The 52,456-nt window shown below is 38.5% G+C and overlaps 1 protein-coding gene across 2 annotated transcripts; it reads right to left on the bottom strand.

Moving 5' to 3' along the window:
- Positions 1-20,440: 20,440 nt before the first annotated feature.
- nectin3a (nectin cell adhesion molecule 3a) lies at positions 20,441-52,084 on the bottom strand. 2 transcript variants are annotated; one of them, XM_030152730.1, is made up of 6 exons: positions 51,960-52,084; positions 34,781-35,134; positions 29,725-30,024; positions 27,739-27,856; positions 26,791-26,942; positions 20,441-23,903 (listed from the first exon to the last, which is right to left on the bottom strand). In XM_030152730.1, exons 1-6 carry the CDS (start codon positions 52,039-52,041, stop codon positions 23,248-23,250), a joined length of 1,662 nt encoding a protein of 553 aa, XP_030008590.1. In that variant the 5' UTR covers positions 52,042-52,084; the 3' UTR covers positions 20,441-23,247. The 2 variants fall into 2 exon arrangements, with proteins under 2 accessions (XP_030008590.1, XP_030008591.1); XM_030152731.1 differs by having other exon boundaries at positions 34,781-35,131.
- Positions 52,085-52,456: the final 372 nt, after the last annotated feature.

The raw sequence follows: 52,456 nt of genomic DNA, 5'->3' as shown, positions 1-52,456 counted from the left end.
GCTGTCAGCCTTTATAATGCAAGAATTCACATTACATAAATTCAATGAATCCTCACATAATAATGCTAATGATACATGATGTATTGTGTTAACCCATTAGGACCAAGTGGTGAATTTTTCTATGTATTTAATCATTCTTAACTGATTTATCACTATTTATTATCATATTATCTTCTGTATTTTGTGTGTGTGTGGGGGGGTTCAGTGTAAACCATGTATTTTACTATATGTAATTTTTTAGATGTTCAAAAAAGCTCAGATTAAAGTTGTGATTTACTATACCCGAAACAGGGAAAACTGAAGAAAAAAGTGACTTTTTCAACAAAATATATCATTAATTGAACATAAAACAAGCATTTCCATTTACTGTTATTTATCCAACTCCATGGGTTTTACTGGTGAATCAATGTTGTAGAAGATGACGGTGTTTCTACGTTCACAATAGAGCCTCTGAATGTCCAAATGGGTCATTTCTGATGACCATGAAAAAATGAAAAACTACATTTTACACCAATTATTTACATGGATTGACAGGATTAGCAGATCAACATGGATTAAACATTTTAGATCAGTAGATGCTTTTGGTCACCAGTGGCTCTTTATGGGTAAATATTGAAAATCATATGATATATTTATGATAAGTAGTCAGCTCCTTTGGCCCTTCACCAGGATGATGAACTGCACACTGAGAGGACAGGGGCCCTCAGAAATCCCAGTGGCGCCTCTTGTGTATGCACTGACCGCTCAACCAGGGAATTCCAGCAGGACTTGTGGGTCTGTTTCAACACAATGACAACACACATAAAGGCTCATTCACACAACTTATCGAATCTGCCTGGCTTCATCAATACACACACACACACACACACACACACACACACACACACACACACACACACACACACACACACACACACACACACAACTGAATACTCTGGTGTCCCTGAGTGACCGCTGTCTCTGCCTCTGCCAATTATCACACAGGCTGACCTTCATTTTACCTACACTGACTCAGCAGTTGCTGTTAATGTTAAGTGATTATGGTGCTGGTGTGAGAGGCATTTGTCAAGGATCAGTCCTACAACCTCTTAACCACATTTTAAAAGCCTCAAAAGCCTCTGAGGCCATAAATTGCAACTATCCGGAAACAGTTGAGAGGCTAATTGATTCTGCTAATGGCCAAAAGTTAATGATGAGGACGATTTAGCACATAGGTTTATTGTGGCACATAAAGTCCATTTTATCATACAGTCAGCATTGTGAGATGTACAATAATTACCATATTTATATGGTAATTTTTTTCCCCTGCATAATGCATGATCACATGCGTAATAATTTCATCACTTTGTTTCGCTAAATATTAGTAATTGTAATCAGTGCAACCAGAATGTTTAATCTGAATTAATTTTCCAACATAATCAGGAAAGTAAATGTAAATACATCCCTTCTCATGTGGCATCTTTCTGGTCAGTCATGCTTGTCTTTACATCTTTACAAATTACAAATTTTAGGTATTTATATTGAATGCAGTGACTTACAGGCTAGTATATTTACCAAGTGCAAATCTGTGTTTAGTATTTTCCTCAAAATATGATCGTTTAATATCTCTGGTAGTTCAGCAGTTCCCATTTGCAAAGCTTTAAGAAGATAAGATTAATACTCAGATTGAAAAGGTACCAGTATTATTCCCATCAGCAGGTCATTAATATTAACTTGCATATATTACCCATACATGGAATCATTTTCTCGTGTAAAAAAAAACAAACTTTGGTCGACCTTTCACGACACTCTGTACTTGCTTGTAATTAGATTTGGCCCATGTCAAGGTGAGAGAGTTATTTTGAGTGAATATCTGATCCAGGAGGTAAGGCTAATAAATGGAGGTCAGGTGTCAGTGACTCAGGCTGTGCTATATGAAATGGATATGTATTAAGGAAACTGAAGTCATCAATAGGTTTCATATTTTCAGTATTGAGTGGCAGCACAATGTAGGCCATAAAGGCACTGTCACTGCAGCACTGATTCAAACAGGAACCCAGGGTGAGTTTTATTTTTAGGGATGATAAATTATGTGTAAAGCTGTAATTTTTATGGCAGTGTCACAGTGTTGATAAGGTCCATTGCTTTTGTCTAGACTGAAGTATTTTAGTTATCTCATGAAAAATGTTAATCACCCTTCACCGGAGAGATGAATAAAAAAGAGGTTTATTTGGGTTACCCTCTTCATGACAATCTAACTCAGTGTTTTTCAACCTTGGGGTCATGACCCCACGTGGGGTTGCATGGAATTCAAATGGGGTCACCTGAAATTTCTAGTAACTGATAAAAAAATAGACGTTTATAATAGACTTTTTAAATAGACATTTTTTAATGTTTCACTATATATTTCATTATAATTAAAACACCACACACTTTTCCCTCACAAAACTCAAGTTCAAATAGAAAGCAGGATATAATACCTGAGAGGGCATGTCTTGATTGACCCAATCATGTGACCATGTACGTTACTATACTTCAACCTGCCCGGACACAATCGCAGTCAGAAAACCGGACTGAACAGAGAATGGAAAGATTTCTTCACCTACCTGGCCCTGCTAAGACATCTCCAAGAGAAACTGAGAAGCAGACACCAAAAGGGAGCATTATATACATTATATAGCCTAAATGTCATCTAAAATTTATGTTTATTTGCAACATAGTACAGCAAACTATTACATGATCAAAACAAATTAATGTTTAGCAAAAACATGTCTCCATTTTGAATGTCTGGGGTCGCCAGAAATTTGTGATGTTAAAATGGGGTCACGAGCCAAAAAAGGTTGGGAACCACTGATCTAACCAACAAGAGAAGGTGCTACAGTGGACAACATAGCAGGACTGACTGTTAGAGAAGAGTAAGAAGATGAAGTAGACAAAGAAGCAGAAGAAGAAGAAGAAGAAGAAGAAGAAGAAGAAGAAGAAGAAGAAGAACAAGAAGAAGAAGAAGAACAAGAACAAGAAGAAGAACAAGAAGAACAAGAACAAGAACAAGAAGAAGGGTCGTTAAATTTCCTGGAGCGGCAGAGAAGAGAAATTTTTGGCTAATGTACCAAGGAACAAACCATTTAACCCCCTATTTGCTTCCCAGGCAGCCTTACTGCTCCTAGTCTGCAGTATGATGGGTTAAAATCAGAGGGTCAGTTCTAGTGTGTATTGCATGTCCGCATGTATAATATACTGACAAATAAAGCTTCCTCTTCTTCTTTTGGTTCAGTTTTGCAGGACTGAACTTTATAGAAAAGCCTCCATCCCTCTGCATCAGACTGTGTAATGCCATAGTTGAACTGCATTGACTTAACTTACTATATTCACCCTTATAAATAATGTTATAATAATGAAGTCTTTGTTTAAATTTGACATGATGCATAGAGGTGCAGTGTTTAGCACTGTCACCTCACAGCAAGAAGGTCCTGGATCTGAACCCAGAGTTGTCCAGTGTCAGCAGGGATCGGCTCCAGAGTGAACTCATTGTGTCCAGATGATAAATCCTCCCGACTTTGATAATGTGAATGTTAAAGCTGATTTCAGGTCAGGATGAAAACAGCAGAGTCTGAAAATACTTTCCATCCTTCTGCAGTTCTCTTCTCTTGGTCCAAATCAGGAGACTAAATATAAAGATAAATGACCTAAATGAAGTCAATTTTCTGAGCTTCTGTAATGAGCCGTGGAGTAGAGCAGTGGATTCACGTCTGACTGGGTCTGAGCATTGATCGGTAATTACGGCTGTTAATCACTTGTTAAACCCCTCTACCTGTCTGAAAACACCTACCAGTGGCCAAAACCTCCCATCATTGATCTGATTCCAGCCCAGAGAAGGAAGTAGAATTCCTGTTTCCTCTCAGGCCATGTGAATTACAAAATGCTGATACACAATGATGCCAAAAAAACAAGAATTCATCATTTGACCCTCCTGGGTGCCTCATTAGGTCACCTGGTAGATTTTGCACCACAGAGGCTGAGGATTTATCACAGTGACCAGGGTTCAGTTCTCTCCTGAGGCCTTTTTCCAGCATGTTGTCCCCCCTCGACCTCTCCTGACTTTTCAATCTATCCCTACTGCATCTATGGCATAACACAATAAATGCCCCCTATACAACACCTTTTATCAGATTTTCCTGATAGAATGTTTCAGTTTATAACGTTGTCATACATGGTTTACGGACACAAAGAATGAACATAGGCATACACAAAAAATAACAGCTTTCACAATATTAGAAAATTAATTATTAGAACACTAGGCATATTTAAGGGGGGGTCATATTTTGCTAAACCCACTTTTATTAATCTTTGGTACATTTATTTATGTATTAGGACCCTAATAGTTCAAAAAAGTTAGAATTTGAACCCTCCAGGTGCTGCAAACTATCTTTATATTAAGTTAGGCAAAAATCGCGTGAAATTTACAACCTGTTTTAATTCCTGCTTAATTTGTTACGTATATAACTAGTTACGTGATGACATTTGCACATATAAGGTTAAGACTTTCGCCAAACATTTCTCTGAGTACACCATAATTGTTTGTCAGCAACAGTGGTTGTAGTCCATACTGAAAATATGTCCATACTTCGAGCTGATTACCTAAAATGTTTAGTTGTTGGTTGAACGGGACAGAGCAGCACAGCCAACAACCTGGAGGGGGTGGGGCATGAAGTGGCTCATTTGCATTTAAAGGGCCAGTGCTCAAAATGACCTTTCTGGTGTCATTACTCAGAAATAGGGTTGAAGAATTGACCTGTGGAGTTGAATTAATGAAGAATTCAGACCCAAGCATAGCATTTACAGTTCCTGTAGACCACAGGGAAATGTTTGAAAATGCACAATTCCACTTTTTTTTAAAGCAAAATATTACTCCTTTAAGAGGTTTCATCAGTTTTTTGGTAAATTTGTGAAATTAAGTCATTCTAAAATACCTATAAAATGAATGAAATATCTACAAAGTCATCATTATTCTGTGCAAAGCATAGAATGCAGTCATCATAAATAGGTCATTTTACAAATTTGTTTGTATTTGTCGAATAATACATTTGTAGATAATGAAGTTAAAAGTGGATAAAAACAGTAGGATTTACTTGATCTGATATTTGTGTGTCAACATCATGGAATGTAATAATGTTTTAGAGGCAAAAAAGGTCAGTATTTTCAGATCTGACAGGTATTCTAATAATTTTGGCCACCTCTGTATAAAAACATCATTAACCATCCTATTATGTTGCGGTCAAATTGGACCCAGTTGAAATAAATCACCTTCATCATCTCAATCATCACCTTTTCACATTTGTAGTTGACGAAGGCTTGAAAACACCTATAAAAAAAACCCCCCAAAAGCAGTGGTATCACTTTACTTGTAATTTTGAAGGCCTCTAAAATATATACTCATGGTTGTCCCGGGTGAAGGGAATAAAATCTTACTCAAACTTGACACAAACTCTTGTTTTGGTTTGATTCAACCCAGATGTGATTTTCTATGGCAAGGTAAACAGACTTTTGACCGTAAAAAAAAATAAAAAAACATAAACGCATATTTTGAGACTATGAAAAATAATACGTTAGTTTTAAGGTAACATTGGGTAAGATTGAACAGTTTTTTGAGTGTTTTGTGGTGAATCAAATTGACCCCTTTCTAGCGCTATAGGGTTTTGGCTGTAAAACAGTAGAGGACAGTTCACTGGCCACTTGTTTCCTTTGAGAAGTTCCCCAAAACCAGCTGTGAAACGATGTCAGTACGCAGAGACAAACTTTCTGCACAAAGCTGTAACTCCTTCGCCAACGTAAACACAGCCTGACCAAACTGCAGTGACCTCTGTCCCTGGTGGTGCCTTGGTTTGGTTGTGATACACTCCCTCATTATAACACATAGGACTTTTTCCTCCTGTGTAATTACACACTCACTCCCGGCCAGTAGCTCTTTAATGACAACTAAAAATTTGGATGAAAAAGACTCTAAACTTTTATTTATAGATTTACATTCCACTTAATAATACAGAGGGGGGGTTGGATGTTATTGTCAGTAAAGTTGGTCTGACTGGAGCCAGACTCAGGGGCCAGACAGTTTTATTGCATTGCGGGATTACTTGCTGGCTGAAATGAAAGTGCATCGTCACGGCTACCAGACCCCTGATCCTCACTTCTGCTGAAGGACCAAAGTATGACCCATGAAGGTAGCATAGCCTGGGGAGAGTTTTACACAAGAACAAACACGTAGCTTGGCCAAAAGATGAATGCCCCGTGACGTTTGGTTCGATATCACCACAGGAGACACTGGGATATTTAGCTAATTGGGAAACAAAAGAGGTCCAACTGTGGAGTTCAAGTCAGGTAATATTCTGTTTACCCACACTGAAACTAAACTTGTAAGAAAACTGACCTAAACAGCTATAAATAATTGTAAGAAACAACACAAGGATCAATGTATTTTGTGACTTTTATTGAACCAGGAATATCCACATAATAAATTATTTTAAAGGAAGAGCTGTGGCCGTGTAGTATTTGCAGTAGGAAGAACTGCGAAAAATGATTAGTCACAAGTTATTCTATACCTTTATAACACTACTTAAGTAAATGATTTAACCTGTGGTGGACCGTCAATATGTAAGTCAAATTGAATCAGTAAAAATGAATGGTTAAAACTATTTTCTTATACTTACACTTATATTTTCCTCATTCTAATGCAGCTGTCAGGTTGAATGTACTTATTTCCATGTTTTTTTATTACTCATTGCATCATATTCTATAAATTGATGTGTTTTTATTTTTATTTTTTTTATGCTTTGTAATATCTTTAATAATGCCTTTTAGATAAGTGCAATGAAATATCCCTTTAAATAAATGCCATGAGGTACACGTATGACTAATAACAATGAAATAAAAAATAATTTTGGAGAGATATCTATGCTATTCCCAGCACAGATAGCAGAGAATAGAAACAATGGGTTATTTATAATATAATCATGTGTAACAGCAACAATGGGATATTTGTAATATAATTCATGTGCAAACCTTTATCAATTTTTGGGACTTAAGATGGAAGTTAGCTGTATGGCTATAATGTCACGTATTTACATGTAAATGTACATTAATACAAACTGTCCCATTTTAAAAATCATTCATTCATTCATTCAGATGTTGCTGAACTTGAATAAAGTAGTGAATGAATAGTTTTAATCATTTGAAGCTGGGAAACACTTGTATAGAAAACTGTATCATCTGCATATAATGGAATCCTCATAATTGTGAATCTTGTGACTTTTTGTTTTTATTTAGTGTCAGATCATTTCTGAATCGGTTGAATGCATCTTTCCTCAAAACAACACGGCTGACTATAATTTTAGAAAACACTTTTCCTGTAAAGTCACATGAGGAGGGAAGTGAAGAGGTGAATGTCAAAGGTCAGTATGTATATCCTGATTGTCGTTCACACCATCACACTTCTTTACTAATGAAAGCAGAGCTTCTGTGGGCCTCTTCCAAGTGTCCCCTCCCCTCCTCATCTGAACAGCATGCATTAACATGTGATTGGTCAGTGGGGAGTAACCTGGGATCATTACTGCCAATAAACCTGAGTGTGCATGAAGGTTCAATATGACAGGAGGAATAAGGTGGAAAAAAGCATAATTTGTTGGAAATTCATCTTATCGTGACCCCAAATGAAGAACATGATGAGCCCTTTGGATTTTTTTTTCTTCTAACAATCCAGAAATGAAATTCAAACTAATCAGATCTAATTTATTTTCCCTCCTGGCAGAGACAGTGGAAATGTCCTGTTTTGTCTTTAGTTTGCGGTCTTCTCTTCTTCCTCTGAAGCCGCGGGGGCAGCTGCCTCCAACTCCTGACCGTCACAGCGTGAGCACGGTGCTGGCCGGCGTTAAGTCTCAGTAATTAAGACTTCATGCTGTTCGACTTAAAAAGCTCCTAAATGGGCCTCCCACAGCCCCCCGACCCTGCCTGTTAAAAGTAATTTATTCGATTTGACACGAGTTGTACTTCACCTCATCCTCGCCTCCCCGCAACACACGCCTGTGTTATGGTTGAACAATGGAGTTCCTCTCTTTCTTTTGTCTCTATCTGCCTTTGTCATCCCCACTTGTGTATATGATCGTGGTTGTGTTTAATTAAGTCAAAAGTACCTCTGATTTACAGGACAGCGTGGATGATTAGGAAGTGATCCATTAGGAAAGTACTGAGATGAGAGACAACAAGACCAAAACAAAGAAAAGGATGTATAGATAAATAGATATTTGACAGACTCTTGCACATGAAATAACACTTCATCATCATTAACTATGATGGCAATCACTGCTTATGGGTGATGAATGATTTTTGAACAATCTCAATCAATCAGCTTCTTTGTATAGCTTTGGGTGTGTAAGCGCTTGATTAAGAAACATAAAAAGAAGAGATAAACAATGAATAATTAAGAGAAAATGCACAGTGAACCATCTTAGCCCAGGGGAGTAATCAGGAAAGAAGTCCCAGAAAACAAACAAAGTAACACCAAGAGGAAGAACAGAAAACAAAGGAAAATAACTTTGATTAAGATATAATTAGGATATATAATCATTTATTATCGGATAATGTGACAGTACATTATCAAAGCAGGTCTTTTAATGACGCAGGCCTGTATCTGCTTTAGATACATCAATGCTCTGTGTGCCCCTGTAGTAAATCAGAGCTATAAATCAGATATGTTAAGGCCACGCTGATGTTGCTGTAACAAAAAAGCACATGTCCTGACTGTAAGCCGGAGCCCTGGTCGTACATCATCCTGCAGAACAGCTGAGTGTGACAGTCTCATCTGTCCCAGTCAGGGGAGGCATCCCTGGAAGATAAAAGGCTGAAGACGGAGGCAGGAAAACAGTCAGTAAACACAAATCAGAACTAAACAGACAATAAAGCTTTTAAAACCCAAACTAACCGACTGATTCATAATAAGCTGAGCTTGCGGGATTAAGGTGAGGTGAGGTTTTATGGCCACTTCTCTGCTCCAAAGACCTGGAACTAACAACAACAGGCTCCGGTGGTGGTCCCCAGGGCCGCTGAGCTCTGACAGCACACTACTAAAGCAGTCAGGAGTCACATGACGTGTGCCTTCACGTGCATAAATGTGCAGTTGGTGGTAGCTGAGGGAGGAGGGGTTGGCCTGTCCGGCTGTGTGACCGCATCCACCGATCCCAACTGTTTCCAGTAAAACATGCAGAGTATCAGAGACTGGGAGTGGTGGCTGTCTGGTCGGTCGGATAAAATGCTGCTTAATGGGCCTTATAGTCACAGACTGACACAGGCAGGTGAGACAAACACTGCTTTCAAACTAAAAATAACAAGTGAGCAACAGACAGACAGACAGACAGACAGACAGACAGACAGAGTCTGTTAGAAGGGTTTTTCTACTTGGTACTACCAGACAAACAGTAGCAGTTGGAGCAGCATGTAACACTCGTAACTCAAAGAAAAACAGACTTGACCTCTCAGAGAAACAGATTTTAACCCATGAAGACCCACCACTACTTATGTGTTAATTCCCAAATGAAATTTTCTCTAAATGTAACCTTTCTGAAGTGATTTATTACCATTTATTATAATATTATTTTCTGTATTTTGCATTTTATCAGAATAAATCATGGATTTTTCTATATTTAATACTGATTATGTAGATGTTCATAAACACTCATATTAAAGTTAAGGGTTATTATATCAAAAACTGCAGAAAAAGTGACTTTTTCAATAAAATCTATCATTAACTGAACATGAACCTAGCATTTCCATCCACTGTCATTGATCCAACTCCATGGGTTTTACTGGTGAATCAATATTGGAGAAGATGACAGTGTTTCCACGGTAACTACGGAGCCTCTGAAGGTCCAAATGGGTCATATCTGATGAACATGAAAAGATGACAAACTGTATTTTACACCAATTTTTTACATGAATTAACAGGATTAGTGGATCGACAGGTATTAAACAGTTTCAATCAGTAGAAGCTCTTGGTTGGTGATGGAAGTTTGGGTCTTTATTTGTTAAAGGCAGCTAGTAAGGTTTACTGGAGGTTTCCAAGCCTGTGAGTTGAACTAAAACACCATAAAATCTTTAGTGGACGCCTACTGGACCTCTTTAACAACAGTTTGCCCATATGCCATTTAACTAATTCCATTTTTCTGTGATCTTCCAGTTGATTAAATGCGAACTACTATTTACAACGGTAAACTTTTAGGTGTCTTTTTTGACTAAGAACTTAAAGTAATATGTAATATTTCTGTGTTAAAATGTACAGTATCTACACCATGTCCATCTTGACCTTTGTTATTTTTGCATGGTTGCAATGAGCATACATATTTATTTCTCAGTCTCCTCTCCTCAGATACAACAAGAAAATACAAGAAATATAAGCAAAGTTTTAAAAACACACACACACAAAAAAATAAAAATCTGAACTAAATGGCTTCTACTGGCTAAAGTCAGTATTTAGTCTGACATCTGCTCACATGTCAAAAGTACCCCAAACAGTAAGAAACATCTGACATGTGTTGAATAAAAACCAAAAAATACCATAAATCTCATATTGCCTGAACAGAATTGAAGATATGTTAAGTGCAAAGGGAGGTCACACTATATACCTGATACTTTGGTCTGTAGAGGCTGTTTTTTTTCTTCTTATCTTTTTTAATGCTGTTCATATTTCCCATTTGTCCTGGTTGTGTCTTAAAACAGAAAACGAAAAGTGCATGCGTGCAGCCAGGTGAGATGGTGATGGGTGTGGACATAGCAGGTGTTCTCTCTCAGTTGGTACATGCAAAGATGCTCTTAATAACAATAAAGTATTTGGATTTAAACTAACAGATCTTTGCACAGTACTGCATGTTATATATTCATTCATTCATTTTCTGATCTCACTCTATCCTCACTAGGGTCACAGGGGTCGCTGGAGCTTATCCCAACTACTTATGGGCGAAGGTGGGGTACACCCTGGACATGTTGCCAGTTCATCGTAGGGCTGACACATAGAGACAAACAATCACTCTCACTTTCACACCTATGGGCAATTTAGATTAACCAATTAACCTATCAGTGCATGTCTTTGGATGGGGGGAGGGAGCCGGAGTATCCGGAGGGAACCCACGCAGACATGGGGAGAACATGCAAACTCCACACAGAAAGGCCCCACCCCCATTGACTGGTGTTGGAATTGAAACCAGGACCTTCTTGCTATCCACTAAACCACTGTATCGCCCTATGTTATATATTGTATTCATTTTCATACTTACAAGAAATAAAGTCTTTTTCAAACTTCACATTCAGAAAGTGCTGTAATTTTATTCAATATAATGTTAATTTTATTCGATTGCCTGTCAGTGGTATCATATCCATAGATATCAAAACTGCATGATTGCTCCCACAATGCTATTTCTTCTATTATATGACATTCATAAACACATATATTTATTGATATTTTTTAAATGTCAGTCTAGGTTACTACCACATGTGATTAGTGGCTAATGCTAACTAGAAGCTAATAGTGATGTAACTTATATTCGCATCAAACAATATGTTGTGATTTATCTTTTATTTCTAGCATGAAATTTGATGACTAGAACAACTCCCATGACCCAACAGTACCTCATGACATCATCAAACTTTGTCTTCTGTTTTTGTTTTGATGTAGACCCCCTAATTGACCCACAATACTACACGAGCCAAAAGGTCCTGATTTCTAACAGAACTTCAATCCACTTGTTCTGCTGTTTTGTTGTTTCCTTTTTTTTTTTTTTTTTTTAATACCTTATGGACATTTCCCAGGGAACATTGCATTGTTTTGTAAGGATTAAAATTCACTAAAGATTATATCTGCTCCAGCACTGCAGAACAATGTGAGGAGATGTGGGGGTCTCGCTGTCACGGCTCGGTTAGACCGCTGCCCACCCATTCTGATCAGAGCCTGTGGTATGCTAGGAGTCTAATTAAAGCCTGATCCATAAGAAAAACTCCGAGCCTCATATGTTAAACCTTGTAACTGTCTGCCCCTTGCACCCTAACACCCATGTTTTAGCCTCTGAAAGGTGCCTGTTGCAGCAGTGGTTCCTGAAGAATGATCCTGTGGATATTTTCTTACCATCCACACAACTCAATCTGAATGTTTATACCTTATTTATTAGGCCCCAGAGAAAACCACTCTATCGTCCCAGTTTAATTTCATATTGTGCAATAAGATATGCTGCTCTCAGTAGTTTTCTTTAAACTGTCTCTGGAAAACTTTCTGAGTCAGCAGAGTAAAACGCAGGCTTAGTTCAGTGCAGCAAAGCTTTTCCATCCAGAGCAGGCTGGGAACGGCACACAGGATCTGTGAATGGGCCTTAATGCAATCTCGAGTAACAATGTGGCTAATCGATGAAAACCTTCATTGTCTTTGCTCGCAGTCTCAGAGGAATCGCTGCACAAAGGGGGTTTTGTCACGGTGCCCACCCTCTTCGTCTTTGTCGGAAGTACATCCATTTATACTGCAACAACAAGTCAGATTTACTACTGAAAGGTGATACATGCTGGATTGTCTTAAAGTAATTATTTAGATAAGAAACTATTTTATCTGTGCATTTCCCCTTGTCACACATGAGGGTCTCCTGGGATCGACACGGCAGCACAAAGCAGAAAATTAAGACTGCTTGTACATGACATGCTGTTGAAATACTGCACCTACTGTATATAAATGCTCTATTGTACGTCACAATGACAACCCTGTACTTGTGGCCTGTAAATCACAAAAGGCTGAGGGAACCAGTCGTCTACGAACAGGCAGACCAGACTCCGCAGACTTTTTCCAGCCTTATGTTGCAGTTTCTTCCACGAAATGAGAACAAAGAAGGAATGGTTTTTGCCATTTATTTTTGTTTGCATTGTTTGTGGTTGTAACTGTGGGTGTGTGAAATATTCTAGTTCTTGTGTGTTTATTTACTTTTTAGAATAGAATAGAATAGAATAGAATAGAATTGCACAGATACATCGCAGTATAGGTACATTGGAATTCTTGTGCGTTTCCCTGAGTCATGGAATCCAAAGAAAAAAAGGACATGAAGAAAAACAGAAACAAAACATAAACACAGCTAAAACATAAACATAGTTAAAACATATAAAAACAGTTATTGCACAGACAAACACAAATACACACTTGTAAAATGGAGTACTGTATCAGGAAAAAAAAAAAAAAAGAAAGACAAGTACTGGAAGGTAAAAACAATTTATTGCACATTTGAATTAAAGTACAGGGAGGTAGAACAGGGTATTGCACATTCAATTATTGCTGGTTTTTAATATGTTTCAGGCAAAGAAAAAAAGGGATATGAGATACAAAAGATGTGTGACCTGAGACTTATTTTACAATCAACATTCAGTTAAAAAGGGCCAACAGTAACTACTGATGTTTGAGAGACAAAGTGATCTATATTTATCAAGTTACTCTCGACTGTGAAGGAGATAAAGGTATTTGCTGATACTGAGGATAACACATTTATCAAATTAAATTACAGTATATCTTCTTTCAGTAAGTGTAGATTTTCAGAGCAGCTTGTAAGTGATCACATGATCTGTTTTATCTGTTTAGAGCAGAAGAAGCCAATCAGATTGATCCTTCATTTGATATATTGTTCTTAATCCATAAGGACCCAGTGTTACTTTTTTTTTTTTTTTCTTCTAAATTTGTCTTGTCCAACATCATAACAGCAGAATGGTGGTCTGGCTGTCTTTTTGGGCTGAACAAATTTGCTTCGCCAAGGGGAACTTCATAAAGTATATGAGCCTCCCCTTGATATTCCACTGTCTTTATTTTGTGTTGTGTTGAACCACATTTTGATTCCAGACCTGACATGAAGGAACAAGGGGAAGGAGAAGAAAGGGGGAAGAGAGAAGAGGAGAGCAAAGACAGGGAGAAGGAAAAAGAAAAAGAAGGTGACGAAGACCCTCACAAGAAAATATCAACAATATTAACAATAACAACCATGGTGAGAATTATGACGATAACAAGAACTAGAACCAGAACTGAGTAAACTGAGCAAAAACAATCACTGAAAATAAAATAAAATAAATAAGACCCATTATATTTAACCATCCTTAAATGCTTTATCACCATTTATCGTAGTATTATCTTCTATATTGCTGATGGTTCCACGGACCTGTTTTAGCACACGCGGTGACAGGTCTTTTAAAGCTGTGGCACCACGTCTATGGAATGACCTGCCTCTACACCTACGGTCCATGGACTCTGTAGAGAGCTTTAAGAAACACCTCAAAACCCTCCTGTTCAAAAAGGCTTTTTAGTCTCCCACCTGACCCAGGACCACCACAGACTGATTACACTCTATGTATTCATCATAACGTACTCCATGTGTCACCCCCCCCCCCCCCCAGTCTCTCTATATCTCTATCGCTCTCTCTTTTCTCCTCCTTTACTCTCTCTCTCTCTCTTTAACCCCAACTGGTCAAGGCAGACAGCCATCCTTCAGGAGTCTGGGTCTGCTCGAGGTTTCTGCCCGTTAAAGGGAAGTTTTTCCTCGCCACTGTCACCAATCACAAGTGTTTGCCCCTGAAGGATTCTGTTGGGTCTCTGTAAACTTAATTTGATTCTGATTTGAATTGATAAAGCACTTTGTGACTCTGTCTGTGAAAAGTGCTCTATAAATAAAATTTACTTTACTTACTTACTTACTATATTTTGTGTTTTTTTGTGTGAAAATCAGATATTTTCCTACATTAAATTCATTGATCATGTAGATGTTCATACAAACTCAGATTAAGTTAAGGGTTATTATATCAAGAACAGAGAAAACTGAAGAAAAAGTGACTTTTTCAGTCCAATCTCTCATTGTCTGAACATAAACCTAATGCTTCCATCCAGTATTATTGATCTAACTCCATGGGTTTTACTGGTGAATCAATGTTGTAGAAGATGATAGTGTTTCCATGGTAACTATGGAGCCTCTGAACGTCCAAATGGGTCATATCTGATTACAATTTAAAGCTGAGAAACTGCATCTTACCTCAAAATTTACCTGTATTGAAAATATTAGTGGATCAATAGGTATTAAATAGTTTCAATCAGTCGATGCGTTTGGTTGGTGATGGATGTTTGGGTCTTAATGCGTTAAATAAGGCAGTATTTTTTCAACTTCTTTTTTTTTTTTTTTTGGCTTAAACCATATTCTTCACACCAGATGTACAAGTTCTCTCCCAGACCCTTTCACCATCAAAATAAAATAAATGTTAATACAGCTTCCAGTGGCAATTACTTTAATGAAAAGCAGTGAAGTGGAAATGTTGAGAAACACGCAAAAAAGGTCACAACATCCAATCCAGTGTGCGTTTTGTAGCAGCTACAGCAGAAATACCTTATAGTGAATAATTCATTCACAGAAGATGGCAGATGGCTTTTTGTCATCATTAAAGTCTTAGGAGCGTCACTGTGCTGCAGCTGCTTAGCCGACTGATTTACTCCTCAAACTGTAAAAAACTTCAGAGAACTTTGAAGATCTATGAAATGAAAGTTTTGATGGGACAAACAACTTCATAACTTATAGAGAAGAAGTCAAAAAAGTGGACTTTGAAGTAGATTTTGCAAGATCTGTAAAATTCCACTGTGAGTAGCTAACCCTTAGGGACCCCTCAGACCTTTTTTTCTTTTTTGATTTGGTGATCATTGTGGTCGTAGTACAGTTTATGGCATTTCTGCAAGAATGTTTCTTTTTTTGACCAATTTGTTTAACCCATAAAGACCCAGCACTACTTTTGTGGTACTTCCCAAATGATTTTTCCCTCTATATTTAATCTTTCTTAAAACCCTTTAAAACCCTAATCCTAAAATGGCCCACCTGGACTTTTTTTTTTTTTTTTTTTTTTTGACTAACTAAAAGGTTAGAAAATATGCTGTGAGTAAGTTTATTTGCCTATTTTTCCAGAGCACTTTTTTGTCCAGATCTTTCAAAATCTAGCAGTCCTTTACAACTTATGGTATGTTATAATACTGCTAAAACAGCTTCTTCTCAAGGTTCTAGTACAGACATGGGTGAAATTACCATAATGAGTCAATAAAGCCTATAAAGCGCATCATCTCAGGTGTCAGAAACTGTTGGAATTATTCCAATTGTACAAACAGTGAAAGAGTTGCAGCCATCCAAACTGCATATGTACAGGGTGTGTCAGTGATGGCACGTCAGGTTTTAAAGAGTTAAGTGTTTTTTCGCCATTTGTTGTAATATTATCTTCTTCATTTTGCTTTTTTTCAGTATAAATCATATATTTTCCTATAGTCAATTCACTGATCATGTAGATGTCCATAAAAACTTAGATTAAAGTTGAGGGTTGTTATATGACAAACAGAGAAAACTGAAGAAAAAGTGACTTTTTCAGCAAAATATATCATTAACTGAACATAAACCCAGTGTCTCCATCCACTGCCATTGATCCAACTCCATGGGTTTTACCGGTGAATCAATGCTGTAGAAGATGACGGTGTTTCCACTGTAACTACGGAGCCTCTGAACGTCCAAGTGAGTCATATCTGATGACCATGAAATGACAACGAACTGCATTTTACACCAATTATTTACATGTATCGATAGGATTAGTGGATCAACAGGTATTAAACATTTTACATGAATAGAGAGTTATGGTCACGAGTGGCTGTTTGGGTCTTTATGGGTTATTATTATTATTATTTTTTTACATATATATACAGGGTGTCCCATAAGTCTCCATACATAGGAAAAATAAACGTTTCTTGACATAAACCATTTTTATTTATATAATATGCTCTATATGACTGCCATTTTGTCGGGAACACATTTCAATGCGTGTCCTCCACTGCTGTAGAACTATAAAGAAGAAATATAAAGAAATACATATTAGAACCATATATGTATGGAATGTATTATGTCTCCTGTGTATGGAGACTTATGGGACACCCTGTATATAAAATATGTGGTATCATGTATTCAAACTGGCATTGTAAAGGTTAATATTCTGGAAATGGTTGAACTTTTGGTAGTTTTTAGCAGAGCTGAAGTGGTTACGGAAGTTTATGTCTAAAAAAGCAGTAAAAATATTGATATATGATAATTTTACAGTATGCACAAGGGTTAAAAATATATCTGACTGTATTCTTTTTTGTGTTGTTGAAGCCACTGTCTCATCCACAGGTGGCCACCGCTCTGAAGCCTCACACACTTCACGCCAAGCGGAGGGCCAGCAAGAGCGTGGGCCATGTGACAACATTTTTGTTGTAACTGCTCCGCACTCTCCCACCCTCTGCAGCATTTCATTACTTCCAAACCCATGAGCTCAAACAATTTGTCTGTTGGGCTCAGTCAGCTGTGGCGTTTGATGTGAGCTCCCCTGTGCTGCACTCGTGTTCATTAGCTAACAATCAGTGGTTTTTGAAGAGTGGGCGGGGGGGGCAAACAGTACTGGCCATTCTGAATGAACAAATCATGAAAAGCACCTATGAAAACAATTAAACAACCTGGTATAAAAGTCAAACAGGCATTTTTACAGGAATAGTTTCCAAAGGTTAGAGTTTGATGATATATACTATCCTAACATTAAATTCTTTGGGTGGGGTCCCTAAAGAATGTTGAAAGGACCCACTGCTGTTTTACGAGGTAACAAAAAAACCCCACATTTGCTGACTGATTCATTAAGTGTGAAAAAAATGTCCCTCACAGCCATCTGCCTCAAACTTGAGAAGGAAAACGGAGTGGTAACCCAAGCCCACCAACACAGCGTTATTTACCCACACTGCCTGCACAAACATGCAGATGCTAACAGTGATGGATTAGGCCGGGGTTGTCTGAGTCAGGCAGCACCCTGATAATAGAGGGAGTCCTTTTGGGCGGACGTGATGTGGACGAAGAGGTGATGAAAGTGAAGTCCAGAAAGGGAGATTTCTGCCATGCCACAAAGGATTAAGTATCTGGTTTCTCCTCCTGCTTTTAATCTGGACCTGGAGCAATGATTGTCGCTTTGCTAAACAACATGTATTGATAGTGTTGGTGCCACCTCCAAAGCCAGGTTAACACTGGGGATTTAACTCAGGCACTTAAGAGTGGGAGGGCCTGGATTAGAGATGCCATTGTAAATTCCTTTGGTAATGGTTAAAGGGCATAATTTCAGAGCGGCAAGTTCACAATATTTAAGTCGATGTCTTGCCTTCTGACCGCTCAAATGGATGGGTGGTTTACATGGGCGAGTCGTGGGTGGTCAGCAACCTGGGAGTCAATGCAGGTGTGACAAAAGGCCTCGGTGACGAAGAGGGTGGCGAGTTGGACAGAATGGAGAGTTATGTGAAATGGGTCAGTTAGTTCCTACCACAGGTGTAGACAGCGGGTGACAGAGACTGATGATCACTTAATGTAGGTCAGAAGGCTCTATCTATCTATCTATCTATCTATCTATCTATCTATCTATCTATCTATCTATCTATCTATCTATCTATCTATCTATCTATCTATCTATCTATCTATCTATCTATCTATCTATCTGTAGTATTGTATATATTATCTCATATAAATACTCTTTTGTACAGTGTAAACAGTAGTGGTCATTGGAAACCAAATGCCCTGATTCCAGTTGTATCCTATTGTTTCGGTGACACTGAATGTTTACTGTTCTAGAATATTATTTTTGTCCAGCTAAGTGAAAGCCATTGTGCATCCAGCTGAGTGCCATTCAAATACAGATTTCAGCGGTGCGTTGTTTTACATTGCAGTCACATTTCTGTTGTATATTATAAAATAAGTTAACTGAAAACACACAGAACACTTTTCACACTTTAAAATCCTCCGTGTTTGTTTGTGTATCTAAATATCTGCACACACAACACCCATTGCTCTGTCTGGATCCCTCCTCTATGGCTCTTTCTGAGGTTTCTAGTATTTTCGTCCTGTGTAAGGCCAGAAGTTTTTATATACTGTACATATTGTAAAAACTTTTGAGGCAAATCTCTTATTTGTCATAAGTGAGGATTTAGACAATGAAAGAATTTAATGCACATTTTGGAAAATATAATAAACTATTTCAGTTTTGAGGCATATCTAACATGGTATTTGTGTAAATTGTTGTGTTCCCATTTGCACAGATATGAAAACATTTGCAATTCAAGTGTGTTGCAAAAACTGATTTGGAAGTTTTCATGTTATCCACTATTATTTGCAACAGTGATTGAGAATGTCATTAAGAACATTATATATTATGTTATGGGAAATTTGGTGATTTAGAAGTTATCTTGAGTTGAAATTTGTTGTTGTTTATGTATTTAATTATTTCAAATTAGCACTAAAACTAAACAAAAGAATTATATAAAAGAAAGTCCAACATTTGAAAAGGAGCAGGATGAAGTTAAACTTAATTCCTATGTCAGATCCCATAAGCAACTCAAAAATCCTACTCATATCAGACTAAATGCTGACTATGCACAAAACACTAAATTGCTGTACATATCAAGGATAGACTGTCCATTTTGCAGCAGCAGTTCACATTCAAGTAAACCCTGTCCTTTTCGTAGCAGTAATAGCGCACATATCAAAAACAAAAATAAACTCTGTCCATTTTGTGACTTTTCATGAGACTGAAAGCCAGCTACTAACTTTTACATTAGACTTTATATCATGACACTACAGCGATAGAGCTTTTTCACAGCAGCCATTTGACTTACACCTGTTAAGGTATTACTTCTAGATCGTATATATCTTTAATTCAAACAGGTGAAATCCTCATAAAGTTCAAAATGATAGACATAACAAACCAACACCTTTCATACATGACATATAAATAACATATAGTATCTAGTGCATATTACATTACATTAAAAGACCAATGTAAAAAAGTAAGAGTTCAAGAACGATTTCAGTGCAGAATTTAGACCTTGGATTAGATCATGATGGAAAATAAATGGAATAGAACTACTGCTAATATTACAGGTAAAGGACTTTTACTAGCAAAAATGCCTGTGATGAAAAAGGACTATTGTGACCATTATCTGATATGTATCTAATGAGAGTAGATATGGGTGATGTGAATATGTTCTTAAAACAGCATTCATCAGTTTACGTTAATAATTTCATGAAGGTAAATGGGAAAAAGCAGAATTCCAGAACACATTTGAATGCAATAATGGTTTTTTTTTTTTATTGCAAACCAAGAAACAAAATACAATCTAGCGCACTTTCATCTCTGATTCCTGTGAGACATCAATCATTCAAAGAACATATAAAGTAATTGGTCAGAAACTCTCAAGAACAAATATAAAATGCAGTGAAAACAGAATCGCTCTCCACATATGAGACAAGAGCTCCTCAAACGCCCGTAAGATAAACTAATACTCTGTGAAAATTACAGACCTCATACAAAAAATAAGATTTCTTTTTTTTCTCAATAATAATAATAAAAAATAAAAAAAAAAAAACAGCCAGCATATTTACAGGACAATAATATTTTCTATGAATCTGGCTTGCCTAAATTCCCAGTGAATCTTTACTTATTATAATTTCCTCAGTAACTAACTTGTTACACGTGTCCTTGCAAAGTGTATAAGGCATGACAATCAACCTTTTGTCTAGTTTGATGTTTTCAACAACAAATCTTAAATATCATGGATGGAAGACATATTAAAGGAGCAGTCAGTCCTCCTTTTTCATGAACTAGAAACCTTTAAATTCTTCTTTTAACTTTTCTGTGCATTGCTCAGCCCATCTAAGGCACCGACTATTCAGTAGGGGGCTTCAAAAATGTACTGTACATAAACATTTAAACCAAAAGCCTGCTGAGAAGAGCCAATCCTACACTAATTTGTCAGCATTATGTACATGTATATAAACATCAGTGGAAAGAAATAATGAACATAGCAGGCAGCGAATAACTTAATTTACATGCAATCAGTTGGTGACTAACCAAAAAAAACAAAAAAAACAAACGGATCCAAAAAAGGTAAAGAACTTTACAAAACATTCATCATTTCAACTCATTATGCTTTTGTCAAACAAAATAAACAGTCTTCAGAGATTAGGCAGAGACTGATGAAAAGATCATTTTCCCCTGGAATTTAAAGCAGAGACAGCAGTTTGTGTGGAGTGGCCGTGCTAAAAACGAAACAAGTTGACAGCTATGAATCAGCCACATAAAAAAATGTGTGCATGCAAACTCGGATGTGCTATATATCACTGTGTAAGAGAAGTTGCCAAGCGTAGAGGCAGGAAAAAAAAAAGTTAATTAAAAAGCCCAAAGTCTGAGGTGAGGACTGCTCTTTGAATGCAGGCTGCAGCGGCAGATGTGTGGTGCCCAGTGCGTGTGTGAGTCTATGAGAGTGAGAGTGAACTAAACAGATTAAAGTAGGTTATTCTCAGACATCTAAACCTTTCGACCGAAGCTCTGGCGGGGCCGTATGGGAAAACAAGGGTGGAGAAGTGGGGGAAGAAAATAGAAAATGTGCACTCACAATCTATAAAACCCCAATAAGAAAGACTGAGACCTCAAAATAAACACAACCTCCATCCAGGATTCGCTGTAACACACATATACGGTAACTTCTTCGAGCAACAAACACCCTGATTGACTAAATGGGGAACCTTTCTAAAGGGTATGTTTTCCCTTTCATGTGAGGGTTAGGAGAGGCCGCTTTGATCCATGTATCATTCCTGAGGAAACACAAAAAGCACTAAGTGGAAAGTGTAAGGTCAAATCAAGAGATGAGATCACTGATGATGTCAACGCTTTTGTTTCAACTTAATGTCACTGGGTTTGTTGTTTGTAGGGAAAGAAAAAAAAATCCCTTGGGGAGCCATTACACAGGCAGCTTTAACCTAGATAGTTCGTAAACCGATTTTTTCACTCATGTATTAAATTTCTACTTTCCATGATCACTGTATATCCTCGGAGGAATTGCAGAGGAGCCAAACCCCAACATTAGCCTGTTCTGTGATCAGTAGTGACGTTAGCCGCTCACAACTTTCCAACTGTGTTGCGAGGTATTTGAATTAATCATGCTTATAACTCAAGCAAGACAAAGCTTAGGAATCAGCGCTCTGTGAGCACTTTCTATATCAACAAGTATTTTGCTTATTTACCATCTTGAATAATGACTTTGGGGTGTTGAGCGGGAGCAGTGAAAATGTCGGTGGTTTATGAAGCCACAAAACAGCAGATGATGACAGCTCTGATAGTCACATCTGGTATTTATAACACTTTCACTTTGATGCCACTTTTAAAATAAAAAAAACTATAAGAACTGATCGGTGTCAATGTTACAGACAGAAATCAGAGGACACAGAGGAAGGAAAATGGAAAAGACACCAACGCAGCCTGTTATCATGGCGTAGTGGAGAAGGCCAAGGCCTAGTTGGCCACCTTTGATGTTTGCTGACAACTGTAATAACAGAGTTGTGCTTTTTTACATCCAGTGTGACTGGTCCGATGTTTCAATACTGGTTATTGCATTTGGTTAAGAACACAGAAATGTGTAAAGTAAATAAAGTGAAGCTGAGAGTTATAATCTGTTTATAAGGGGCAGTGTCTTTTGTGATGTATTTGCTTTTCCCTCAAGACGAAGCCTGTGAAATTCTCCCTTTTATTCATGTGTTTGACCAACTTTCCCTTTACTCAACAAGATATTTTGCTTGTAAAAACACATGCAGTATAATCTACTTTAAATACTTGTCGCAGCCATGATGAAGACTTCAGCTGTATGAAAATTAGGTAATCAGGAGTTTTGAAATGCCACAGAAGTTGTGAGGTTTTATGATAACGTAACACACTGGAGCAGAGTTCAGTCAGTCAAAGATATAAATACTTCAATAACAAGGGTCTGAACACCTTGACCTTTGACCTGTGACAAAGACAGGTGCAAACACAAACAAGCAGAGTACAAAACTTCATTCACATCAGTTGAAAATGTCACTGTATGCCACATCCTCTAAAGCCTACTGAGATATGATCATTGAGGCGTTCCAGCTTATTTGTAGCTCCTCAAAATGCTACAAAGTGTGAGTACAATCCACATACGTGTCCTTAAGGTTGAGTGGTTACAATCAAGGCAGAGCAGTATTGTTCGAAGGGCTCGTCAGGAAACTGAGCTGAGACATTTCATTAGTCCTTTAACTGGAAAGACATGACTGTTAATGATATTTATATCTGTCACTCGTTAAATTACTCTCAGTCAGTCTGTCAGTCAGTTGTCCTTTTTTTTCCTCAAACATACCATTCCCTGCGAGAAATCACAGATCCGTCCATGTGGGACACGTAGTCGCTGTCTGTACCATTGTCATAACAGTCATCGGGAAGGTAGGGGGAGCCGTTGTTCACTATGGGACTGTGAACAGGAGGCCCGCAGGGGTGCATGTTTTGGGTGTTGTAGTGATCGGCGTAGTAGTTTCCCTCTTTGAGGCTCCTGTGGTTGTCTCCCCTGTCGGCCCAGTCATCCCTATCCTTGCGATCAGTGGTATAGTCAGGATAGATGATGTCTCCACCCAGTTTGGGTTTTAGCTCCTGGCTGCCTTTGCTCCCTTTGTCCCCGTAGACCTCCTGCAGCTCGTGCGGCTGCAGCACGTCCAGCTGAGCCTCTTTCTGCATGTCCGAGGGTCCCAGGTACTGCTTGGTGTAGTAGTCCCCCCTGAAGGTTCTGCGTGAGCGCATGAAGCATGCTCCACCCAAGATCAGTAGAAGGATCAGAAACAGAACTCCACCCACAGCGCCGCCGACTATGGTGCCGATGCTGCTGTCAGGTAAAGAGGCCAGGGTTGGAGAGGTGAACAGAGATTTCTGCTGGTCCGCTGCAGTGCCGGTTCTAGATGTGTCATGGCGGAGAGATGCAGTGGTGCTGGGGGCAGCTGTGGTGGGTGGAGGATCTGCAGAGCAAACGTGATGAGAAGGTTAAATCAAGCAAGAATGGTAAATGGGAGGAGGAGCAGTTTTACACCAAGTATATTTACTCCACTTCATTTGTCTGATAGCTGTAGTTACTTTTCAGATTACAATCTTTCATCCCTTTCCTATTCAGTGAAAACCTAGTATCTCAAAGTGTTTTACACGATTAAGACAAACCCGAGGGTTACTGTTCCTTCACTGACAAAATTCTAAACCACTTGAAAAGCTGGAAAATGCACTGACTGTTATGAGCTAGATGGATCTCACAGGACAGTAATGCTGCAAATGTATGAAGATCTTACATGCTGTGATGCATTGCAGGGTTTTCTCCAAATTGTGGCTTTTGTAATGCCTTTATGTGTTGCTGTTATTTGGCTAAGAACATTTTTTCCCCAGCATCCCTGTGACCCTCCTGAGGATTTAACAGTTTGGAAAATGAATGAATGAACAATATTTAGAAAAACAGCTCAAGGAAACACATAAAAGTCTCGTAAGGGAGCACTGCTGTAAATCTGACAACACAAAAGTTAATAAAGTAAGGCAAAAAAGATTAACCTCAAACATTAACAGCAGTAAAATGCAACATATATATAATACAACAGTAATACAAATTCAAAAGCATCATATAAAATAGTCACAACAATAGCAGGGACCAGTTTACGCCACAATGACAACTTTCAATTTTTATGCTTAAATTTATGGTTGTGAAAGCAGAACTTTTATTTGTGTGGTATCAGTGCTTTTCGTAAAGAATCTGAGTACTTCCACCACTGGTGAGGGGTTATAAAATAAAGAAAAAGAGAGACTGCACTTCTATAAAGAGACTGTAAGTTCTAGATGACTGACAAAGCGAGTGTGAATGGTTCTTCAATTAATTTATAACAGCGCTGCACATTGTTAAAGCACAGACATGCCTCTCTTGAGACCAAAGAATCTGTTGAAAGCTGCGCTGTAGAGCAAAAAGGAGGAAATGAGAGGGCCAGCAAAAGGTTAAGTACTAACTGTCACTGTGTGTGTGCTGAGAGAGAGGGAGAGTGATAGAAGGACAGAGGACATGCGCTCATGAGCATCTGAGTGAGTGTGATTAGCTCTCCCCCCTTTTCTTTCTAAACCCTGCTGTGGGGAAGTCATGTGAGAAGATGAAACACTGTGATCGATGGGAGGCTCCTGCATCTGATTTGTCCTCCGGTGGCTGCCATTTGTGACAGCAGCCAGAGCCAGAGAAAAGGGGTGTGTGGAGCTCAAGGTCAGGATGAGTGTCTCCGTTCTGACCTCCAGCCTCTAGGGCTAAGAGCAGCCTGATACCCACAGTCAATCCTTGCAAAAGCACATCAAAGCTCTGGCTACAAAGCAATGTGGCTCGGACTAACAGAGGTCTGCATCTTTAGGAGGCTTTAAGGTACTGGTTATCAAACCGGAATCCTCAAAGAGCCATAATGATTTGTGTAACTGAGAAAGAATCTAATTAGCTGCAATTATATAATGTGCATGCCTGAAGGATCAGCAGTAAAGTAAAAGCATAAGAGAGGATAACAGAGGCAGATCAAGGTCAGTGAATTGATGCACTGGCAAACATTTTCTTCGTCAGTCACCATCAATCCAACCCTGGAGGCGGACATTTTAACCTCGCATAGGTTATGAGCATCTGCAAACATGTAGCTGATCAACTAAGAGACGAGCAGCCAAGAACCACAAGGCTACAGAGACAACTGGGAATGTGAAACAGCTACACAAAGCAGCCACGGCGGGGGGAGGAATATAGAGTAACTGTGCTTAACCTGGGTATCTCCACAGGGGAGGGAAGCAAGAGGCCCCCATGCCCAACAAGTCTTAATATTTGACAAGAGAGGCCAGATAATTGCTCCTTGCTAGTCCTTCCTGGACAGGATGTCAGCTGTGCTTTCGTTTGGAGCAGGACTCCAAACCAGGCCTGTAAACAGATGGAGCCTGACAGCCTTTTTTGGGGCTCCTCCAGTTCTTTCCTCTCGACAGTGAGAAACGCGAAGCACTGTGTGTTAGCAGCAGACTACGTGTCCAAAAGCAGCAGTTGCTTTGTTTGGAGAAGGATTAAAAGGAGCAGAGGAGAAATGAAAATAAAAAGAGATGCAGAGTTCTCAGGATACACGCCCTGACTTTACAATGATGAACTCAAGAAGAAACTCTGGACAGACAGGAAGCAGACGAGACTAGTTTAGCATCCTGGGTACTTTCAAAGGTTTATATCAACAAATCACCAGCATAATTAATATAAATCAGAAAAATTCTGATGGATCTTTTAGTTCTATTAGTTTATAAATACTAAACAATATTCATGTTTGAACACAATTACTTTAAGATTGCAGCACAACACACATCACACACTTGTTGCAAATCTGTGAACAGGTCATGTTATGTGTGTATGAATGTGTGATGTACTGGCATGGGTTTTGAAGCACAGATCTGTGAAATCTGACCTTAAATAAAACAATGGAATGGCTTCGTGGGTTCATACTTTGTGATGCGCAGTCAACCAGCAGGGGTAAACACTCGCCCCCTTATCAGACAAATCTAATGTTGCCAAAACCACAACACTGGAAACGTTTGGTACTGATACTCTTTATCTGCACTCCGTGCTTCTCTGTTGCCAGGAATGTGTGAAAGTAGATCTGGGTAGGGACATTCATACGGAGGCTTAACCCTGCCAGAAGTGCAGAACTGAGTGGTGAGCTTACTGAGAGGGTAATCTTACTTCAAATAAACAAGACCAAAGTCAAAATGCATGAGGAAATTACTCCTCTGACCTGCTCTCAGAGACAATGTTTTGTATTTAAAAGAAAGTAAAAATCATACAATCACAGTAAACAAGTAGGTAAAACAGTCAAAATGTACCTTGAACCCAGAGGTTCACATCTTTAGAACGGAGGCCGATGTCATTCATCACTTCACAGCGATATACTCCAGAGTCATTGCGCTCCAATGGGCGAGTGAAGGCAAAGCTATTGTTTGCAATTCTAACCCCCTCTGGCATTGATCCATCCAATCTGTGCAAAAATGAAACATTACAGAGATTTCACCAGATGCACTACATTATTCATTCCTGAACACAAAGGCTGTGAGTTTATAAGTTTATATTTAAGAGACACAGTTTGGAAGTTTGACTGAAAAAACCTATCCATTACATCATTCTTCCCCTGGTTCTGGTTCTTTCTGGTTGGTCAGCCTGCTGCAACAATTATATGATCACATGATCATCTGGGCTGACTGCACTTCCATTAGTTGTGGCAAAAGCTTCGTACATGAACACAAGGCTTCGATGTCAGGGCAAAAAAAGTGAAAATAAAGAGCTTGGCTGTCTAGACGATACTGCTACTGTCAACTCAAATGAGAGCATGCTTCTTCTTTCTGAAGAAGTCGATGACAAAGAGCTGCCAATAGCACCCGTGTAGCTTTGATGTATGAACCATTTGGAATCTTTTATTTATAGCTGGAAGTCTTCCCCGCGGGTGCAGCAGTGCATTCGACAGCTCCAGTGTCCAGGCTCCAAAGTTATGCTGAGAGTCATTTATAGACAAGTCTCCTACCAATGTTTAATTTAAGTCTGCCTAAAACCATGTACAGATTTGCCATGCAACAGAGCCAACCAGCTGATTTGTTATGTAATACTTTTATAGCGGTGAAACAAAATACAAATCTGTTTTGTGTTTTCAACACATTTTGGGAATTGCAAATAAAGATTTACAACTGTGTCATAAATTCAAATGATTCCAAAATGAATACAAAGGAGAAGATATTGACTTAGGGGAATAATATTCTAGAGTAGCTTTGGGAGATACTGACCTTATCCATGAGAAGTGACGAGCTGGTGGGTTGGCTTTGGCTCCACACTCAAACTTCACATTATCTTGACCAACATACCAGTTTTTGCCAATTCCCATTATTGAGACCATAGGTGCAACTGTAAAAAAAAAAAAAAAAAGAGTGTTGAATATTTTTAAGTCCTGCAGCTTCATCAACAGTAATGGGACTTTACCACAAGGTAATAAAAACTGAACTCTACTCATTTTCTCAGTTATCAGGTATATCATTTTCCACTGCAGATAAAGTGCATTGTCAGTGTACCAGGGAGCAGATACTATCCACAACTTTTCCCCAACGGAAAACCAAAAAAATGCAAGTAGAGATGAGCTGACAAGAGCCAGGGCTATTGCAGTGGAGGCGCGTCATAAGGTCACGCTTGCAGGTTTTAAATAGCATGGGTCATTTATTTTATTTTATTTTTATTTCAAAAGGCAAAACTGCACAGACTTAATAATCAGTCATTGTGATCCAAGGCATCTTAATGACAAATGAGCTTTTTCCGCAAAGAACAAGGTGTGCATTATAAGCACTGTAGCAATGACAAAAACAAAGGCTGTACAGAAATCTAGCAGGGCGCAGGATCTGCTGGTGAATGCATGCCAAGCAAACAAACAAATGACCCTGGGTTGGTGGAAAGTTAGAAATGAAATGACAGACTCACTCAGACAGTAAATGTACTGCAGCTAATAATAAACTACTGCTTCACCATGACCAAAAAAAAAAAAAAAAAAAAAGAAAAAGAAAAAGACAAAGGGAAGCAGGAAGACGCCGGTATGAACCCCAACACATGCCACTGTAATAAAACATGGCAAACAGTGACTTAGATATCCAATTTTTCATTTTGATTTCTCTGGAGTACAAATGAGGAACTCATTACTGCTCACGGAAAGATGCCTCTGCTCGTCGTGTCCACTGACCCTTTTCACACAGTTCAACGTTGAAATTGTGCTTCTTTTGCACTTAAAATCCCTTGCCTCTGCATTTGACATGATTTATTGAGCTGGAAAGACTCTTTCTTAATGTATTAACCTTGGTTTTTCTGCACCTCCATCCGCTGCCCCCCAGCAGCCTGCTGCTACTTGACTTGCTGCTGAGGCCTGATCAATATTTCATAAAATACCTTCATTAGCCTGCACTCACACAGACCAAACAGAGACTTCCCCTCAGAACTGCTCGCTAAGGAAGTATGCATCAATGATTATAACATTACAATGACTCTTAAATGGTTCTTTTATGGCTAAAGATGGAGGGGTAGTGATCAGGCTACTCATAAATCAAGCCTTCAGTGCAGGTTAATATCAATAAGATATACTGTTACTCTCTGGACTGCCCAAATAAGAGATGCTATAATAATCATTATTTCGCTATATAATCTGACGATTGTTTTTATGATGATCTAATTCCAAAGGGGAATTGTTTTGCTTTATTTAACTAACTTTATTTAACTGACAGATTTAGCAAAAATAAGATTTCAGTATATGGTATAAGTGTATACTATGAATTGAGTGAGCCTAACTCTAAATCTGATTGACAGTGGGGAGCAACATGAGTCGAAACAATTTGGTGTTAATGGAGAAATGTGATAATTTCATTACAGTAAACAAGATCCTCTAAATCTTTGACATATGTTTAAAGATATTACATAACATTTCCCCATTAAATATCTAAAAGGCTGATGTAATATATTATGCTGACTTGTGTACTTAAATTAAATAGGTTCAAATTCAGATAAAAATGTTATTTTATTTAATGTAATGCCCTGTCTTGTTTGACTGCCTGTCATGGTGGTATCAGTGGTGTCATTTCCTTTTTACTAATCTTTGTGTCATATTAGATTTTCATCTACAGCAGTGATGAAAACCACAACTCCCATGATTCAACAGTAGTTCACATGTTTTGTTTTGATTGAGAGATCTCTAGCTGCAGAAATGTCATGAGTTAAAAAGGACAACATTTACTACTCACATTGAACATTTAGAGTGAAGGGTATGCGGAACTCTGTTTGCAGTGCTGGGTGCCGCACCACACATGTTAACGTCTTCCCCTGGGCGTAACTTTGGGGCTGCCACATGTAGCGCACATGTACGGTGGTGGTGCCGTTGGACTCATCCTGAGCTTGTTTCTCACTTCGTCCATACAGCTCCGTCTCCCAGACAACATCAGCAGCAGGCCGGCCTCGTTCTGCTATGCAGGTGGCTATCAGTGACTCGTTGCCTCCATCTAGCAGAGCTGTGGGCCCTGCAGACACATACACGTTTGGCTCCACTGTGTAAAGGAAAACAAAAGACAAGGTTAGATTAAGAAAAGGGGGAAGGGAGGGGATGTCACAATGGAGAAAAAACAACAAAATGCATATTGATCTTTTTACATATGCATATGAATAAATTATGTCCATCATAAGATGACAAGTAGATGAACGAAAGGAAATGGCTTGAGTGCTGACTTACTTCTTCCATTTCACATACATGCATTAAAAATCTATGAACTATGCTATTCAATCATATGGAAGCAATCTGATAGAGATTTAGCTGTCTTCATTGTTGTGGTCCTCATGTCAAACATGAGACAGGTAATATAAAGGGCCTATTGTTCCTATTGTATGGATTTAACAAAGAATGTCAGAGGAAAATCACAGGAAAAAGACACGACCTCTGGCAAAGAACTGTTAATATAACAGAATCAGAGACTACTGACAGTCAACACTGTAGCGTGCTTGATTTTGACTGTGTAGTGTTGGCAAATGAGGGGCTAAGTTACAGTATACCTCTCAGTGCTTTAGAGTTGGGGTAATGTTACACCAGCTTCCTGAGAATAACTGAAGGGTTAGACGAAACAAGGATTCTCTCAACAGAGAGGTAAAACAGATCCCTGCAATGAGGACGTGGCAGGAATAATGCAACTCTCTACCTGTTGCATAAAGCAGTCAACAGTATATCCTATTGGCCTGAATTACATGAAAATCACAGAATGAAAGAAATAACACTTGGGAAAACTCAGCAAAACAAAGAAACAAAAGAGAATCCCCTGAAGGGAGGGGGCATCATAATGAAGAGGTAGCAGGGTAAACTGGCAACACAGGTTCCACAAGTCTTTCAGTTTCCATCATTACTTCCATTATTTGCCATCTTTAGTGCCCCCATTTATACAGATTTTTTTCTTCCCTGTCCTAAAATACACCACCTCCACAAAATCTGTCCCTCTTAAAAAAGCACAGCTGTTCCACTTACTGCAATGGTGACAGTTTTAAAGGCAGCACGTGTGGGGGACACAGTGTAAACCACAACACAAGGCCATTCACCTTTAAGATATCTAAGACATCTCTTTAAGACCCCTCCACATAGAAACACACACACACCCTCGGCCAAACAGGAGGAGCAAATTCAAACGACTGCTGGCACCCCCTATTTCTAAAAATAATCTGGCGTCTCCTGTACCCGGTGCAGGGGTGGGGATGCAGTTCGCAGTCATCCACCTCACATTCTTCACTTACTTTTCTGCCCCTCCCTTACAGGCCTCTGACTATAAACAGTAGCTGCTCTATGTAAGGAGGAGGCAAGCTGGCTGAACCTACAGAATAACTAAATCAGAGAGACGTGTTAATTTGGAATCGCTGTCAGGAAGGGAGGGGAGTGCTTTGGAAGAATGGAAATGCTTTAGGGGCAAGGGTAATGATTTCCCTTCAGCAAACTGGCTGCATTGGCCCTTTGCCGCCCACATATGAGCACTGAAAACTGACGTCAGACACAAGCTGGGGAACCCCTAGAAAGATTAGATTTAACTGATTGTGCATTTTGTGTGCATTGAGTGTCTTGCGTGTGGGCAAGATATACCAACAAAAAGCTTTCAGATTATTTCCATAGAAGAAAGATTGGTTTCATTAGCCTCTTGTTGCGGAGTAAGAGGTAGAAGCATGCAAGCAAATCACATCTGCTGAGTCACTGTTGAAAATCCTCTATTACTTGAACAGATAGAAAGGACAAATGAAAACTTTTCACAACAGAAAGAACTATACTTTGCAAATTTTGGCTTCCAAACAAAGCAAAGCTTGCAATTTCTTTGTGGCTCATTTCTCAACTCTAAAAAAAAAAATGAAGGAACTGACACTTTTCATCCAGCGTGAAATAATGAAGAATACAGTTACTGGTCTAAAGATAAATGTAAAATACTTGAGCCTGCTTATGGACTGCCTTCAATGCTCTTATCAATAACATACTTCTGTCACCTAAATGGACGTCCATGTTTTGTTTTCTAGAAGAGTCAATTGTTATTCGGTAGAGTTGTTATTGACCTGTCAGCAGTTTAAAACAAAAGGTCATTGTAATTCATTCACATCACAAATCATTGTTTCCCCCTTTGGTTCCTTCCTGTTGCTTACTGCTGGAGATTTTTGGCCCATGTACTGTATCACAGTTCCTTGTAAGCTGTTCCCCAAATGATTTCTAAAGTATTTTCTGGAAACAGACATGATTTTCAAGAAAGCAATAACATAGATGGTGGGGCAGCAACAAAAATTCAACATGTCAAGTATCTGCTGGTAATGATTTAGCTGAAGTGCCACTATTAATAGTGTCCACTGCACCTGTTAATCATTATGATGTGTCGTGACTTAGGTTTATTATACATGGGTTTGAGCCTGATCATTGCCTTTGTTTAGTTCATTTGAAAGGAATGAAAATGTAGTCAAGTGCTCTCTCATAAACCTCAAAGTATAAACAGGGATCAAAAGTGGGAATTGTGAGCAAAGAAACTGAGACAAATACAATATACACTGTCAATACTGTATATTAGAACAGCATGTTAATCAGTATTGGTTCTGCATAAATACATTGTTCATGGTGTATGTAGTAATAGTTGCTGGGCTGTATGCTCTCTTTATGATGAAAATGGTCTTGTGAAAAATACAGTCAGCTACTCCAAGGCACAGATAAACAAGCCACTCTTCATTGCTCCCTGGGAACTATAAGAGTCTGAGTTTAGGTCTTATAATTGCAATGTTCAATCTCTCAGAAAAATATACTCTGGGATAACCTAATTCCCACGTGACATGTATCAGATTGCAAAGAACATAGTATTTCTACCATAATCACATGTGTACCCTGTGTTTGTATATGGGTCTACATGTATGTGTTTGAGTGAGCCAAAAGTAAAAGCCTGAGAAGCTGCAGAGTTCAGAGCAAGGTGTAATTGAACTCTGTGAGGTCCCAGACACTGTGGCTGTCACAGCAGCACTTAATGTACCACTCATTAGTCATCAGAGTCTCCTACAGTCTCTGGAGGGAGACGAGAAACTACTGCCTACAGTGCAATCTCCTACTCTCAGAACTGCCGGAGTGCAATCCAACCACCCATTTAGGGCTTGAAACATACGCTGACCATAGAGAAGTTCATGCTCCTCAGAGAGGGTTGTAAGTATCTATATGGGCAAATGTGTGTATATCCGTCTGCCGTTACCGTGTGTGCAGGAAATCGGTTGGGAAAACAAGAAAGTTGGGGTAGTGAGAATCCATACTACAGATCTAACATTTATTATCTTTACAAGTGGGTGCTTCTATGAAACTGGGTTCATTTTGGTACCTTTGCCAGCTTTTTAGACCCAATAATAAAAGAGAAATTTAGACATATTTCCCCCCCAGGATGTACCTAATGATGACCTCAGATAAATGCAAAGAAATTACACTCTTGCTCTGGACCATTCCAAAATTAATGAATTTTTAATAAAATATTGGGGCCAAAAACAGGACCAAAATTGGGACAGGAAAAGCTACCTAGCTGCAAGTGCATTTGATCTGGAAAACATGGCTGTAAATGGTCTCATATACCGCTATAAATAAAGACACTGTGTTAAATTTCAGGATCCTAGTGGTTTTTCTAATCCAGACATGCAGGTTTTTTATGAATTGGCAGTCACGTTCCAGGTTTCGCACGTAACACATCCTGTCCACTAGTGTTATATGCAGAACCTGCCCAATTAAACATATAAAAATCGCAAGTGATTTCACAACAGCGGCCATTTTTGTGAAACACTCTGCTTCGCATAATTTGTTCGATTCCCAACGTGTACCTGTGAGAGAATAAAAAGATATTCGAAAAAACTGTAGTACATAATTTCCGTGTCCTTTTACTGTGTTACATACAGATTTTTGCAAAGAAATAACAGAAAAATAATAGAAAAAATGTGTTTTATCTGAAAAAAAAGTTTCTCTTTTGTCTCAGTAAATATTTATTTTTAAAATAGACTCAAAGTGCTTCCAAAATTGCTTCATAACATTAGTCTACATCTTGTTTGAATTTTTAGCCCCCTTGTCCTGTTTTTAGGTATCACTTTCATACAAGCACCAAACTAAAAAGGTGGGAAAGTGTTTGAACCAAACAGGACACGTCTAACAAAGATGATGAGAAGGTAAAAAAACCCTCTGCAATTAACCTTACAAAATGTTGGTCTGCAACATTCTCACCACCTGTCACTTTACACCGATCTACCTAGATGAGACAGTGTATTATTTCCAATGCAATGACTAATTTTTCATTTAATATTTGACTCGTTTCATTTTTCCTGCCAACTTGCCAGGCTTTTCATAGCTGGATATGATTTGATATATATATTTGATATAAATATGAATGAGGATACTGATAGTGAACTGTTGGCATTCTTACTATTGATGAACCCCTCATCTATTCCTCAAGCAGTTCTGTTGTTTGGATGAATAAGTGTAACCTCAGAACCACAGTAGCAGAGAAAATGCTAACTTTAAAAACCAGATTTCACCTGTGGCTGATGATCATACAGCCCTTTTTGGTGACAGTTGAGCCTATACATGCTGGGAAACATAACTATAACATTATTACAGACCAACCACTAGCGTATTAACAAGTTGAGTTGTAGGTATGGGTATCAGCCAAAGCCTTTAACTGGCTTCAGTCAAGTTGAATCGGGCCACTTTACCAACACCACAATGTTTCTTATCATGTTGCAAAATGTCTCTTTGTAAGCCAGCACAAAGAAGCAAAAGATCTACTTTACCTAATACATTGACAAAGGTTGAAGCTTGTGAATTGCCAAGAGGAAATGTTGCCACTTTGCAAGTGTATGATCCAATGTCTGTAAAGCCAACTCCTCTGAGGGTAATGGTGGCATCTCGGATTGAGGAGGGTGAAACAAATGAGATGCGCTTGGCATATTCTTGAGAGATGGAGATTCCATATTCTGGATGAAACACTGCCAAGGTAATGGTGCCTGAAGGTAGGCGGCGTTCCCAGGAGATCTGTGTTAGACTGAGGTTGGAGCCCACATCTATTCTACAGCCCAGTGTGATATTCTTCCCCAGGACTGCATTCACTTTCTCAGGAACAACCACTTGGTTACTGCTTACACCTGCTGAGAGACAAGAATGAAGAAAGTATTTAGAGACACGTTTCTGTTGAGACTATAATCACATCTCTCATAAATGTCACTTCAATAGATTTGTACATTCAAGTTTCACTCTGGAAACAAACAAGTTATGCAAACATGCAGTTTTGCAACAGTATTTTTCAACTTGCTTGGACTGTGGTTCACAAAGGTCTACAATGTAACAACAATAACTATGTCTATCTCCTTGCCCACTGTGACCAAGAAAGAAATGAATAAGTGAAGAAGAAAATCTACAACTAAAACAAAATTTGTCCTGTGGAGTTTCAACTGAATACTGCTGGGTAACAGGATGTAGTGCAGTGGATGTAACTGTTTTTAAGCTTTGTTCACTGTGATTCATGACTACTAATGCGCTGAAGATAAAGTCAAATGAACCGTTACAACATTTTAGATTTATCAGAGCCTTTTCTTTTAATAACCTTTTACTGTCGTAAAAATTGTATTTCAACTGAAAAGTGACGCAGATTAAAATTTTTATTCCTAATCAGCATTCTCCAAGCTGCAGTATATGGGATCATCACCCATATATCACATTTTGTGTTTCCTGAGTCTACATTAACAGCCTACAGTATTTGCTGCAGACATGATTTTCCTGAGGTTAAGAAAGGCCTGGGCTTCATCTGGATGCACTGTTTTCTCTCTTAATAGGCAGCATACACTCACCACAGGACACTCAGACTGTCGCTCTTGCTAATTATCAGAGCACCTTTTAAGCAGAGAAGAAAAAAGTCTGGAATAAGATGAAACAAAACATGAAAACATGCAATTTCATGTTTTTATTCCCCCTCTTTTTTTATTAGCCCCTTAATTTGACTTGAAGCTCACCACAAGATTTTTGCCAGGCTTTTTATTTAAACCGACGCAACAGGCAAAACATTTTCGAACATTAATAATCATTTCAACACTAATTCAGTGAAATACTCAGTATCAGCCAGAAAATACATGTGACAAGAAATGTCAAAATGGCTGCAGCCAAAAACATAATATTTTATAACTTAGAAGAAATACTGAAATAAACATGGACAAAAACATTTCCCTGTGATCCTGCTGTGAAAAGTTGTAGACTGGTGCAGTCATCTACATTTCAGTTGATAGACCTGCAACTGGGCTTTAGCAAAAAAAACAAAACAAAACAAAAACAACCAGCTCAATGGGAATGAAATGCAGTATCTTGGAAAACTAACCTGAAATAAGTCCTAAATTACATGTTATGGCTTTAGTCTGAGTGGAAAAAAACCTATCTAGACTGTTTTTTGAGTAAAACACCAAAAATGAGTCATCAATAGAGGCATAAAAACATTTTAAATGCACTACATAAAGATTTACAATGCTGGTCAAGAATTAATTGTGGAGTACATTCACATGAAACCTTATGAAAATGTTTGTTTTATGTATAAATTAAAAAAAAAAAAAAAAGATTTCACTGAATGAACATTTCACTTTTTTTGACACAGCTATAGCGCGAGTAAACTATATTTGGGAGCCATAAATTTCCACTTTGTACGTAGTCTCGGATGTGTATGGAGTAAAGCTTATAAAAGTGGTCCACTGGCTGGTATTTTGAGTCTTTGGCATGAATGTGAGTGGTAAACCACAGCAATGCTATCTTGGTTTGTGAGGAATATAGCCAAGGAGGCTGAGGCTCCCCCTGCTCCATTACGTCCCCTGTAATTTCAGTGATTACACACACACACTCAACACACACACGGTTTTTCTCGTCCAAAATAAGGACTAAGTGTGTGACCATGTGTGTACGAGTCAGGCATTTTGTTTGAATCGCTGCTGAAACTTAAATGTGTGTTGCACTGCGTTGTGTAGTTTCTTGCTGTGCTATACTTTGGGCTTTCCTGTTTTTTTCCTCCTTTGGTGACTGAAATTTTCTAAATATTTTCCTAGTTTTGTTTTTTTCTCAAGGTGTAAACTGATCTAATACGCTTTTAACTTATTACATGCAAGGCTGCTATTTGTTCATCACTTTAAAAGATACTCAGGGAAAGTCACCTGGGATTATTATTCAATTATTCTAATACATTTCTAAGGATACATTCTCATTTTAAGTCACCTTTGATTCATGAGGTGTTCTAAAATTAGCCTTCACTATTAAAACATGCCTTGCAGTGTTGCCCTGTTTGCACTGCGTCTGCCGGAGTCCTCTGGGTGCTCCGGTGAGGGGGAGAATCAGGGTCAGAGCCATGTGGGTTTTGAATTCTCCTCTCTACAGCCTTCTGAGCTGACATGACAGCTGTTTGTTGTCGCCCTACCATGCAGTTTTTTGCTCATTCAAATAAAACAAAATTATGCAGCTGTGTCAAAAGCTTGACAGCAAGATAAATATTTACAAATGTGTGCAACCAGTACCACAATATTATCAACAGACAAACAAAATTCACCATGCAGCCCCAGTTGTCTGAGGAACAGTAAACTAACATGCTTTGCATACATGACACTGTATTGATGTATGCAGACACGTGTCTTAGACAGGCATCTCCGTAACATGCTTTGCATACTACAGCTACCTGACACGACACTCCAACTGCTACCGTACGTGGTTTGTCTATCTCACTGTGTCAGCTTTCAGGTCTGTCAAAGCATACAGAGAAACTAGACTCCATGCATACTATGTTGTGTTTGTTTTACAGTAAGCATTTGGGAGTAAGTAGGAAAAGGAGGGAGAGAAAGGGGGGAAGTGCTTCAAGCGGACTCCACCCTAACCATTATGGGAGGAAAGACAGATGGCCTCTGCATGGGATACCTACACAGCCAGGAGGTGAGTGGGGAAACTTGGCACTGTGAGCTGAGACCATGAAGAACACAGCCGGGTCTCACAAACTAGAGCACCGTGAAATATTATCTAAAATACTGCAAACAAATGAAATGTAAGCAGAGCGTTAAACAAAGCTGTCATGCTGTTTCACCAACAAAATAGGTGTACAGCTTCAGAGATGAAGAGCAGCCTGGGACTGTCACGAGTTTTATTGCTAGCTATCCATCTAATGCAACAAACAACCAAACTACACAGAGCTGGAAATCTTTATGTTGGGTTACAGTTTCGATGACTTGCAGTGTCAAGGCATAACACTCTACACGACTATATGTACCTTGTTCCACAAAACTTAATTTCTCTGAGCAGGACTGGACTGCACTTTTGCCCTCCCACAGAAACGACATCCTCGAGAAACCCAGGGAAAGAATGAACTCATGGGAAGGTTATGCTTGCCCTTTGAAGAAATGTTTCATATTTGTTTCTTTCCCTCCTGACATCACTAATTGCGACAAGCTGCTCGAAAGACGCAATGCTAAATCAAAACCTTCCTCTCTGCCTGGCAACCGGCTCAAACATTCAACGTCGGCCACTTGATGAGCCAAAATCTCCACCTCCACAGACCTGACCTAGCTTCAGCCCTGACCTCCCCAAAGGAGTCCGTCTCTAGGCTAGAGAGCTTCCCAGTGAAGCATGCACTGCGTGTCAGCAACATGTGAAACAGAGGGATCCAAGGCCAACAACATTCACAAGAAGCAACAAAATAGACAATATGTCATGTTCATGTAGACAAACTCCATGAATAGATTATAATGTCAAACAGCACTCAAGAGGGACTGATCTGAAGACCTCACAGGAGAAGAATGCAGACATAAGATCTGTGCAGGAGGGAGTGTGGTTTAGGACTAAAGCAAGAGGAAAGTCTGACTGCTCAGCATTCAGACATGGATCCAGTAAGGCCAGGATGAATTAAGGACACAAAGCATGAAATAGGGAAGTTTTTGCAAGAAGTATAGAAGTTACAATTGTAGACAGATGGAAAAAACATATACGCCCGTATGAACTAATATCTTCTGTTTACCTTGAAAGTCAGAGCTGAGAATGACGTCAAACCTGAGCTGACTGCTTTCCAGTGCAACAAGTCAAGAAAACAAAAAAGGAATATCAGTTCTAGTAAGGTTAGCTAGCAATACTAGTTGACAATTCATTACAGTATATTTTGCAGATAGAAATGGCATATTGACATGACCACATATAAATCAGACAGTACCGTATGTATGATTGGTTTAATGAGACGCAAACCCAAAGAAGTGCAAATAAATTGCGTAAAAGCTGTTACTATCGATGCATGTAGCAGCCATCTTGGATTTTGAAGTCTGATGTTTGATGATAGTCTGCCTTTCTGAGTCAAAACTGCAACCAGGGGGGTTCCAGTCAGAATTTCCCACTGGATACTTGGAAATTTGCACTTTACAGTTCAAAGCAAACACATTACATGTAAGCACATGTAAATGACTAGGTTTTAGAGGAATAAATTGTGTGGTTTGCTGTTGAACCAGATTTGAACCAGATTTTAGAATTGGACATATTTGGTTTTAATGCGTTATTTTAGCTGCAGTTTTTAACAAAATTAAGTTATTAATGATTTCTGATTTATTAATGATACCAACTTAAAACTTTAACAAAGACAGTTCTGATAATGTATCATTAAGTCTTTGCTTTGATTTTTCTGTATGCACTGTGGTAAATAAATCAATTTACCAAAAACTTCTTATGTATTGAAATGTGGGATCAAACAAAATCAGACATTTTTCAGTGCTTATTAGTATCTGCGCAATTCAGTCGGTACCATAAAAGTATTCAAGTGCCGTATCTAACCGTCTGATTCATGATTCGAGTGACATTTGTTGCTCCTCCCTCTCTACCCTTGTTTTCAGTTTTTTCTCTACTCTCAGCTATAAAAGCACAAAATCTCACTTCAGAATAGACAGTGTATAAAAGCTTGGCCAATATTGTGATGATTCTGCACCTACTAATGTCACAATGAAGAATTTTTGGTTGTCTGACCTAAGCAAGCAAACGTTTAAGTGCCAGGCTAATGAAAGGTGGGTTTCACACTGTCCCCATCACACACTAAAGTGTTAGTAAGCATACATACAGTAGCATACATAGCATACACTGGTGGTGCACATGACTTACTGTAGTCCCCCAACTCCTTTCCCGCTGCATTAATTTTCAAATATCCGTAGGAGGCAGAGGGGCAGTGTTTCATTACTCTTTAATAAGTGCACTAAGTCAAACTCCTTCCAGGCATTAAAGTCTCTTAGTCAAGTGCAGGAGGGTAGCAATGCTGGTGGACTATTATGTTTATATCTGACAACAAAGGTCACTTTCAGATGTTCATTAACATGCTTTAAGTGCATGGTGGCGTAGAGGCTTTCTGACAATTGCGCTGACAAACTGCAGACTAACTGCAGCAGCCAGTGTAATCTATATGAAACTGTGATGCAGAAGTAGAAAAAACATTCTATAAAGCTGCACTAACAATAGAATCTAATCTTGTCATATCTCTGAGAAGGCACAAAAGCACATCAGGGAAAAGAGAAAAACCTTGGAAAAAGCAATTCAGAGACAGAGCACTGCAACACAAATTGCGATTGTTGGTAAACTGCACTGTAACGTGGGAATTTTCTTAATAACTGCTCCACTGGGGCTTGCAGTTTCTGAGAGTCATGTGTGCCTTTAAACACTGCTGACTCAATGAAGTCAATAGGCAACATAAAGCCATTTGTTTAGTATTGTTACCCTCTAAAGAGGTTACCAGGGTGAAAAAAATTCAGACAATGCCTGAATGCCTAACACAACCCACCGGACCTTTGCTTTATCTCTGTGAGATCGACTCTCAATCAGAGACATTTTAAGACAGGATAGGCCAAGTGTTGAATTGCCTGATTTGTAGCATGCCTTTATCGTAAGAAATATTTGTGCAGTGTGAAGAAACATTAGTCTCTACACCAACTCTAATCTCCCTCCTTCCTTCCTAGCATTGTGTTATCAGGGTGTGAGGCTTTCTCAGTAGACTAATTCATGGCAGAGACAAACACAGGCTGACAGGTCTTTAAAAAAGGGGGTTGGCAGGCCTCTTTAACATGTCATTGTCCTCTTCAAACCCCCTTTTTTGCTCATATATAGCCCTGTAGATGTCTGTGACCTTCTCATCCAAGTCACATTTGATTAAATATTAGTGCTTGAAAGAAAAAGATCAATATTGTTGGCATACAAAGTGTCAAGGTTAGGTTGCTACCCCTCATAAGGCTTGTGCTTATGGTGTAGGACTTGTGAAGGACAATGTCTACCACTGTGTACTAAAACAACACAAACATTCCTGCAGCGTCCTGATGTATTGTGTGGGATCTGTTATTGTTTGTTGTGGGTGTTTGAGGTATTTTAGTATGTGCGCACAATGCTTTAGACCCTGAGATGGCCAGTAATGTCCACTTTTCCCGCAGCCAGAAAATGTAAAGGAATTTGGAACAAACAAGACAACTTGCTAAAGAAACACTATGCCACAGAAAACAGGGGAAGACATAATTCAGTCTGCCATGTGAAAAGGCTAACTTCATTTTGTCAGTTTTCTTTTTAAGTACTTAGGTCACAACGAGTGTCTTTAGTAATTAGAGCTTAAGTGCGTGACATTTCTGACGTAAAGATGCTAATAGAGTGTGCACGGATGCACAGTACTGTTGAAAGTTACACTGAGGTTGAAATGTTGTCCAAATCAGGAAGTGCTAACTCATCAAATGCAGATGAACCCCTTTTGTCCTTTCTTTTGTCGCTGAGTGGCTCCAAACACCCTCTTCTCATTTGTCTCAGAATTCAACAGACACACAATTTTTCAACCACTGTATGTGATTTCACTTAAAGAACAAATATGTAAAGTATTTTGTACTTTCCAAGCAAGTGGTTGGCTTAGTATCTGTAACTGATTTCAGATAATAATTCACAATGCCTTAACAGAGTAAAAGAAATTTGCTGTTCCCGATGTGGGTGTCCTGAACAATGCTTAAGGCGTAAAACCAGCATAAACAGCAAAAAATCATTACAAAATGAAATATGTTGTAGTTTTCTCATATAAAGTGTTATAAACACAAGTTCATTTCATTTGTTAAAGTTGAAAGATATCAGGTTTTGGTGATGTCCACAATAACTGAGACTGCAGAGAAGAGTGAAAAGGGTTCCTTACTAATGACAGACTTCACTGCCCCTCACTAGGTCTAAATGGGCTACTGTACTTTCATTTGACCATCTAACATAATGGAAACATAGTTTCCCACATGCCACAGTGACCCCAAAGGGAATTAGACTGTTTTTCTTCAAAATTATTCCCATGATTAACTAATTTTAGATTTTTTTGAATGGCGCCTACATCTTCCAGAAACAAGCAATAACTTATATTTTTAGGGAACCTACAGCACGTTATTGGTTACTTCCTCATGTAATTTACGTAAAGTGGTTTAAGTATTACATGTAAAGTATGATACATTACTACTGTTCACTGTTTTAAAGTTTACCATTTGTCGTTGTCAAGGTCGGATGCAGCTCCTTTTATCCATAAAATCTATACAAATATGTGAAACTACATGAATGGACAAAGCTGTTTACAGCCTCAATCTAGATGACCACACATATCAAGGAAGGAAGTAAAGCAGCCCAGCAAAAACCCTTTTCTGCACTGTCGATATGCAGAGGTCAGTACACAGTGGTTTGGTCAGTGTGGCATTTTTCACCAGCATTTATCCTAGTTAAAGGAAGTTCATTTCCCAGGCACACCCACTATTCCTGTCACCTATTCTCACCCTGTTTTTGCAACAGATTAAAGCGTCACTCTTGATTTAGGCTTACCACCCACTTTGAAAAGTGGGAACAAGGAGATTTAGGTGCTGTGTATAACTGTCACAGATTATATAAATAAATAAATAAACAAACAAATAAATAATTTTTTTAAACACCAAAATATCTACAATGGCCTCAAAGATGGACATGCATTGAAACCAGTAAATACAGAGATCACGCCCTTAAAATATATGTAAAATCCAAAAAAACACAAAAACCAATAAGAGACAGGTGCCTTAAGTTGCATGACATAGCATTCCTATAAGAACCTCAACTAGATCTGAAAGACAAATATTTTGAGTACATAAAGGCAATAGTATTCCATTTGGTATTATAGCTCTGAGCTGTAATGCAATCTGTGGAATATCTGATCTTTCAATATTGTTTTTAAGCCCTAAATAGAAGTAGGTTGTTTTGTTCCAATTTCTTTCATAATTCAAGGAGAAGCAAAAAATAGAAACCACACTGAGCTATCACATTTGTCAGGAATGAGCGGTAACCTATGACTCTTTCTCTGTGAGAAACAGCAGCTTGGCTACCGAAAGAAATATAAGAAATGAGCCTCCTTCAAAGCTCTGTTGGGTCTTATTAACAAACCTTTAAACCAAGAGAAGTACTATACCTCAGCTGTACAGTCTATGTGAAAAGTAATGTACAGCAGTATTCAGCAAGTGTGGAAAGGAGTGCTATACTCCTTAAACCATTACTGCCATAGATCTACATTAAGGTCCAATGCTAAGGCTGGGAAAAATTATAATTAAAGTGCAAAATATCTATTCTCAATGTTGTAGTAAACCTATGGATTTGTCACTAGAAAAGAGTCTGTTTTCAGCTATAGACACTCGAAAAATTCTTCTAGGACTAGTACAAGATCTCAAATGCCTATTACACTGTTCTGGCCCGTCATTCATGAGCTTACCCATTATTGTACATAAAATATACATGACCACTTCCTGCTCACTTAGGGTTTTGGACATACTGCCCTTGAATAGTGACTTCTAGGCTTTTTTTTACTGTTTAATCCAGCAGTTTTAAGAGCCACATAGTAAAGCTCATTAATATTACAGTGTGTACAGTACAAATAATAAATCCTCTTTAAAAATCCGTGCTTAAAAGTTTAGTGATTGAATAAACAATTGGAGTGTATAGTGCCTGTATCTTATCAAAAGGTGTGCCATGTCAATTGCTGGATAAGTAAAACATTTGGAGGATTCCTTCAATCTGCTCTTGTGTATTGCATGCCAAAATTTCTAAAGTAAAAGCAAATGAAACAGCAGAACTAAAAGCTTACTTGCTGCAGCCAACATTGCTTAGTGTTTAGCTGGTGGGTGTTAATAATTTTCCACTTGGGTGGTAGGGGTGTGTCAGTGCATACAACTGACTGTGTGCTCATCCCAAACATCATAACCACCTGACAGCTGAATGAGTGAAACATCTAAGACTGAGTGCTGAAAAGCAGCCACACCTGTTTCCCATAACCCCGGTGCTCTTCTCCTGGGGGATGCAACTGCTGACTGTGCACTTCCTGCATGTACCCCTCTATAATATAGACTGTGAAGACCTAGTGTATCCAAATGACCCTAACCTTAGTTGCATACTGTGATCTGTTCTTTTGGGGAAAAACCTGGAGTCGTGAAAACAGCATGCAAAAAAAGGTTTAAAAGGTTTCCCTCTGTTCATTCACAGTAGGTAATTAACCATGGAAATATCTGGAAGCCATTTACATGGCGCAGTTTCCTATGACTCAGTGAATAAAATTGCTGATTCCTGTCTTTGTAAGATTTATTCAGTAGACAAGGAACCCTAGCTAACGCACACTGAACAGCACTACTAATATCTGCATTTTTAATGTATTTATCTGCATTTTTTCCTTCCCCTTCCATTTTTGCATGGCTAATTTCACATGCACTTTGCTGATTTAAACTGTTGACTCCTGGTACAACCATTAGGAGGAAGTAGACTCAAAATGATCAAGCAAAAGACCCACCCAACATCTAATCCATTATTACTGGCTCATAAACCAAAACATTGGTACAAAGATGGCCTTCTATTTTTTATTATGGCCAACAGCACCCATAAAAAGACCAAAACCAACTGTGGGGTAATGTATCCAGCTTCATTAGGTATCTTTGATCCTCATCTCCAAACCAAACCCAGACTGTATATACTGTTCAACAGGAACTATTTTTTTCGTGAAACAATTTTCTAAAACACCTGGGCATTGCACCATTTTAGCAGTTGTTCAAACAGCAGTAAGTGCTACATTTGTGGCTAACAATTTTCAGAAATAATACACATTTAGCTTGCTGGTAAATGTTTAAACAGCAGGACAGTGGATAGGAATGGTAGTACCCATGTTCATAATGACGAGGACGCACGACAGTCAGTCTGTCAGTGTTACTCATGGATGTGTTATTAGTTTTTTGTACAATAGAGCTCTATGGCTCAGGGAAATAAGATATATCAGGCTCAACTTGAAATGCATATTAACAATGAGGGGGATACAGTCAGGAAAGGTTTTGCATGCATCTAAGGTTATGAATGTGGGCAGACTTCACTTTTTGCCCATAATTGCAGTATATAGTTCACCCCACTGTCGCTACACAGTGATCTGAAGCACAGCTGGGATTTTTATTCAACTAGTGAAGCCGTGATGCTGTTATAAGGACAGTACATAGCTGGATAACCCATGTTATCAGGGTTTTCACTAGGTTCTTAGAGGGCTTTAGTGGTGGTGTTGATGGGGGGTGATTTGGCTGGAAGTTTAGGGGGGCACACATCAGAAACATTTGTTGCTATTCATATTTTATCATGATTTCACTTCTCAAAGTTCACAGGGTGGGATGGCAACACGTAACAGGATAGAGCTGTGAATTACCTCCAGACAGTGACTATGCAACATATTTATTTACAATTACAAACAATTTATTACTCATTTAATTATGCAACCCTACTGGGTGCTTAAAAAACCTGAGTGGAAATGCTGCAGTTGTGGAAAAAATGCTTTTCATTTGCCCTTATGCTTGCTTGTCTGCTCAGGAAAAATGAGGCTGAGCTCTGTCACAGTTGTATGAATTTAGATTTTTGACCTCATATTTGTCAAAATTACAATCCTGTTAAGGGAGGATGTCGGATGTTAAGTGTCAGAGATTGTATATTGTAAGGTTCTGAAGGGAGGACTGGGGAAGCCCCTGTTTGTGTGCCAGTAAGTTATGAACTAGCCTATTACTTAAGTATTAATGCACATGTTGTTTTATGCTTATAGATCACTTAATCATATTATATGGTAAGATGTGATACTGAGTGGAAACAGTTCTTGGGCTAAAGATGACCTTCCTGTCCAAACACAGCTAGGGTGTGAGAGAGAAAATGTTCTGTTCATCGTTCAAATTAAACTCAATCAATAGTTTTCACTGATTCTGCTGTGTCTAACATATTGTTCCCCATTGTATGGTTAAAAAAAGGAAATAGTCAAATTTTAAAATTGAAAACTGGCTGTTAAAATATGAAATATCTCAACTGTTGAATATTTGGGAGCAAACATACAAAACACACTCACATACTCACAGACTAAACCAGTAGTTAACAAATGTGTTTTTATCTGAAGACTCAAAACAGAAATGGGGCATCTCCTTGGGACCCAAACTTTATAAAATTTCTTAACTGATATAACACCTCCATTTTTACTGAAAATGTATCACAGTATCTCTTTAAGGTAAAAGATAAGGTGTATAAGAATGAAGATCAAACATATTTTATTTATGTTTTAAGAATTTAATTTAATGATGGAGAACTGTTGCATTAAATCAACAAAATGGACAAAATAAAAAAAGAAAACAAGCAAAAAGGAACAAAAGAAGCAAGATTTTTTTTTAAATGACAAAATAATACAGAAAAATAACAGAAAATAAGAAAAATAATCAATAAAAGGAGGAAAATGAGCAAAACAACCAATGAAACAGACAAAAAAACCACACACACACACACACACACACAAAAAAAAAGATGGCTGGCCTAATAAAAAGCTTTCACAATTTTGGGTCACAAGTTTGCGAAGGGCAGGATTAAACAATATTAACTGGAAGTGAATTGACCTCGGTGCTAATCCTAATGGACTATTCATAAATGCTGACTCATAATGTTATTGACAAGAGGCCACCATGTCACAAACTTTGTTGTTTTATTTATCCTTGTTAAATACAAGTCTGTGGATAAGGACACACTGACAGATGCTGCTCTGAATACACAAGGGACCACCAGGAGACAGTTTGCCTAACAGAGCCCCTGACAGTCACATCTGTCAGGGAAGAGGAAGCAAAGGGTAGAGTCAACAGAAGCTGGTGACCACAGGCTGCTCCCTGAACCCCGCACACAGCCGCCATTTCCCACAATAAAGCACTACCCTCATCTGCTGATGGCCTCCCTTCAAAAAGAAACACTGCATTCATTTAATGTGATTAGGAGTTTTCAGCCGGCTGCCTCACTACTAAGATTTAAGATCAAATGAGTGAATCAGATGGAGAGAACAGCTGCAACCCACAGATGCACACCCAAATCCTGAAACTACTTAAAAGCCCCCTCTTGCATATAATTCTTTAGCAAACAACCAGTATGAATAATTAAATCCAGTCATCAGTCAAATTTTGACGTAATGATGTCAGTGGCCCACAAGTCAGCTCACATCAAATCATGTTTGAAGAAACCCCAATGTCACTTAATTGCTATTAAGAGAATCTAGTAAATTTATTCTGACATTAGTCTCTTTAGTTCCTAAAATTTTCTTTACAACTACATCTACATATTCAGACCTAAATTAACTCACCCAAACACCTCCTTCCCTTTAATTTCCTTACCTGATCTGCCCTAAGCCTGCTGGTGGAGGCTACTTCCAATATATTTTAATGATAAACCTTTCTTGCAACTGTACATAATTTGTCAATTAATAACCGCTAAAGTGCATTAGCAGTTATGAGTCTGAATTTGCGGAGTCAGTGTTCTGTGTTTTCAAATCTATTTTTATTTTGACTCTGTAATTTCGGTGGCTCCATTACTACATTATTTATTTAGATTGTGAATCATGTGGCCCCAAGAGAAGAAACCACGAAACTACGGTCTTCAATTACAGACCTCACAGCCTCTGGCCACGCCTTGAAAGAATCCCCTCCTCACAACCCCATCACCACTACAGGGAATCTGATAATGACACAGAAAAGAAAAAGCCAACAGCTAAACTGTCACTAGTCCCCCTGCACACTAAACACAACAGCATGCCTGGGTCACATGGGTTCAACCATATGCCTGCTTGTGAGTCAAAACTCTAAAAACACATTACCAGGAGAGTTTGCTGGTTAGTTTGACTGAGACAAATGAAAACCTCCATACATGAGGCACACAACAGCATATGTGTGGAAGCTAATCAGCTTAGTTTACAATAACACATTGTTTATCTGCTCTCTATGTTGATTTATGAACCAGTGTTTTGTGGTTACAGACAGAAAAAGCACGGTATGAAGAAGACACAGTGAAAATATGTTTAAGTGTGCGCATGTGTGCATAAACTCTGAATGCCTGACAGTCAGTGAAAGTCTACTGTGCATACTAGTTAGAGATAGAGTGATTGGATTGACCTCCGCCAATAGGACATTTTACAAACTACCGGTATCAGCAGAACCTGGCTCCAGTTGTGGCAGATTGTTAATATGAGGCTTCCAAACTGGAAGTGCTGACGTTGAGGTAGGGTCTGGCAATCTCAAGATCTTGTGATCAATCTTAATTTGTCATATGACCTACTTTTCAAAGGGATTATATAGATTGTGTCATTAAAAAGTAAATAACAGCACTGCCAAAAGTTTCCTACTCAGCTAATATTGTAATATTTGTCTTAAATGACCCGCTTATTAGTGTAATTACAGTATTTTACAGAGTGCTGCGAGGAGGGTGTTGCATTAACCAATGGGTTTGTAGCACTGATGTAGCAAGCACAGGTCATAATGTTATTTCAGTCTGTTTAGGGTGATATTTAGGAGTTTGTGTAATTTGTGTTAATTACCTTAAGCCTGTTGGTCTGACTTCTGGACTGCAACATGCACTGAGTCTGATTTACACAGATGCTTAAGAGTTATGTTCAGTCTAAAAACGTTTTAGATTCACTATAAAACCGTCTGAGAGGACAAATTGGTTCACCACAGTCTAGGTAATTAATGGAAACACTGCAGATGTATGTACAGGAAAATGTGTACTCGTGTTTACTTCATCTAGATAGTGTGAACATATTGTAAAAAGGTCCAAAATGGTGCTAAATGGGTAGTCACAACAAGAACAAAGTCAGAAAGAACAGAAAACTACAGGAAAAGCTATAATTTGGTAGTAACTTGCGTCCATTTTATAAGAGGTGATAAAATTGCCATTCACATGTTGGATCCTTACTATACATCATCACATGATCTGATGGTCTGAACACCCAGTCCTACTATGAAGGGAAAAAAACTCAAAACATAAAAATTGCACTAGGTTACCTAGATATCTGATAGTCAGTTTGATGTTTAGTTCAAGACTTACTGATTCTTTACCCTGAATTTGATCTAGATTTATTTATTTACAGAAGGGATGTGCACAAATTTGTTGATTAGTCAAAATGGTAAGCAAAGTCAACATCTTTGACAACTTGACAAATTTTTATTTGGGGTGGATATTTGTATTTTGCTTCATCTAAATACAGATATAATGTTTATGGCACTGATTCTGCCTGAGTGCTGAATATATTAAACCTGAAAAAGTGTTTAAAAAGTTCCCTCACTCCTTAGGTAGTTAAATTATTGTTATTATTATTATTATTATTATTATTATTATTATTATTATTATTATTATTATGATTACTTAGGAAGAGGGCATGTGTTAATGATATCACGACTAATTGACTTAAACTGTCTGGATTATACAACTTCAATAAGCAATAAAATACCCCTCCCTAAGTTAAGATGTCTAGTTCCACAGTTATCTAGTTTGTAATGAAGTCAAAAGTAGAACATTGTAGATTTTTCTCCACACAAGTGGTGATATCAGCTGAATAATCAGCTGTCAGATGGTTACTTGAAAAATCCACTATCAGTCTACTTGTCATATACTAGTATCTGCATAAAACTAAAACTACCAAGAAACTGCAGTCCAAAAATGCAAAGGACATGCTTATCTAGTTTAACCACTGGTGATAAAGATGTCTGCTGATCAAATCTAAAATATTTCAGCAGCAATTGAAAAGTGGAATTATTACAACCTGACCTGTGTTCAAAGTAAAAGGAGGAAATCATCTACTGCACAGGTGTCAAACGTGTGGCCTGGGGGCCAAAACCGGCCTGCCAAAGTTTCAAATCCGGCCCGCGGGATGAATTTGCAAAGTGCAAGTTAGGGCATCGAACTCAAAAATAATACCATAATAGCCTATAAATAATGACAACACCAATTTTTTCTCCTTGATTTAGTGCAAAAAAACATTAAAAAATTATGAAAAATTATGAAAATATTTATATTAAGAAACTATCCTTTAACAATAAAATGTGAATAACCTGAGCAAATATGAACAACCTGAAATGTCTAAAGAAAATTAAGTGCAATTTCAACAATATTTTGCCTGTTACTAAATGTTTTGTGCCTCTGCAGATCTGATCTGTAATACACATGTATTAATGATAAGTTGAGGCATAATATTGATAAAATTGTACTCACATTTTTAAACAAATTTCTTTTTTTTCAGGTTGTTCACATTCTTTTTGTTTGGATAGTTTGTACATGTAAATATTGGCATAACTGAATGTTTTTTCTTGCAGTAAAAAAAATTTGGAGTTGTCATCATTTATTGGCTATCATGCCGTTATTTTACTGGTCCGGCCCACTTCAGATTAAACTGGGCTGAATGTGGCCCCCAGAAGAATATGAGTTTGACACCCCTGATCTACTGTATTTACTGTTTTCACTGCTTTCACATAAATACTGATAGTGACTCAAAAATCCACAGTCAGTCCTTCTGTATTGTTGCCAGTGGGTTTTTTGCAAAATTTTATTGCCTATGCATATCTGCAACCCCTATAGTGCATCTTTAAAGCTCTCACTGCCCTCTCTGCATTAAAGGGAGGTAGAGGGGGATGCAAATGACGCTTCCCTGGGCAGCATTGACTTCAGTATCCATTTATGTTTGTCTCCTCTTTTGTCATAACAGGCCTGTCGTGAATTGTAATCCTGGCTCAGAACGGGGATATAGCAAAGCTTTCCAGATGCACCACTCGGGACAGTGAGACTGGAAGGTGCTCTGGTTGGCATGCAGCCCAACTGCAGGTCAATACTTCTAGAGACTCTGCGACTGCAGTGCCTCCCTTGAAATATGTCTTCATTTCCCCTGCCACCCCTCACGCCCAAAACGGAGGAGTCTGCTGCCTCTCCTCTCCTCTTTCACATAGTTAACGTTCATCCCCCATCTATGTCCAGCAACCACTTGGCCAACTTTTCACAAAGGAGCTCCTCTTAGATCACTCGGCTATTTTAATACGCCACGAATAACTGCTGCTTCTCATTGACTTTCTGATGATTTGAGTGGGAGAGAAATTACCCGGTATTTCCCTTTTACACCCCACGTAACGCTAGCCAAGTCATTATGTGACACTACTGAAAGTACGCCTAGCTTAAATTCATAGCCGCAAAATCACCGCTGTAGTTGAAGTTTCGAGCGAAGCTTAAGTGAATTAGCATGAAACTCTGATTTAGTTAGCTTTGTGTAAAAATAGCAGCTGCTCAATAGGGTGTAAGTTAACACTAGTTACTGGTTGGTTAGTTAGTTAGTAGTTAATCTTAACGATGTGGCATTCCATAGGGGACGAAAATGAGGTACAGCTAACGGATGAACGGTGAAATACTTTCACAGTTCACACCAACGAAACATCAAGATAATAGCCCACAGACCGGAGCCGTTAGCTTAAATAAAGCTAGCTGGATAGGGCAGAAAGAGTCCACATCCACAGCTGAAGGTTCGTCGTATTGTCTAAGTAACGGTAGAAGACACTCCACTCTCCATTACAACTTCTTTCAGCGTTCTGAAAAGTAACACAGGTAGAATTTTTTTTTTTTTTTAAAAAGCCAAAAACTCACAGGTAAATACGATGAAAAGTGATGTAAAAAGTCGCAGTCCGTTAGTTGATAAAGTCCTCCTGAGCGGTGGTCTTTTCTCCATGTTTCCTCTGTGTCTGTGTCGGATCCGCTCCTCGCTAGTCCCTGCTCTCTATGGCGCTCGCGGGGAGCTCCTCTCCATAGCGACCGACCGACCCGCGTGGGCTGTACCACTTCAGCAGGACAACAAACACGACACACGAACACCGCACGCGCATACACGCTCCTTATCAGCCGCATGTGATGACATTTACAATAGCACATCTTTCACATGGCAGGAGTGACAGCTTAACATACTATTACTAGTTACAGTATTGCTGTTGTTTTTGTTTTGTTTTTTTTGTGGTTGTTGTTGTTGCTGTGGTAACTTTGAATATGTTGATTCACTTGCACGGCTTTGTGGAAAAGTGGACAACTACCCTTCTTGTTTATGTTCCTATGCATTTGTTTGATAGCAGTATGCATAAATAAAAAAAATC

Source organism: Sphaeramia orbicularis, chromosome 13 (genome assembly GCF_902148855.1).
Source record: "Sphaeramia orbicularis chromosome 13, fSphaOr1.1, whole genome shotgun sequence".
NCBI lineage: Eukaryota > Metazoa > Chordata > Actinopteri > Kurtiformes > Apogonidae > Sphaeramia > Sphaeramia orbicularis.
The sequence above is the reverse complement of the archived record's forward strand: the minus strand, read 5'-3'. Positions and strand labels throughout refer to the sequence as shown.

Coding starts and splice junctions, on each gene's coding strand:
- nectin3a (XM_030152730.1), bottom strand. CDS start 52,041: ATGGAGAAAAGACCACCGCTCAGGAGGACTTTATCAACTAACGGACTG. Junction 30,025..34,780: donor AACCTTTGTCAATGTATTAG/GTAAAGTAGATC, acceptor TCCTTTACACAG/TGGAGCCAAACGTGTATGTG. Junction 23,904..26,790: donor TGTGAACCTCTGGGTTCAAG/GTACATTTTGAC, acceptor TTTGCTCTGCAG/ATCCTCCACCCACCACAGCT.